This window comes from Acanthopagrus latus, chromosome 22, assembly GCF_904848185.1.
Source record: "Acanthopagrus latus isolate v.2019 chromosome 22, fAcaLat1.1, whole genome shotgun sequence".
Lineage (NCBI taxonomy): Eukaryota > Metazoa > Chordata > Actinopteri > Spariformes > Sparidae > Acanthopagrus > Acanthopagrus latus.
Window position 1 is genome coordinate 1,686,191 of NC_051060.1, and position 60,948 is coordinate 1,747,138.

General features: G+C 41.6%; 17 non-coding genes across 17 annotated transcripts; 10 read left to right on the forward strand and 7 right to left on the reverse strand.

The window, feature by feature from the left end:
• Positions 1-22,693: 22,693 nt before the first annotated feature.
• On the forward strand, positions 22,694-22,766 carry trnav-aac. Its single transcript has one exon. It is a non-coding gene; the product is annotated as a tRNA-Val (tRNA).
• A 193-nt stretch (positions 22,767-22,959) lies between these two features.
• On the reverse strand, positions 22,960-23,031 carry trnad-guc. The gene has a single exon. It is a non-coding gene; the product is annotated as a tRNA-Asp (tRNA).
• A 602-nt stretch (positions 23,032-23,633) lies between these two features.
• On the forward strand, positions 23,634-23,706 carry trnav-aac. The gene has a single exon. It is a non-coding gene; the product is annotated as a tRNA-Val (tRNA).
• Positions 23,707-23,899: 193 nt separating this feature from the next.
• Positions 23,900-23,971, reverse strand: trnad-guc. The gene has a single exon. It is a non-coding gene; the product is annotated as a tRNA-Asp (tRNA).
• Positions 23,972-24,573: 602 nt separating this feature from the next.
• trnav-aac lies at positions 24,574-24,646 on the forward strand. Its single transcript has one exon. It is a non-coding gene; the product is annotated as a tRNA-Val (tRNA).
• A 9,188-nt stretch (positions 24,647-33,834) lies between these two features.
• Positions 33,835-33,907, forward strand: trnav-cac. The gene has a single exon. It is a non-coding gene; the product is annotated as a tRNA-Val (tRNA).
• Positions 33,908-34,100: 193 nt separating this feature from the next.
• On the reverse strand, positions 34,101-34,172 carry trnad-guc. The gene has a single exon. It is a non-coding gene; the product is annotated as a tRNA-Asp (tRNA).
• Positions 34,173-34,779: 607 nt separating this feature from the next.
• trnav-aac lies at positions 34,780-34,852 on the forward strand. The gene has a single exon. It is a non-coding gene; the product is annotated as a tRNA-Val (tRNA).
• A 193-nt stretch (positions 34,853-35,045) lies between these two features.
• On the reverse strand, positions 35,046-35,117 carry trnad-guc. The gene has a single exon. It is a non-coding gene; the product is annotated as a tRNA-Asp (tRNA).
• Positions 35,118-35,724: 607 nt separating this feature from the next.
• Positions 35,725-35,797, forward strand: trnav-aac. The gene has a single exon. It is a non-coding gene; the product is annotated as a tRNA-Val (tRNA).
• A 193-nt stretch (positions 35,798-35,990) lies between these two features.
• trnad-guc lies at positions 35,991-36,062 on the reverse strand. Its single transcript has one exon. It is a non-coding gene; the product is annotated as a tRNA-Asp (tRNA).
• A 607-nt stretch (positions 36,063-36,669) lies between these two features.
• Positions 36,670-36,742, forward strand: trnav-aac. The gene has a single exon. It is a non-coding gene; the product is annotated as a tRNA-Val (tRNA).
• Positions 36,743-36,935: 193 nt separating this feature from the next.
• Positions 36,936-37,007, reverse strand: trnad-guc. Its single transcript has one exon. It is a non-coding gene; the product is annotated as a tRNA-Asp (tRNA).
• A 14,109-nt stretch (positions 37,008-51,116) lies between these two features.
• On the forward strand, positions 51,117-51,189 carry trnav-cac. Its single transcript has one exon. It is a non-coding gene; the product is annotated as a tRNA-Val (tRNA).
• An 872-nt stretch (positions 51,190-52,061) lies between these two features.
• trnav-cac lies at positions 52,062-52,134 on the forward strand. The gene has a single exon. It is a non-coding gene; the product is annotated as a tRNA-Val (tRNA).
• Positions 52,135-52,327: 193 nt separating this feature from the next.
• On the reverse strand, positions 52,328-52,399 carry trnad-guc. Its single transcript has one exon. It is a non-coding gene; the product is annotated as a tRNA-Asp (tRNA).
• Positions 52,400-53,010: 611 nt separating this feature from the next.
• Positions 53,011-53,083, forward strand: trnal-caa. Its single transcript has one exon. It is a non-coding gene; the product is annotated as a tRNA-Leu (tRNA).
• The last annotated feature ends 7,865 nt before the right edge of the window (positions 53,084-60,948 follow it).

The window sequence follows — 60,948 nt, forward strand, 5'->3', positions numbered from 1 at the left end:
TAAGACAAAACCCATAGTGAGAGGAAGTCTGGATGACATTAGTTTCTACGCCTTATTATAATTATCATTACATCATATTAAATTGTCTTTGTCCTAAAACACATTGCATGACACTGTTAACTACTGAGTAGGAGGTCTGGAAAGTCTTAATCGAACTAAATGAATAATATGATACATGATGACATATATATCATCTCTTCTAAAAGGCTGGACTTCACTTGAGCAGTGAAAAATCTTTGAACAGAAATATGTAAATGGAGACAAAATGTTCAGCATATGCCTGCAGGTATAAACCAGGACTTTAAAGTGTAAGACTTTCATTACATTGCAATTTCAGTTTCTGCTGAAATATTTGCTTATCTGAATATATCAGCTTAACAGCTTTTTATTGCTACAGCTTTAAAAGACGATGGAAGAAATGCTCTGTGTGGAAAACAGGTTACAATTAGGTCAGTGTGCTGGAATTGCAGAGATGTGGAAATAAAAAAAAAACCCTGAGGCTGTGTTTTTTTTTTCTTTCTTTTTTTTTCTTTTTTTTTGAGACTGCTGCACCACACCACTTCTGAAACAGAGCCTCCTCTGTAAGGAAATTGGAATAGCTAATATAATAAAACTGTGTAATAATGGTTTATGGTCTAATTCAAAAGGGAGGTTTAGTTCTTCTAATAGCCCTTTTTGGTTTGTGAACAAAGTTATAGTCATTAAAAATAACTGAACACGCCACTAAAGATTTGGATAATGCACTTTCAATCAAATATGAAATCAAGCAGAAATAAGAAGTCCCACAATAAATGTGCCCTTGAGGGTGTTATATTCACAGTAATACATTACAAATCATTCACTCTGAGGTGGTCATGGTTTGTGTACACACTGTCAGCCAACTCTGGCTTATCATCACATCTGCCTGTCAAACCAAAAAAACATGCATGAGTCACTTCCTCAGAGGTGGGTAAAAACACCTCAGAGCTAACAGACCTCTGCCTCTTTTACAGGTTCCTGCTTCACTACCTCCTGCAGCAGGAAGCAGATTGAGAAGAAGAGCTTTTTACTGAGAGAGACACATGCAGGATGTCCCATGAGAGAGTACAGTAATCTGATTTAAATTCAGCCAGCCTGGTTATTATCACGTGTTAAGCAGCCCGGGCCCAGAGGAACTGCATGCACACAGCATGTAGATAAAATGGATGCATACACATATATGTATAAATACACTGTACATCTAAATCGAATGTAACATACTGTATTCCCCTCTTGCTGAAATGCAACCTCAATTTGACTTTACTGGTAGGATGTAATTATTTACAGTTTTGCCAAAGCAGATTGTACAAGGTTTATACAGTGAGTTATTTTGTAGAATGCAGTTTGCAGTGCTAGTAAATTGTATTGTGTCACGCAAAGAGGTGTTTTTAATATTGACTCGTCTTCAACAAACGTTACCAGCTGCTAAAAGCAGAATTAAGTATAAAAATAAAGTATTGTAACTTCATTACTTTTGGTTACTTTAGGAGTACCTCAATACCAAACATGTTTGAATAAAGACAGAGACAAGAGAAAATAATTAAACTAGTTAAACTAGTGCATTGCCCATAGGAAATATGTATTCCTATAGAAAAGTGGGAGGTTGAGTAGCTTTTTCATGGATGGCCAAATGAGGCTGTGTTTGAAGGAGGGACGTCAGGGATATTTAGGTTTGTTGTGAAATCCGACATTCCAGGGTATACTTGGCTGTTTTTGACTGTTTGTGATTTTGCCATTTTATTTCACCTTATAAACTATTTACTTGGTGTCATTATTTTCAGCACAACGTCACATGTGTGACTGTACAGTTATTATTATTATTAATATTTTTTTTTTGACTGTATATACTGTACATACTGTATTAACACAACAGACCTAAAAAAAAACAAAACAAAAAAACATGAAATCCAAGTAGAAAAGGTTACTTTTTTTTTACTGTGAAAACCACAACTATGTTTAACAAACCATTTTTTCTTACATATAATGCAAAAATATAAATTGTTGTTTGCTACATACGTGCATACATTTTAAAAATGTACAAAGTTATATGTAACTATTGACATTTAAATACAGTCAGTGCTCAGGTCTGCCTGAGCTCCTTCCAGCTGAATGAAGAGCTGCACTGCCTGCTCCACATTCAGCATCTCCTCATTGTTTTGACGCATTAAACCAAAAACTGACTTCACTACACACCAAACACACTACACCAAACACTACATAACACACTAACTATACACTCCAAAAACGCTAAATGTCACAAATCTCTCAACTCTCAATATCTCTGGCTGTCTCTACACCGACCGTCATTGCCTGTCATTCATCCACCCCCGTCCCTCCCACAACTTCCTGTTCCTCAACAACCAAACTTACTGCTTGCGGACAAATTTGTGACAAAAGCCCGTTTTTACCATTTCTTCCTGCACCAGACACAAAGCAAACGTGATGGCAATGTTCACGAAAAAGCATTATTTACCCTAAGTCCGGTTTTGGACCTGCCAGTGCATCCGTCTGGGCCATGTGGGGTAGCAGCTATCAGCTTGCTACACACGAACATCCACAGATTCCAATTCCACTTTGTTGTCCTCGGGATCTCCTCAGACCGGAACAGACTCGGTCCGGACTCTTTTGGTCTCATTAATCCACAACAGTCAGTTTAGATGCGCAGAACAGAACAGGACCAAACCGCCGGCAAAATCCTGGTCCAGCTCGCGCAGCTGTAGGTATAAATCTGCTTGTTTCTAAAGGTGTGTCATGGAAGTGAGCTCTGCAGTGATTGGCTCTGGTGCACACGTGACTGTGGTGGCTCTGGTTGACAATAATTTATTAACGGTATCATTGCAGTCCAATCAAATGCAACGTTGCACACCCTTGAACCGCGCAGCAGCCATGTTGAAAATCTCAGGTCAGTCTGATCCTGATCTGCAGAGATATTTGAGGAAAAGACAGACAGACACAGACACACACACACACACACACACACAGATTCCTTGCTTTTATAGAGAGATATCAGTCCTGTGAGTAATACCTTGTTTTACTGAATGTATCTGTAATCATTTTTTTTTTTCTGTAACTGCAAAAGAATACAGTGCAGTACAGTACCTTTTTTGTATCACAGCGGCAATGATGCTGGTGCAAAACAGGCTTCATAAAACAACAAAGCTAAGGGTAGCTGTGCCAGCACTGCAGTGTAAACACACAAAACAAAGTGGAGTAGCTGTCTTCTGTGCGTGTACTCTCCACATCTTCCTATAACAACGGCACAAAGTGAGGTGGGCATGACTTTCACCATGTTTCACATGTGAAGAGGGTCCTGTTGTGCATGTCATGTAGGTCAAGGTCAATATAGCCCATTCTATAGCCCATTTAAAAACAACCAAAGTTGACCAAAGTGCTTCACAGGTTCAAGAATCAACAATACAAATTAATACATCAAGGAAACAGGGGACAAAAAACAACAATATGTGATGCAGATAAGTTACAGAAGTACAGGCTGAACTACAAACAGGGTATTTCCACAGGAGAGCATAACTCCCTTTGGCATGGGCATCGGGACGTCTAAAGGAAAGGGAAAAACCCAGCTAGCATATGATGGCCTCAGTGTTTTTCCTGACAATATAAGAAATCTGCCAGTACAGGAGTTGATTATGTAGATTTACTTGCAAAAATCTAGCTTTGCATTGAATTTTAATGAGGTTAGCAAGGTATCTAAATGCAATGAATGACAATTCTTATTTTAACCTAAAAAGCTCTGATTTCTTAACTGTTTGTCCAAAATTGTGAAAAATTCTCAGTTTCATTCAATCGACTTTGATTCTATTTTGCCAAGATTCAGTATTCTCAAACTTCAACCCAGTATTCTTGAAATGTAAGTACATCTTTTCTTTAAATGACATACCATACAGTAAATGTATAGATGAATGGCCCAGGGGATGCTGCTGTGTCTGCCTGTAGCATTAACTATCTTGCTGCAGTAGCACATCTGTAGACAAACCGCAGCAGTGGCAGGAGTTACACAGAGGCCTGACCCACTTTCAGAGTTGACTAGGTGTGTGTTTGCTCCTCAGCTGGGTGGGAAGGAGTGGTGCCGGACGAAGGAACAAACATCTTCTGTAGCTCACCAACATCATCTTAGGTCAGAATCACAAACACTAACACACACACACACACACACACACACACACACACACACTCTCTCTCTCTCTCTCTCTCTCTCTCTCTCTCTCTCTCTCTCTCTCTCACACACACACAAACACACAACTGAGCACAGCATGGAATACATCAGGATGTCAGGTAGTCTGACAGACTCACCACCAGGCAAGGCAGCAGGCTTTTTGAAAGGCCATCACTGTCATAGCCCTTCTCATTACTTCTCATATTACTGAGCTAATCACTTAGCTTGACCACCGCTTAGCAGCCCCCTGTGCTTTTCATTCCATTTACATGTTTTTCTTCTGTCCATCTTTTTCTTTTACTTTCTTTTCTCTACTCCTTTTTTCAGCTAGGCGTTAAAGAGCTTTGTCCACAAAATAAGAATTGTGATAATTAATGGCACAACATGTTTCTCATTTAAAATCTAATCTAAAGGAGGTGGACACAAATTATCCATTCTAATTGAAAAGCTAAAAGCAATAAAACAGCTCTCCAACCTTAATGTGATTCTTGAATGGGTGGGGAATGAAGTAAGGGGCTTGGAGTTGGGTAATATCAGTGTTGGTAATTTGGCTTCAGTACCCTTCCTCTTAGTGCTGCTTGCCAGTACTAAGCTTCAGAATCACCATCTGTGGACACATTGTCAGAGAGCAAAATTACGAGTAAGCATTGTGCTGTAGTGCAGTGTAGAATTATTATGAGCGTTTCTATTAGGAATGATTTATAAAAATACAGCATTATATTTTCTGAAGAAGATGTGTAACTACCATTAAAGATTTGCAGTTGAAACATCTGAAACAGTTCAAATGTGCAGTTATTTAAAGTTACAACCCAATTGTCAGACTAAATGTTAGTAACGTAAGTTTCTGCTTTAGGTTGAATTTTAAATATTATAACGTGACAGTGCTGTGGTTATTGTCTGGTTAGGTTAAGGCACAATAACTTGGTCAGAGTTAGAGAAAAAAGACTAAAAATTACCAGCTATGTTCCCTTGTCAAAAATGTCCTGTGCTCACAAAGGCTGAAACAAAGCATGAGTTCTGGACACCAGTGTCACATTCTGCCACAGCATGCATTTAGCAATACCGTCATGACCATTATGTTTTAGCATATTATAAAGAGTTTGCTTCACTATAGCTGCAATGATATGTAGCTAAATGGCGAAATATGCATTTAGTAATATTCTGTTTGACTTAATAATGCATGCTTTGGTAATACAAACATGTAGGAGGTAAGAACCAACAAAACTCCATCTACTGCCACCATCCGAAAGAAGTGATGACCAATATGATAAACTTTGTGACAGAATTGTCCCCACACCGGGAAAACTCTGGTGTATGCTTGCACTTACTGTTCAGCATGGATTGTTACTCAGTCCAAACTATGTCAGCCCTTTATACTTAGCATGAGCACATTCCACAGCTAATGTGGTTACCATTTATTGAAGCAGTGTTGGAGTATTTAGTATTATGGGACAGTTGAGAGAAATAATGTAAATGTTAATCCTTGTTTAAAGGTGATTAAATAACCACAGTAGTAGGCTAGATGTGGGAAACTGTTCTTTCATGTTAAGCTTTTGTGCAATTTAATACTGCAACATAAACTCAGCTGGCTCTGTTGTTAACATGGCAAAAAAGCTGCTCTGGGATCCTCACCAGTATATGTCTCTGTTGCTGCTGTATGTAATGATATGACACATATTGTGCAAATATCATACTGTTACATAGACGCGTACAAATGTCATCAGTGGTCTGCAGAAATGTCAATTGCCAAACTGTCTTTCTGGCAATTGGGATGTTGTAAGTTAACCTTTTGTTGTGATTGTTTTGTTTAACAATTATTTATAGGGATTACATTTTGTTTTTCAGATTTATCTCTGTTTGGAGGAAGATGAGATGAAAAAACTTCACCCAAAAACTGCAATTTTATGAAAAATGTGCAATAAATGGCTCCCTTCCAAGTTAAACATTTTTGAATCAGTTTTTTCCAAAACAATTAATGATGAAACAACATGTTAACAGAACATAACTGAGAACTGGTGCTGGTTAAACTGAATTATGACATAATGTGGCTTTGCCTGAAGAGAGCTGCAGCTTTTCATCATTGCCAAATCTCCAGGCAGACAAAGAAGATTCTCATGTATAAAACAAAGTAGAATGCAGGATCGCAAATTTTGATCTCCTGGAGAGGCCTGGACGCTGGGACATGAGAAGCTGACCCTTACTATTATGCATCTCCATAATTCCATTGAGACCAAGCAAATGTGTCTCTCACAGCTGGCCTCTTCTCAGACGTGTTCAGGCAGTGGATAGAAAGAGAAATCTACAGGCTAATTATCCCTGACCTGAGTGGATTTGGAGGACCTGCCAGGCGTCTTCTTATTGGTCGCCTTACTGGTTGTCAAGACTAGGATTAGTGAGGACAGCGAGGGAGGTGGACAAACCCCTGTGGTGAGGCAGTCAGACCTCCACCCCATCCGCCAAGAGCAGCAATAGGCCTCTTTATCAGGGTGCAGATGGAAATGCCTGCAGAGAGGGCCGAGTGTGGTATGTGGCTACCTATTATGCTTCTCCTTTGTTGAGAGATGGCAATGGTGGGGAGAGTGAAGGGGGATTTCATCTTTTTTTAAGGCAGTCTCAGAGTAGAGTGTGATCTAACTCTAACTCCAGCTGAGTGTTTGATACCAGAGGCCTTCAAAGGTCCAAAGTACTACCTGTGACTTATCTCGGAAGGGCCGCATACCGTTTTTGGTCCGAATGGATCCGATAGCAACTGGAGCTGCGCCTGAACAGACACAAAGAAGAACGGATTACATTTTGAAAGGTTTCACGTTGCATTTCACAGCTTCAACTTGATTTTTTTTTATATCTATTGAAGTTAAGGCTCTCCTCACCAGGATGCTGATGGATATGTCTTCAGAGAGCCTCCAAATATTCATTCTGAATTGTTAGAGGTCCAAAACAGACAATGAAGCAGACCGTGGATGTGCATATGGCTCTGTTTCTTCAACTTCATTGGATTTCTGCATTCATGTTCAATTCAATGTTTATGTGTCTGTACTTTCTGTGGTCTTGAATTCTGCACATGAAATTCATGGACATTCAATTGACATGAGATCATGGACAGTAAAATGTCAACTGAAAAACTTGCAAACTTGTAACTTCTGCTACTCGAGGCCTTGAAAATGACAATGAAATCAAATGACAACTCACAGGAGTTGTTGTAATTGTTAAACAGCTACCATTGTCAGTGAAAATCTATCTGATGTGATTCAGGCAGAAATGGTTCTTAAGGTTTTGTTCACAATGAGTGTTGTTGGCTCTCCTAGCAGTATAGTGACAGGTCATGCTTCAATTGTGTAATTTCTCATTTAGATTTACAATTTGAATTGAACAATTTGTTTACGGGCTAGCAAAAAAACAGATTCTGGGCTGTTGACCGGTCTTTCCAGTAGGGCTTGGTATGACCCTGCATGCAAACATAGGTACTAATAGATGCAGCAGCCTGCAGAGCTCCTTCGACCCAGCAGGGTAATGAGCGAGGTCTTCAGAGTAGCAGGTTAATATGTTTTTATTGCTGTGGTGAAGCTAATAGAGTTGTGATGACTCTGCACCTGCCACAGCCAGACATGGGGAAAGGCAAAAAAAAAAAAAAAAAAAAAAAAAAGCCACTGTGAAGTCTCCCACAAGGCCCAGGGCTGTCTGTGGACAAGAGTGCGGCTGACAGATAAAGCATTTGAGAGTGACACGCTGCTATGGGATGACAACAAAAAAGACTAGAATTTTAATATACACATTGTCTTTTCACCCCACTACCTTCTCCTCCCTCCCTCCCCCTTCTTTGCGACTTGGTTATTTCTGCTCTTCTTGAATTTTACGTAAATAAGTAGAGAAGAGAGGAAATTACATAGAGACACAGACATTAAGGGTCTGCCTGTGTAAATTACTCCATTGTTCTTTCCTCTCACAGACATAATTTGGCTGATTTTTTTTTTTTTTTTTTACAGACGACTGCTTTTCACTCATCCACCCTCCATAAATTTTCCAATTATTGATCATTACATTACCCTAAAATGCTCTTCATTAAGGTTATCCTATTGTTAAAAATAATCTTAACAGCACTAGCAACAGAGTAAAACCACAAATTACCAGATCCACATTACCTATATGGCTTCATTCTATTCCAGTCAGTCACAGCGAGGGTGGGGAAGGTTACATTCAGAGTGTCATCTGCTACACAACACTGAACGCCTGCTTTGAATGATACTTAGCAGTGGAATGGACTGGAGAACTCAAGCTCAAGTGTAATACTCGTTACTTTCCGTTCCTAGTGGACCACTTTTTTATTCCATGGTCCATAAATACGCAGTGAAAGCAACATTTGATTCTAATTTACCACTAATTTCACACTCTACAACCAAACTCAAATATTACCTTTTTTTAAGAGCATATTTACATGGTATTTGTTTTTTACATTAATTTACTGACATTGTTCCCAATGTCAAGGGTCTGCGTAAAATCATTGTTTCAGAAGAGTTAAGTTGTTACATCCAATTTATGCATGTGTTACAAGAATACATATACATTTGCAGCTGGTTTGGTTCAAGGTCATATGCTTTTAATTAAATATGACGACTTTTGTCCCTTCCAACCTTTGGGCTGAAAATGGGCCTAATGGTTAGCCTTAGCTGATTTGGTATGTATGTATGCTTGTATGATGCATTATTCTTGCATTATAATTCCATGTTCCATTTCTGACAGCACCACAGGCACTTCAAAAAATTGTTTTACCAGTTAAACACAGCCAGAGAGAGGAGAACCATCAAATCAAATCAATTTTATTTATATAGCCCAAAATCACAATCACAATTCCTCAACGGGCTTTACAGTTTGAACAGTGAACGACATCCTCTGTCCTTAGACCCTCGATTTTTTTTTACCCTTTTAACAGGGTAAAAAAATAAATAAATAATGGAAGAACCTCAGGAAGAACCACAGAGGAGGGATCCCTCTTCCAGGATGGACAGACATGGAATAGATGTTGCGTGCACAGAAAAGAGCAACAAATCACATTTTATAAGTTACATTACCAGAAAGTCTGATACAAATTATATGTAAATTGATCAGATCCAGGAGATGACTGAGCAGGACAAGGCATCACTAAGTGGTGCCCGAGCCACACGACCTACTGTCCACTGTCCAGACCTGGAAGAGGGCAGTCCACACAAGATCATTAGTAACAGACAGAGAGAGGCATCACGATTTACAGAAATATAGATATGAGGAGATAGCAAAACAGAGGAGAGCAATGATCCAGTGGAGCCCAGAGTGTGACAATCTAGATTCGTTGGAATTTCAAGGCAGCAGATTGATTGATTGAAAGGGAGGAGGAGGAAGCTATGGAGAGTGTAGAGAGTGACACAGCTTGCAGCTTGTGGGAACTGAAAACAAAAAAAAGAAATGCGATGTTGATCAGAATAAACACATGGGGTTGCTTCTCGTCGGCAGTACAGTGTAAAATCTAATACTATAGGAACTCATTGAGACTGACATCAACCCACTAAAGAAGCTAACAATTGATATCAAGGGCTAATTAAAGGTCCCATATTATACTGTACTATACTTTTTATCAATTTCACTCAGCTATCAGAGGTCCAACAACACTATTCGATATGCATTGCCCCAAACCCATCTAGGTCCTGAATTTCAGCTGTCTAAAACTCGCTCTACTCAGCTCTACTAAGAGCAGACTGTTTCTGTGCCTGCACCTTTAAATGCTAATGAGCTCTGTCTGTCAACGCCTACTTGCCTCCTACACGCCCCTCTCAGGGAGAGGATGCCTCTTACGCTAGCGGTAGCATGCTCTAATGTTATGGTGGATGTATATAGATATGTTCGCTATGGCTCGCAGAGATGCTTTCGTTCAACCATACCAGTTTGACCCAGAATGGGACCCAGAAGGAGAGGCTCCTGAAGAAGTACAGACTCTGTGGCTGCAGCAGAACGTTTCAGAATGGTTAGTGTGTCTAAATAATGTTAGTTGTTCTATGTGTTGTTACAGTTACTACCATGTAGCTAATAGATAACAGCTAGCGAAAGCTGTGTTTTTCTCCAACACAGTCTCCAAACTCTTGGACACTGTTAGCATCGTCTCTGTAGCTTTGACAGAATATAGGCACTTATGTTGATTTTTACAACCAACAAAAGAGCAATTTGCATGACGACACTGCGAAACACTAACACTATCTTACCGCTGGACACACCGAACTTCACCTCGGGGATGGACGCCCCCCCAGATATCTCCTATCTCCACGCAGAGGAGGCTTGCCTATGTAAATGACTCCTATTGTTATGTAACAAAAGGAGCAGAATCTGAACAGCTTGTAGGAGCGCCAGTGGGTGGGCTGCAGAGACCATGCAGGAATAGTTTGCTTTCCTCATTGTGGAAGTTTGCTGGCTCAGGGAGGACCAGCTTATATGTGTAGAGAGAAAATGAGAAAATGTATTTTTCATAATATGAGACATTTAAAGGATAAATAGAAGAAGTGAGTTTTGAGTTTAGATTTAAAGGCAGCAACAGAGCCAGACTGTCTAATGTCAGCTAGGAGGTTATTCCATAGGAAAGGAGCCCAACAGGAAAAAGCCCTTCAGCCAGCTGACCTCTACTTAATCCTGGGAACCATCAGGAGCTCTGAATTTTGAAAGCATAATGCCCGAGTTGGAATATATGGTTTAATGAGATCTGACATGTACGACAGGGCAAGGCCGTGTACAGTTTTGTATGTCATCATCAACACCTTAAAGTCTGATCTTATATGTACTGTGAGCCAGTGCAGAGATGCTAGGATTGGTGTAATATGATCAAATTTTCTTGTACGTGTTAAGACTCTAGCTGCAGCAGTCTGACCCATCTGAAGACTTTTAGTGCTAATCTTAGCTATATTGTGCAGGTGGTAGAAAGCGATCTTGGTAACTTCTTCGATGTGCTGATCAAAAGAGAGTGTAGGATCAAAAGTAACACCTAGATTCTTGATGGTAGAACTGAGAAATAACACAGTTGTCAGCTGATCGACATGGTGTCTCTGTCCAGCGGGGGCGATGACCAGCATCTCAGTTTTATCTGAATTTAGGAGCAGGAAGTAGTGTTGTATCGGTCGTGAACGTGTCTTTGAACGAACAAATCTTTTGAGTGAAAGAATTGAACGGAATCACTTCATGAACTGATTTGTTCCTTTCTCAGTTCAGTTGAGCTCAGCCGCGATCATGCCAGCCGGGAGTGGAACTGTCGCGACTCACTCGTGAATCTTCGGCGAACGATGCAGCCAGCGTGCGGGCGGGGACTCATTCGCCTGCACACGGAGAATTGTGAGGACGTGATTCACGTTCGTGCTGTGATTCATTCATGACTTGCAAACCTACTGCACACAGAGAACTGTCACTGAGGACATGATTCTCGTTCACGCACTGTGCTGAAAGTGGCACTGTGTCACTCACTCACTCACTCAGGGCAGAGGAGTTGATTCACGTTCAGTAACCGTACTGCTAAAATTAGCGCTGTGTTGCTAACGTCCGTGTAGCATCATGTAGAGTGATTTTACTGTGCACAGAGGACACTTTCACCATGTAATAATTTGAGTGCATGTATACCACTCAAAGCAGCGCTGCGTCTCCCACAAATGATTGTGTACTGTAGTCCGTTAACGCACCGTCCCTCAATAAGTGAACGTGAACCTGAATCGTGAACTATATGAAGGATTGTTTGGCTGTTTATCAGTTCAGGAAGTTGGAGAGCACTGAACGATTTGGTGAACGAATCTTTTGAAGAATCAGTACAGTAAAAAGAACTGCCATTCCCATCACTAGCAGGAAGTTCTTTTACATCCATTTCTTCACCACGTATAAGCAGGTCTCTAATTTCCTGATTTGGGATTTATCATCAGCTTTTATGGGTACATACAGTTGAGTGTCGTCTGCATAACAGTGGAAATGTATTCCATAACTAAATAATTTGGCCGAGAGGTGAAATATATAAAGAGAAGAGCAAAGGGCCCAGAACAGAGCCCTGTAAGAAATACACAGCCATGCCTTGAAGCAAAACAGTACACACCACTTTTTGTACATGAGAGCAGTACAGTGTTTTGGGTTGGAATTTTTCTTTAACTCCAGCAATGTGCAGGTGCCTGGGTGAAATAGAAGTTAGTTGTCAGATTACTTTTAATTCCATTTCAGCCCTGCCAAATAAGCACTGTATGACCAATCAATCAACAGTTGCATGACAAGGTTAGTTTGATACAGCGCTGAAGCAGTGTGAATTTTCAGTGAAAAAGTTTTTGCCAAAATGTAATCAGTTTGGAATTTATTTAATCCCCAATTCATAGGGCGAATAGTAATATGTCTTTTCCTTAATCATTGTGTCTCCAGCTGAGTTCAATAGCATTCTACATTCCTCCTCTGACGTCTCAGCCTGTGTGCACAGAAAAGCCTTTCATTCCTTGTCACATCACTTTGACAACAGTGTAAAGTGCATGGAACATCTAAGCACAGCCCAGCAGTCGTACACAGTGTTGGTTCAGCCCCAACAATAATCCACCTCAGATCCTCCTAATTCTGTTAAAACAACAGATCAGGGCAGTCACGTCTGACGGGAAGATTTGGACAGCTTATCTTCCACCTTTCCAGTGTTAGATGAAATATATTCTCCTCTATTTCGTGATGTTTGATTATGTATGTCTGTATGTGAAGACGCATGTATAGAGTCTGCAAGTTGTGCGTACATTCTGTTCTATTTGCTGTGGTGATCCATAATTTCTTTGTATTTATTTTGGGAAAGACTTTCAACATAACTTTTTTGAGGGGCACTTTTCTTTCTTTGTTTGTTGTCATTGTGGCACTTGCTCCTTATTCACACTGGCAAAGCTGCATTCAGTGTTTCAATGGGCAACCCAAAGGCCACAATAAATACATTTACGTTTTTGCAGACCATGGATATGTTGAAACTTGCACATTTCCACAGACATAACTGGAAATTGTCCCGAGGACTCCTCAAAAAAATAAAAAGTGTCACACAAATGTGTCTGGGACCACTGTCACTGGTGTGGAAGCCTTCGCTCCTGCAGCTCAACCATCGTAACCTTCACTCCCTGAAATGGAAATCAGGTCATAAATGTGTACTGAAGAGGGACAGAGACTCCTCCTTGTGGTGTATAACAACTGCCTTAGTTGTAGACATATAAAATGAGGTGGAATAATGAACTATGAAGCCATGGTTTGGTGAGCAAGTGACTCAAGTGCAGTGTGTTTTTCTTTAAAGTTTGTATTCATCATCACATGTGACAACTAACCCCAAAATGACTGAGACATGTTGCCCCAAACTACCATGTTTGCTCGAGCTTAAAGTTAGCAGAACAATGACTGAGTTATGACAGGATGCCTTAATCTCTCCTCTAACAAGTCCACATATATCACTTAGGATTTTCATCTAAACAAAGCTTATTTTGAAATATATAAAGTTAATATTGTTTACTTTTGGTTGTGCAAAATGGTTACTTGGTGCTCAGCTCACAATGTGCTATCCTCTTCTCAGACAGGACATGACGCCCGACCATGAAAAGGAAGAAAAGTGGTTTTACACTTTTTAGTTGTGCCCCCTGGTTGAGAAGATAATTGCAATGTGACAACTTACTTGTGTGACAACAAGCCCCAGTCTCCCCTATGTACACACACATACATACACACATATACACAAGTAATGTAATGAGCAGTGTAACAAGTAACTTTAAGTTGCTTTGAACAGTTACAAGTATTTTTGGAACACATTACTTTTTGGCATAACAACCTCTGTAACACTGGCTATAACACAGTAAGTTTATTGGTGCGTTTTCACTGAAAACAGCTGCCCGCCCCTGCTGTAAATGAGGTTGATGAGAGCAGTGAAACTGAACATCAAAGCTGAGGATTGTAAATTCAAAACAATGAGGTGGGAGGGTCTTAAAGTTCCATAAAGCTGGGGGGAACTGCAGGGCTGGTGATAGTTCTCTACAGGTTCATCACTAAGGATGATTACACATGCACAATCTTATCACCATGCCAGTGTTGTTCCTGGAACATCATGATAAATATTGCTCCAGGACCATTATTGAAACTTTTGTAATGTCACAGTTTTGCAAGACCAGGAATAAAGCCAGAAAGAATATGGACATGGAGGAAGTTATCCTTCTAACAAGCAAGTATGATAGCCCAACTAGACAACCAAAGAAAACTGAAAAGGTTACAACCCCCTGTCCCCATGGCGAGTGCCCTATGCTTGACATATTCAGTCACAACAGCTTACTCTTCATGTGGACATGTGGCTGTTACATCAGTCGAAAGGATATCCCAGAAAAACGTTGATGTGGACTTTAAGGAGTGATGGTTGCAGGGACGGCTATACACATGCATGATTCTCTCTCAACATTTCCTGATGTTGTAGTCCAACTGGTTTGCCATACTTAAAAATACGTCAAAACAGTGTTATGTTATTTTAGTGATACTTGTTTTCTACTCCTGCTGAATTACAAAGCTACTATAGAATGTTTGCCAGACACTGTAGCCGTCCCTTCACCCTCACTGTTTAAAATCCCGAATTGATAAATATATACGTTTTCTCTGGTATCTATCCTCAGTGCAACAACTGGAATAACTGCAGAAAATCCAGGCAGCAAAGGGAAAATAATCCTGTTGATAGAGGTGGCAAGGAAGGTGAAGAGAGAGAGTGAAGAGTGAGAGAGACAAAACAAGATGAACGGATGGGCATTCACTTGATGGAGCGTGCAGCGCTGTGGTACGTTTCTTCTGCTGATATGTGAGAGACTTGAGAAAGTTAAAAACTGCCATTCTTTCTACCAGATCAGCAAGTCACAAAACCTGCCTACTTATTATCAAAACCAGGTGGTTTACGCTGCCATTTCATGGCACTGGGATTGGGGTTTAGAGGTCAAATTGGGATTCTTACAGTTGTTTTTTTTTGTTTGCTTTGGACAGTAGCCAGGTTGATGGTGGTAGCCATATTGGTAACACTGTCTTTGTGGCAGTAAGGCCATCAGTAATATCATAGAGAGGCACTTAAATGTTCACAGCATGATCCATCTAGGATATATCAATGTGCAACAGTATCATAACAACCATTTCTTACAGTGAAAATAATAATTATTTCACAAAAGGTCTGAGGTCATAGTGCTTGGAATTTACCTTTCAGAAAGGAGGTAAACTTATGTAAAACTTATATTTCAGAGAGTGTACCCTTTGATCACTGTGTTAGATCAATCAAATGATTCTGAATGCAAACTGCTGCACTGCCAGATTCACCATCTATATATCTATGTCAAGGAACCAGAGTACCTTGATTGCTGTGAACTCACTTACATACATACCTGCCTGTGTTACAGTTATGAAATCAGCTCATCTTAACCTGCATGTGCCCTGTTGGTTTAACAGATTGCATTCATATTTTGATTAAAGCTCCTGGCACCCTGACTAAACTCCCCTGGTGGAAGCATCTCCATTGTCTCTATTCAGTCATCATGGAACCCTTGATCCTCTCCATGCTGTTTCCATCATGCCCTGTCTTCATAATCTGGGCCTCGATGCTGAACAGCACCCTATTAAACACTGTGGTCAGACAGAAAAGCTGGCTATTTATCTATGTTTGGAATGAAAACAGCAATGTTCTGAACGCCTTCACTGCCTTGAAAATGGGATTATTTTTCCTATGGGGCCGCTAAGTCTCTAAACCCCAATTACTGTGCTACCATTTGATTTATGGGTTTATTTTTAATGACACATTAAAATGCAATTAGCATCTGTATCCAGAACAAACTGTGTGCATCCAATGAAGGACTTTCAAAGAAAACATGACATGGATTCACTTACACTACATCTACGGCAGACTCTTTCAGGCACTTCAGCCTCACAGTTTTTTTTGCACTTACTTTAGATGAAAGAGCTCTGCCTTTAATGGAAGTCTATTAAACCATATATATTGACTTCTTTAACAGTACAGCAGAGTAGAGAAGATCTTCATATGAAAACACCTCCAAGCTAAAAAAAAAAAAAAAAGATCAAGTCTGATTTACTTGGCTGACGTTCTCAAATGTCTTTGCTTTTGCTTTTCTCAGTAACACAATAAAAACCTGTAAAGAGAAAATCAACCACCACCAACTACACACACGCCCACACACACTGTGTGTTCATTTAGGTAGTGGTAGCAACATTGGAGTAGCACATGAAAACACACTAAATTTTCAAAAATACATTATGTTCCAGTCAGATAGATGCAGCGACTCCTCCGACCCACCACTGACCTGAGGAACTGTCAGTGGATTTAATATGCCCAAAAACACCCTCAGTCAATGTGTGACTGACCTACACAGCACAGCTGAAGATAGTGTGCTTTAGAAAGTCAGCTTTAGACATGGCAAAAGGCAGAAATAGCAGCGAGATCAGCAGCTTGCATTCCTGCATGCTGTGCTGCATGCTGACTGAACTGCCGGTATTGTATTCTCATAAAAAATGGATTGGCTTTACACAGGCCAGCAGACAGAATATCTTTGATAATCTTCCTTTTTTCTGGTTCAAAAAGGTGCATTGTGTAAGAATAGACTTCCTGTTGAATTAATACTGCAAACAAAAAGGGGTCAAAATATAACCAGGATAATCACTATTTGCTGCTAACCGCATTCTCTTTATATATTTATGTCTGCTATTAGCCTGTAAGCTGCATTTAGCCAGACAACCAGGGCTAGCTGGCTCTAACAGTACTCTGACTGTTGAGACAGCAAACAGCAAATAGATTCATCATACTTTGACATCAAACCCAATAAATTAAGGTTTCATTTCACCAAACCAGGAAGGGTGGTTGTTGGAGCAGCAGAAAGACTAACCAACAAAGAAAGACTTACAAAGAGTTTTATGTTTACAATTAACAAGCCAATGAAGTTAATCGGGAAAAGATAAAATGTTCTTTATGGCAACTAGTGTTACGACCACCTCCAAAATAGGTCTAACACAAGAAAAAACAAGTTGCTGTTTAAAGGAATGTAAAAGTATCAACTGAACAGCAAATAAACAAGGAGAAAAACCCCAAAACAATCAAATAAATAAATAAACTGATTGGGCCAGCCAAAATAAAAGAAAGGGCAGCCATCAATTGAAACAAAACAATGTAAAGTAGACTACCGCACCCATCAGATAATCATAAGCCAAACATAATACCCCAGCCAGCCTCCCAGCTGACTGACTGCATCTCTTGTCAGCTTCGGGTGAAATGGAACGGATGCACAGAGAACCTCAATAACAGCTGCATGCCTGTTTCCTCACAGTCCCATTGTAATGTGTTTTTGGAAGCATCAGCTTTTAACCTGTGGAGCAGTTACTACGAGGGATTAACCCAATGTTTAGATTTTAACCTTTAAGTTTTTTACTTCACTGGATGAGAAAGACTGCCCTGTGCTAACCAAACAAGGTCTGGTTAATTTTTTGTTTGCTACTTTGTATTTAGGCATTTTGCACATCTTGTTCACATTCTGTGTGTGTAGTAGACAGCAGCAGCAGGGCCAGGCCAGCAGGGCTACTTTGACTACATACATAATTATTATAACAGTGGACCTATGTTCACTTAATGGGCCACTGTCTTCCAGCCCCCACAAGGTGCATTGTCACACTGTGCTGAATACAAGGGATCTAATCTGTACTAACAATGCAGCCTGAATCTCCACTCTGCAGTATTTACATTAAGTGATGCTTAGTGCTGCTATGGCAATTAGTAGCGACTGCCATTAGAGCATTAGCAAGTTTTGTCTGAAGAATAATAGCCTATGCAATTACAATTTGGCATATTTTAGCAAAAAAAAACCAACAACAGCTACCAACAGCCTTGTTGTCACGGGTCAGATTGTCAAAATTAGAACAATAACATCCCTGAGGAGCAATAATTAGCATTAGTGATGGTTGCATCCACAAGTATGCAGTTACCTGTAGTTCCCTCAAACATCAGATGAGATTTAAAAGTGGGTATACGCAATGCCAACTGAAAAATCAGATGCGATATACCTGAACCACGGGTTAAAGTTATAAACCAACTTAATCTGGGTGTACCACACTCTGCCACAGCTAACTAACTGCAGTCTCCACACTGCCTTCAAGCTGGGCATAAACATATACCTCAGGCTGTGGCATCACAGTGATAATGCAGCAGCAAACAGGTCATTTGAAAGACAACATCTATATTTTACATGCACAGAAGGATCAAGGTAATGTAAAGAAATCAGGGAAACAGCAATTCCATCCAGCTGGGGATGCACACCCTATGAAACAGAGTGGGTATTAGCCACTCACTACAGCCAACACTACAGATCCTATTTAAATGTTCTCTCTCTGCATGTGCTTCACAGGTAGGGTTTTAAAGTCCCATTCCAATGTATTTTTTAAAAAAAAATTCTCTCCCAATAATTGGCTTTTAATTTGTTGTTTTCCATGAGCACTGCTTATGGATATGTGCAATAACCTGGAGCCTCAGCTCAGGCGAAACATGCGCCGGTCAAATTCCGTTCTTCCACGCCTCCAAGTGCTCAGTGCACTCTGATTTTTGGCCACAGGATCATGTAGGAGAAAGGAGACAGGTCAGGCATTTCACAGTCGTCTTTGAGCCATGCGCTTCGGAGAGTACTGAAAGTTATAATATAATTCATGCCTCAGTATATATTGTTCCGGTACTCTGCTAACCAGAGGTAGAGATAAATTGAGTAGAGATTAAGAATTTTTTGTTGTAGTGCCAAATGTCATTGGTGTTGTAGGTTGTATCACTCTATTAATGTCAAAATAATATCAGATGCAAACTGCCACCTTCTCGTTGTCATGGCCCATTGGCCGGGGGGGCACACGACTTCCTGGTGTTGCAGAATATTTCTGTGGAGATGTGTCTGGCTCAAGGAGCTGGTGGAGATGGGTGGCTGGTTGACTAAAGAGTAGTTATTTTTAAAAAAACACCATCCAGTCTAACGTTTTTTTTGTTTTGTTTTGTTTTGTTTTATAAGAATGTAATATGGGTGACCAAGATTATGCCCTCACTCCTCACCTGCTGTTGACCTCCTGACAAATCCCCAGACCAGACAGGAGCATTCTTCCAACCACCGGCATTAGATTTTGTAATGGTTTTGAGAATATAAATGTTACAGTTAAAAATGTTTTAGAATTCAGGCTTCTTGGTAGCAGTAAAAGCAAAATTCTCAGTAGCTTAACATGCTGTTAGCCAATGACGTTATCTGGTGATGCTGGGGAAAATAGTGAACATAGCTTTCTTCAGAGGGCTGTGCTGAGTGTATGGTGAAAAGTAAAGAGGGGTTGTTACAGTTGAGCCTACTCTGTCTGGTGAGCCCAACTCAATGAAATATAAGCTATTGAGTCGGTGCAAATGATGGTGCAGATCTGATGACCTTGAAGACTTGTCCACTCCAGTATACCACTTACCCCTTCGTTTTGTGTGTTGTCCCTCAGGTGTAGGATAACCGGATTATTGTTGGGATAAAGGGGTAAGGCAAATTGTTTAGGCTGCATGTCCCTCCACACAGAGGTTTTTCTTTCTTTGAAGCATACTTCAAAAGGTACTTTCCTTAATAACAAGCATAAAACAATTACATCTAGTTTGCTGATGTCTCAGTTCCTAGTTAGCAGCTAGCCAACTAGGTACATTGACATTGCTATGGAGGGTGTGTGAAGTTGCTGTACTTGGTACCATTCCTCTAATATCAGTGCAGACTGGCAGGGGACTAGCACAGCTTGTTGATATTAGCTTGTACAACACTGCTATTGGCCAAGTAATGAAGTAGTGTTATCATATTTGATGATTTGATCGATAGGGTGAACTCATAAATTAATTGTGAGAATCTATACTTTTCTATCTTCATCAGGTAAAAATTGGAAATGGCATTCACTTGCTCATTAATTCATAATGAAACCATGTATTTTACTACATGCAGGTGGAATATTTTCTTTTACTGCAGGGCCATTCATGAGGCTTGTGGAACCAGATCAACTGTGATACTATAATTTTGCCTAGGCAGGTACAATGTAAGGCATATTACATGGTGTGTATATTTCACTGAGTAGGCCTATTGAGAGGTTGGAAGACAAAATGGATTGCCCAAAACCCCACCTCCCTCATCTTAGGTGCTCCTGATTCAGGAAATTTAGATTCACTTGACCACTAATCTTTTCGGCAATTGAACAGCTCCCAGGATAGAGTAAAGGCAGGAACACACCGGCCCAACCGTTGGACATGTGAAGCGTTTGGATAGACTAGGACGAGGTCGGGAACAAATATGTTCCGTGTGTTCAGCTGCGTTGGAAGCTTTAGGGGCCACTCAGATGTTATCTGCTCCGATTCAACATGTGAAGTCTGAGGAGGTTGGCTGTCGGATGTCTGAGCCACCGGATACTCTGATTGGCGGTGTACTAGTGAATCAGCGCGGCGTGTGGGAGGGGCAAATACTGTGTGCGCATTGGTTTGTTTGGTAATGCCTCGCTGCATATTTAGTATGCAGCTGTTTTTGTCTGAAATAGTTAAGTTTCATTTTGATCGAAAGTAAAGACAGTTGCGTGCATAAACGTCTAGTCCAGCGTCTTTAACACTAGAGCCACCCGACTGCATCTCATGCAAGTGCAGAACGTACACACTACTGTGGAGCTGTCTGCACGTCGAAGCGGTGTGCTCAATGCAACTTTTCTGCCGAACAGGCCAGACAAGAGGCAACAGAGTGGTCGGAGAATGGTCAGATAAGGCAGTTGGACGTCTGGGTGGAGTGTGGGGGCCTTCAGGTTAGACTGTGGTTGTACAGGATAGCTTTTTGGTATGCATTTTGGTGAAAAGAAGCATTCATGCTCAGAAAATCTTTTCTGGCCTATACTGTATCTATACCATATGACAGACAAGTGAGAATTTATTTCTATTATTTATTTATGTATTTATTTATTTTGTAATTTGGGGCAGCATAGTGGGGCAGGATAGGATGTTCTTCAGTGTCTGTGTGGGCAGCGCCGCCCCTCCCTACACGCAGAGCATGCGCTGTGCATAGGGCCCCACGATCCATGGGGGCCCTATTTTACACAAGGGGACACATTCTCTGCAAATGCGCCAAGGATGCGCATCGCTGCAGTGAGGTGCGCGTAAAGCACCAAGTCAGCCAGAAGCAGGAGAGATACAAAAAGAAATGGGTAATCTGACATTGCACGTGTTGTCACAATGATTGACAGCACGCAGCATCTGACCAATCAGTGGTAAGATGCACCGACAGGCAGTTGGATGCAGGTGGAGAGATGGCCTCCAAACGGCTATATGAACCGGGAGTAAGCAAAAGAAAGAAAAAGTGAAAGTAAGATAGAGATTAGATAAAATGAATTAAGATAATCCTTTATTTGACCCACAGTGGAGAAATTCAAAGGGCTGCAGCAGCAAACAGCAGTGTAGAAATATAGAACCTACATACAAAATTTAAAATATTGAAATATTGAGATGTCCTCAAATAAATCAAAATGAATATTATTATTAGTAGTCGTATTTGCATTAATTGCATTTGTATCTGTGTGAGGCTAGTATTTACATTAATTTACATTAATTTGTATAATTTACCATTAAGACCGAAACAAACATTAATAATTTGCTTGTATGACGGATTTCTTATCATAACAGGATCAATGCTGAAGTTTGTTACTAAGGGTGACACGCGGACAGTGCCCAGCATGTCATCAAGGCCATCAAGCACCATGTCATCTGTAAAAGGCTTGTTCCATTGTTGAAAGAGGCTGTTCATTTGATATGTTCCTACTAATAAAGGTTATAAACCTAAAAGGCATTTCATAATACAGTCATTTTGTAATGGGGGGGGGGGGGCACATCAAAATAAATGTCTGCTTAGGGCTTAATTTAGCCAGGGGCAGCCCTGTGTGTGGGTTCCCTCATTAACTCATGCATCCTCCAAAGACATGTAGGCTAGGTTGTTCGGTAACTCTAAGTTACAGAGCATATGCCGAGATCTACCGGGAAGCGCTTCCGCTGAACCTCAGTTGAGGTCCCGTTGGCTAGGAAGCCAAAGAACAGTAGGACAGCAGTAGAACTCACCGTGGTCACTGGCCTGGGGCAAGTCGTTAGCGGCTCGGTGGGCTTGAGCTTTGCAGTTTGGGATCTGTCTGAAACCTCTCCATAAAGGGGCGGACTCGTTAGTGCGGAGCTGCTGTTGACGAATCTCAGAGTACAGTCGTTTACACCTCCCCAGCAGAAACCAGTGTCGTTGGTGGTCCGCCGCTGTTGAAGACTTCCAAAGTACAGGCCTTTCACCGTCTCATCGCCTTTCTCACAGCCTCGCAGCTCCACTTCGCTGATATCCTCACCACAACTTTAGGGAGCTTTAAGCTCGGCGCGCCTGCAGCAATGAGGAGGACTGTGCCGCTTTGCAAAACGGATTTCCGCCGTACGTGTGCAAATATAGTGGTCTTTAGGTGGTTTCAGTAGTGTAGTGGTCATCACGTTCGCCTAACACGCGAAAGGTCCCCGGTTCGAAACCGGGCGGAAACACAGCTGTTGGTGTATTATTGGTGAGTGTGAAAATCAAACAGAAAACGCCACCATGTGCAGCACTGGGAACACCTCGACAAGGCCTGGTGCTTCTTGTTAACAAGGATGCTAATTTGTTGGGCAAAAGGGACATAGGCGGCGATGCCATTTTACAGGTTTGGGTAATCATCATTAGCTGGTAGAAAACAAAACACTCCCCGTCGGGGAATCGAACCCCGGTCTTCCGCGTGACAGGCGGAGATACTGTCCACTATACTAACGAGGAAAGACTCTCTCGTGCCTTCTGCTTGTGAGCGGGCTGCTCGGGACGTTTCAGCGGTTACAGAGAATATGCCGAGATCTACCGGGAAGCGCTTCCGCTGAAGGACAGTGACGCATTGTTGCTAATGTTCAGCGGATGTGGTGCTCCCAATTGAGGTCCCGTTGGCTAGGAAGCCAAAGAACAGTAGGACAGCAGTAGAACTCACCGTGGTCACTGGCCTGGGGCAAGTCGTTAGCGGCTCGGTGGGCTTGAGCTTTGCAGTTTGGGATCTGTCTGAAACCTCTCCATAAGGGGGCGGACTCGTTAGTGCGGAGCTGCTGTTGACGAATCTCAGAGTACAGTCGTTTACACCTCATCAGCAGAAAGCAGTGTCGTTGGTGGGCCGCCGCTGTTGAAGACTTCCAAAGTACAGGCCTTTCACCGTCTCATCGCCTTTCTAGGCAGGCACAAAGATCCTCCACAGCCTCGCAGCTCCACTTCGCCGATATCCTCACCACAACTTTAGGGAGCTTTAAGCTCGGCACGCCTGCAGCAATGAGGAGGACTGTGCCGCTTTGCAAAACGGATTTCCGCCGTACGTGTGCAAATATAGTGGCCTTCAGGTGGTTTCCGTAGTGTAGTGGTCATCACGTTCGCCTAACACGCGAAAGGTCCCCGGTTCGAAACCGGGCGGAAACACAGCTGTTGGTGTATTATTGGTGAGTGTGAAAATCAAACAGAAAACGCCACCATGTGCAGCACTGGGAACACCTCGACAAGGCCTGGTGCTTCTTGTTAACAAGGATGCTAATTTGTTGGGCAAAAGGGACATAGGCGGCGATGCCATTTTACAGGTTTGGGTAATCATCATTAGCTGGTAGAAAACAAAACACTCCCCGTCGGGGAATCGAACCCCGGTCTTCCGCGTGACAGGCGGAGATACTGTCCACTATACTAACGAGGAAAGACTCTCTCGTGCCTTCTGCTTGTGAGCGGGCTGCTCGGGACGTTTCAGCGGTTACAGAGCATATGCCGAGATCTACCGGGAAGCGCTTCCGCTGAAGGACAGTGACGCATTGTTGCTAATGTTCAGCGGATGTGGTGCTCCCAATTGAGGTCCCGTTGGCTAGGAAGCCAAAGAACAGTAGGACAGCAGTAGAACTCACCGTGGTCACTGGCCTGGGGCAAGTCGTTAGCGGCTCGGTGGGCTTGAGCTTTGCAGTTTGGGATCTGTCTGAAACCTCTCCATAAGGGGGCGGACTCGTTAGTGCGGAGCTGCTGTTGACGAATCTCAGAGTACAGTCGTTTACACCTCATCAGCAGAAAGCAGTGTCGTTGGTGGGCCGCCGCTGTTGAAGACTTCCAAAGTACAGGCCTTTCACCGTCTCATCGCCTTTCTAGGCAGGCACAAAGATCCTCCACAGCCTCGCAGCTCCACTTCGCTGATATCCTCACCACAACTTTAGGGAGCTTTAAGCTCGGCGCGCCTGCAGCAATGAGGAGGACTGTGCCGCTTTGCAAAACGGATTTCCGCCGTACGTGTGCAAATATAGTGGTCTTCAGGTGGTTTCAGTAGTGTAGTGGTCATCACGTTCGCCTAACACGCGAAATGTCCCCGGTTCGAAACCGGGCGGAAACACAGCTGTTGGTGTATTATTGGTGAGTGTGAAAATCAAACAGAAAACGCCACCATGTGCAGCACTGGGAACACCTCGACAAGTCCTGGTGCTTCTTGTTAACAGTGAGGCTAATTTGTTGGGCACAAGGGACATAGCCGGATTATTGTTGGGATAAAGGGCTAAGGCAAATTGTTCAGGCTGCATGTCCCTCCACACAGAGGTTTTTCTTTCTTTGAAGCATACTTAAAAAGGTACTTTCCTTAATAACAAGCATAAAACAATTACATCTAGTTTGCTGATGTCTCAGTTCCTAGTTAGCAGCTAGCTAACTAGGTACATTGACATTGCTATGGAGGGTGTGTGAAGTTGCTGTACTTGGTACCATTCCTCTAATGTCAGTGCAGACTGGCAGGGGACTAGCACAGCTTGTTGATATTAGCTTGTACAACACTGCTATTGGCCAAGTAATGAAGTAGTGTTATCATATTTGATGATTTGATCGATAGGGTGAACTCATAAATTAATTGTGAGAATCTATACTTTTCTATCTTCATCAGGTAAAAATTGGAAATGGGATTCACTTGCTCATTAATTCATAATGAAACCATGTATTTTACTACATGCAGGTGGAATATTTTCTTTTACTGCAGGGCCATTCATGAGGCTTGTGGAACCAGATCAACTGTGATACTATAATTTTGCCTAGGCAGGTACAATGTAAGGCATATTACATGGTGTGTATATTTCACTGAGTAGGCCTATTGAGAGGTTGGAAGACAAAATGGATTGCCCAAAACCCCACCTCCCTCATCTTAGGTGCTCCTGATTCAGGAAATTTAGATTCACTTGACCACTAATCTTTTCGGCAATTGAACAGCTCCCAGGATAGAATAAAGGCAGGAACACACTGGCCCAACCGTTGGACATGTGAAGCGTTTGGATAGACTAGGATGAGGTCGGGAACAAATATGTTCCGTGTGTTCAGCTGCGTTGGAAGCTTTAGGGGCCACTCAGATGTTATCTGCTCCGATTCAACATGTGAAGTCCGAGGAGGTTGGCTGTCGGATGTCTGAGCCACCGGATACTCTGATTGGCGGTGTACTAGTGAATCAGCGCGGCGTGTGGGAGGGGCAAATACTGTGTGCGCATTGGTTTGTTTGGTAATGCCTCGCTGCATATTTAGTATGCAGCTGTTTTTGTCTGAAATAGTTCAGTTTCATTTTGATCGAAAGTAAAGACAGTTGCGTGCATAAACGTCTAGTCCAGCGTCTTTAACACTAGAGCCACCCGACTGCATCTCATGCAAGTGCAGAACGTACACACTACTGTGGAGCTGTCTGCACGTCGAAACGGTGTGCTCAATGCAACTTTTCTGCCGAACAGGCCAGACAAGAGGCAACAGAGTGGTCGGAGAATGGTCAGATAAGGCAGTTGGACGTCTGGGTGGAGTGTGGGGGCCTTCAGGTTAGACTGTGGTTGTACAGGATAGCTTTTTGGTATGCATTTTGGTGAAAAGAAGCATTCATGCTCAGAAAATCTTTTCTGGCCTATACTGTATCTATACCATATGACAGACAAGTGAGAATTTATTTCTATTATTTATTTATGTATTTATTTATTTTGTAATTTGGGGCAGCATAGTGGGGCAGGATAGGATGTTCTTCAGTGTCTGTGTGGGCAGCGCCGCCCCTCCCTACACGCAGAGCATGCGCTGTGCATAGGGCCCCACGATCCATGGGGGGCCCTATTTTACGCAAGGGGACACATTCTCTGCAAATGCGCCAAGGATGCGCATCGCTGCAGTGAGGTGCGCGTAAAGCACCAAGTCAGCCAGAAGCAGGAGAGATAAAAAAAGAAATGGGTAATCTGACATTGCACGTGTTGTCACAATGATTGACAGCACGCAGCATCTGACCAATCAGTGGTAAGATGTACCGACAGGCAGTTGGATGCAGGTGGAGAGATGGCCTCCAAACGGCTATATGAACTGGGAGTAAGCAAAAGAAAGAAAAAGTGAAAGTAAGATAGAGATTAGATAAAATGAATTAAGATAATCCTTTATTTGACCCACAGTGGAGAAATTCAAAGGGCTGCAGCAGCAAACAGCAGTGTAGAAATATAGAACCTACATACAAAATTTTAAATATTGAAATATTGAGATGTCCTCAAATAAATCAAAATGAATATTATTATTAGTAGTCGTATTTGCATTAATTGCATTTGTATCTGTGTGAGGCTAGTATTTACATTAATTTACATTAATTTGTATAATTTACCATTAAGACCGAAACAAACATTAATAATTTGCTTGTATGATGGATTTCTTATCATAACAGGATCAATGCTGAAGTTTGTTACTAAGGGTGACACGCGGACAGTGCCCAGCATGTCATCAAGGCCATCAAGCACCATGTCATCTGTAAAAGGCTTGTTCCATTGTTGAAAGAGGCTGTTCATTTGATATGTTCCTACTAATAAAGGTTATAAACCTAAAAGGCATTTCATAATACAGTCATTTTGTAATGGGGGGGGGCACTCAAAATAAATGTCTGCTTAGGGCTTAATTTAGCCAGGGGCAGCCCTGTGTGTGGGTTCCCTCATTAACTCATGCATCCTCCAAAGACATGTAGGCTAGGTTGTTCGGTAACTCTAAGTCGCTTGTAGTTTTGAATGTGAGCATGAATGGTTGTTTGTCTCTGCAACCCCATTCACGTTGCCCTTTCAGTGCTGGAATCATGCTGATTCCCCACTGCACCATATGTGTGAAAGTTACAGATGCAGAGAGGGGGGACAGTTTCACTGCAGCTCTGATCTGCCTCTGCACATAGCATCAGAGCGGCAGCAGAGGTAAGCCGGCATCTGTGTAAATGACCAAAATGGCAGGAGTTGTCAAGGAAGAGTCGTTACATTTTGACCTGTGCCAGTCTACCTGGGGGACCAGCCACTCGGCTGACTGGGTGTCCCAGCAACATGGTAGAGTCCACTAAGGACATTCATGTCTCCCTCCTGCAGCAGCAGCATGACCACCGAGGAAATTAGTACCCTCGAAACCAGCACCAGGAAGAGAACCCTTTCATGATCGACCAAATGCTTAAAATGTTTTCCAGCATGAGCTTTTTTGTGTGTTTTCCAACAAAGAGCCACCTGGATAATGCTTACTTTCTATTGTTCTCTACAATGACTGCCACTGCACAAAAAGCAAAAACAACCAAAGGCCCATATGGTCATCAAGGAGATAAAGGAGCTATGGCTATGGACCACGAGGATGAGGAGCGAGGGCATAAAGGGCCCACGAGTAAGAATTGAGAAGAGAGTCGTGGATGGTGGAGAGGAAGCGTGGGAGGCCACCAGACAGGAGTGGGGTGAACAGATGAAGAACAGAACAGATGTTCGGCACCATGTTACAGGACATCCAGTGGGTGATGCAATGCCAGGCCCCTCTTCTGCATGACATCATCACATGGACGCCAAAAGTGGAGTGCCCAGGTCCCCAGACCCCAGCAAGACACCATCCTGCTTCTGCCCCTCAGAGACGGTACTGTTTTCACCCACCGCAGTACCACCATCACATGGACAAATTTGACTCATTCCACCTGGCTGCCTCCTTGTCCTTTCTGCAACAGCTGGAGTGATTGCAGTTGCTGATTAACTCAACTTTACCTGCATCTTCCCATTGCTGCTGTTGCACTTTTGTTTTGATTTACATGGTTACTTATACATTGCGTTATCCTTGTTTTCTTTTTTTTTTTTATTTGAAAGTCTTTATGTCGCTTTCATTCATGGGACACTTTTACTTGATCCCTTCATGTTCTTTTATTTGTTCTGTCATATTTGCATTAGTTACTAGTATTATAATGACCAAAAGACATGAATGATGAAAAATAAGCAAGGTAAAACAATGGTTTAGCCCAGACAAATTATCATTACATTTGAACACAGTTTTTTATGGTACAGAATAGTGATGCAAATTCTATGAAATGTAAGAATCAGGTCAAATTTAAGATTGCAGTAATAATTAGGCAAAACATAATTATTCTGGGCACCATTCACAAAATGGGTTATGATAGGCAGGGGGGTTATAAATGAAGAGGAAAATAGAATTAAAAAAAAAACACTGCATACAACTTAGAACAGTCTGTATTTCAGTGAAGGGGGTGGACTTGTGGAATGGTTTGGGTGCTGAGGTGAAACACAGCATAAATATAAGCCATTTAAAGAAAAACTACAAAAATATTTTTGGCTGGTATATTAGAGAGGAAAGGTTGTGTCAGGGGTGTGATTTTGTAACACTGGGTGGACATTTGCTTTGTAAAGAAACCAGGATTATTCATTTAATTGGATGACTATAAACAGGATACTTGTTTGTACATCAGTCGCAAATCATGTGAGTTTGTTGAAATAATGAATTAGACGTATGGATATATAAGGGATATAAAAGTTTTACTTCTGCCTTCTCCTTTTCATACACTGTTACAGTTTGTAGGTGTAGATGGACCCAGACGTGGACAATAAGGCAGGCAGTAGTATAGCAAGGAAATATATTAAAGCTTCACAGGGAGTATGCAGGTATGAGTAGTCAAAGGCTCTGGCTGATGAATCCACTGGGGATAAGGAGGAGAGGTAGCTCATGGTGATGCTTGTCACTGGAAGTAACTGGAAGCGGAGCCGCTAGTAAATGAACAAGGTTGAACACTGAAAAGAAAGAAAAAAAAAGTTAGATCTCTAAACTATGGAAAGACTTAGCATTAGCAGGGGCCATTTACCACTTAGTCCTGCTGAAATCATCTGGCAGCAGGTAGAGTGGAGACCAGGAGAAACCCCAACCAGCCTCTTAGTGTACCTCTGAAAGCACAACAAGCACAGAAAACAAAACCAAAAAAACACAGCTCAAATCCACAACAGAAAATTACTGAATGTGACACATTGTTCACTCTCCATTTCCTGCCAGTCTTAGCAGAGAAGTCCTCTATGAAAAATCATGACTTGTCTATGGCCAGAATTCAAAATTAGCTCCACCTTTATCAACTACACATTGGCTTTTAGATTACTACCTGATAATTTGAACCAAGGAGTTCTGTTGTGGTAGTGTTGTTCATACAAGTACTGTACTGGAAATCTTAAATTCTGGTATTGTAACCCTGTCTGTAATGTTAACAGTTCCATGGTGCCTTCATGGACTGCCTGATGGCTGTGTGCTTGTGCACCCTGATAAGCAACTTGGTCAGGCTCAGGGAGACCAGGTTGCTTTGTGTTCCACTCTGGCAAGAAGGGTTCCTTGTTGAGTTCACACACATCTTGTAGAACACAACGAACAGCAACTGGCATAGAAGCAGCTGAAAAGTAATTTATCTTGGCCAGGCATCTCCAGCCACCCTTAAGACACCCAAACTCAGTTTCCACCACTATCCTTACCAAACTCAAATGGTAGTTGAAATTCCGCTGCTGCTTATGAAGTGCATGGTGGCTGGTGAACCCCTTCATCAGCCATTTCCTGAGGGGGTAAGCAGGGTGTCCCATGATGTGGAAGGGGATTCCCTTGAAAGTGATGGATTTCTGTGGGCAGAGCAATGTAGATGTATCAGTACATCATGCATGCTTTGCAATGCCTAGGGCCGATGCAAATACTGGTATAATGAGTAAAAGACTTTTTGGCTTATGCCCATCCAAAACTTGCCTTAGCCCATCCTATCGTTTAGTCCACAAATCGTATATCCAGGGGTCCATGCTGCGACCAAGTGAATCCGGGAGTTAGAATGACAGGTGGCAGACCAATGTGTGTTAGATGGGCAGGGACTGGCACTGTAAGGGGCTAATGTGTGGAGGGGAAGGGTCCGAAAGCTGTTCCGAGCGCAGAAGGAGAAGGTTTCACTTTCATCGAACAATGGCAAAACAAACTCCGAATCTACCAGAAAGGTGTCCGCCGCGTGGCGGAGCTGAGCTGGTTTGTCACTTTCACTTTGTGTTGTTGTTTTTATAACACACACCTATAACTGCAGCACTGCAAAACCGGATTGGAGCACTATATTATAGACAGACAGCTGGAGTCAGTTGAGCTTTATCCTCAGTTTACATTAACTAATTTTTGGAGAAAAGTTGATCATTGTTCATCCATAATCATTAATGTTATACATCATAGGTTTAAGAATACATTAGACACTCATCCGGTGAAATGGCTGATTTAGTGGGGGGACTGTATGTCAGTGGAACTTGTACATAGATCATGGATAGTCAAAGATTGTTGTTATATGTGCTTTTATGAAAAATCTGTCAGCTGCTTCCTGGGAGCTGAGCCCCCCCAGAGGTCAGATCCTAGAATCGCCCCTGGGTGCAGCTGTGTGTGCAGGTAGAACAAACTGAAGGATTATGCATTGTAATTATAGTAATAAACATTAATCACAATGAATTCAACAAATATTTCATGACGCCCAAACTATCCATGGGCAGCATGTGAATGCAGCATAGGAAACCAAGAGGAAAATAATACAATGCAATAGTTTATCTACGGTTAATAAAAGGCAACAACATAATAATAATAATAATAATATCCTGTCATAGATCACCATGTCACAAACCTAGGTAAAAAAATATCACAGGGAGAGCAGAAAATCATTTAACAGCAGTATAGGCATCACAGAAAAATAAATAAAAAAACATCCGTCTTGCCAAGATCATTTTCAGAATTTTTGTTTTGTTTGTTTGTTCAGAAAGTCGACATGTACTCTGTGCTGACTGATGAAGAGCTGGATGCTGTCACTGAAGAAATCCAAGTCACTCACCCAAACACAGGATACAGAATGATGAAATCATTCCTTCATGCCAGGTGGCTGCTGGTGCAAATAAGTCTGATATAAAGTAGACCAAAAATGGTGTCAGTGTTACAAGGATGATTAAAATATATTATTAAAATGAGATAATATAAAAAGAATAGAATTGCTTGAATGAAATGAAATGCTGTTAATATTTCATGTAGTTTGTCTGAGATTTTTTTTCCTTGTTGTTGTAGTTACAAGAGTACATGTGTCCCTAAGAAGAGTGGACCCAGTTGGCACTGAAGTGCGGGCTATTACCAATCGCACACTAAAACAGAGGCAGTACTCTGTTCCTGCACCGAATGCAATGTAGCACGTCGATGGAAACCACAAATTAATGCGGTATTTTTCTTAATTGTTTTTACATACTTGAACATATGATACATTGAGTTGTTTCACCCTAAAAACTGTTTTTAATCATTGTACCCTACCTTTCTTTGTGTCAAATAAGCTGTGAATGAACCCTCTTAAAATTTATATCTGATGCAATTTTTATTTTTTTTTTAACCAATAGCTGGAGAATTGTCATTCACGCTGGAGTAGATGACTTCAACCATTTAATTGTTTCTCTGTCTGCTGCAATGAACAATCGAGCATCTACAGTGTTGGAGAGCTTCTTGGGTGCCATTAACAGATTTGGTTAGTCATCACATGTGCGCTCTGACAAGGGTGGTGAGAATATTGAGGTTTCCCATTTCATGGTTGAACACCGAGGAGAGAATCGAAACTCGCACATTACTGGAAGGTGTGTCCATAACCAATGGAAAGTTTTCTATAGCAATATATTATGAGACAATCATTGCAGAAGAGAACTGTCAGACTTGGACAAAAGAGAGGACTCAGATGCAGTAATGGCAGAAGTAATGTCAGGTTTTATCAATCTGTTTTGCAACTCCTCAGAAAGAATGATAAACCAAATGCTATGAAACTCTGAGAGACAGACAAGACAAACATAAAACACTGAATAATAAAAAACACTCCCGAAGGAGTAAAATCTACTCTGTACTGAAAGCTTGAATATAACAAAAACATCAATCAATTTCATACTTAGTTTTTTAAGTAAATACTCTACCGAGACCAGATTAGGCTATACATACATTTTGAAAGAGATTTCTGAATTTACTGAGCATCAATTTACACTTTGCAGAGTCACAACATCTACCAACTATAAATTATACTTTTTCTTGCCTGTTTTCTTGTTTTCAAATCAGATCATTCCAAATCCAAAATCTGTACTTCTAACAGATGCTTCAAGGTTGTCTTTGAATGTCTGGTAACTTTGGCACTTCAGGGGCAATTTCAGCGTTGTCACGCAAGTTGAGGCTACAGGCATGGTCATTTCAGGAGAAACTTCTACATACAGGCGCTGGAGAGGTATACTCCAACCTGTCCAAAACTTCAGGAATTGTTGTAGTTCCTGAGAGGACCCTACAAAGACACCTTCATAAGTATTTTAAAACCTGCAAATAAGATACTTTACATCATAACTTTTGAAGTTGACCAAAACAACATTAATCACTGCTTCACTGTAAGGTGATTTAAAAAAATGGGTTCTCTACAGTAAAATAAAACAATGTTTACAAATTGTGGATTTTTCACCAACATGTTTCAATGAAGAAGGACTCAATGTAAATAATTAACAACAGCTCTAGAAGATGTACATTGTTCAGATCTGTTTTTTCTGAGGAAACATTTACAATCTGACCATTTTCACTGTAGTCTCTCAGAAAGCCTGTGACCAGGCATCTCTCCTCCATGCTGCTGTGGTCATCCTCAGCCTCACTATCTGTCATTGGCCAGATGATCCTTTTCAAGATGGTCTGAGAAACAAAAACAGCCTCAAAGACTATAAACTCAAAGGTTATATTAACAGAGTAGAGCTATTTTGCAAAGAACCATATATTGTTTTTTAAAAAAAAAAGTAGAGGCAGTTTTTATTGGATATAACATTGGAGGCTTGTGATATCTGTAATATGACATAACTCCAACATGTTACACTTAAAGCGTTATTCCAGTTCCCGTATGATTACAATGATAGCCCCACTGATATTCATCTTAACAGTCAGCATCTTCAGGTGAGAAGCCAAATACCTGCGAGTCCATAACTTTCTCTGCAGATCTTGGAAAAAGGACGGGACACTCTTTGATCTGAAAGCAGTGTCGTTGGTGGGCCGCCGCTGTTGAAGACTTCCAAAGTACAGGCCTTTCACCGTCTCTTCGCCTTTCTAGGCAGGCACAAAGATCCTCCACAGCCTCGCAGCTCCACTTCGCTGATATCCTCACCACAACTTTAGGGAGCTTTAAGCTCGGCTCGGTGCGCCTGCAGCAATGAGGTGGACCGTGCCGCTTTGCAAAACGGATTTCCGCCGTACGTGTACAAATACAGTGGCCTTCAGGAGGTTTCCGTAGTGTAGTGGTCATCACGTTCGCCTCACACGCGAAAGGTCCCCGGTTCGAAACCGGGCGGAAACACAGCTGTTGGTGTATTATTGGTGAGTGTGAAAATCAAACAGAAAACGCCACCATGTGCAGCACTGGGAACACCTCGACAAGGCCTGGTGCTTCTTGTTAACAAGGATGCTGTTTTGTTGGGCAAAAGGGACATAGGCGGCGATGCCATTTTACAGGTTTGGGTAATCATCATTAGCTGGTAGAAAACAAAACACTCCCCGTCGGGGAATCGAACCCCGGTCTTCCGCGTGACAGGCGGAGATACTGTCCACTATACTAACGAGGAAAGACTCTCTCGTGCCTTCTGCTTGTGAGCGGGCTGCTCGGGGCGTTTCAGCGGTTACAGAGCATATGCCGAGATCTACCGGGAAGCGCTTCCGCTGAAGGACAGTGACGCATTGTTGCTAATGTTCAGCAGATGTGGTGCTCCCAATCGAGGTCCCGTTGGCCAGGAAGCCAAAGGGCAGAACAGTAGGACAGCAGTAGAACTCACCGTGGTCACGGGCCTGGGGCAAGTCGTTAGCGGCTCGGTGGGCTTGAGCTTTGCAGTTTGGGATCTGTCTGAAACCTCTCCATAAGGGGGCGGACTCGTTAGTGCGGAGCTGCTGTTGACGAATCTCAGAGTACAGTCGTTTACACCTCCTCAGCAGAAAGCAGTGTCGTTGGTGGGCCGCCGCTGTTGAAGACTTCCAAAGTACAGGCCTTTCACCGTCTCATCGCCTTTCTAGGCAGGCACAAAGATCCTCCACAGCCTCGCAGCTCCACTTCGCTGATATCCTCACCACAACTTTAGGGAGCTTTAAGCTCGGCGCGCCTGCAGCAATGAGGAGGACTGTGCCGCTTTGCAAAATGGATTTCCGCCGTACGTGTGCAAATACAGTGGCCTTCAGGTGGTTTCCGTAGTGTAGTGGTCATCACGTTCACCTAACACGCGAAAGGTCCCCGCTTTGAAACCGGGCGGAAACACAGCTGTTGGTGTATTATTGGTGAGTGTGAAAATCAAACAGAAAACGCCACCATGTGCAGCACTGGGAACAGCTCGACAAGGTCTGGTGCTTCTTGTTAACAAGGATGCTAATTTGTTGGGCAAAAGGGACATAGGCGGCGATGCCATTTTACAGGTTTGGGTAATCATCATTAGCTGGTAGAAAACAAAACACTCCCCGTCGGGGAATCGAACCCCGGTCTTCCGCGTGACAGGCGGAGATACTGTCCACTATACTAACGAGGAAAGACTCTCTTGTGCCTTCTGCTTGTGAGCGGGCTGCTCGGGGCGTTTCAGCGGTTACAGAGCATATGCCGAGATCTACCGGGAAGCGCTTCCGCTGAAGGACAGTGACGCATTGTTGCTAATGTTCAGCAGATGTGGTGCTCCCAATTGAGGTCCCGTTGGCCAGGAAGCCAAAGGGCAGAACAGTAGGACAGCAGTAGAACTCACCGTGGTCACTGGCCTGGGGCAAGTCGTTAGCGGCTCGGTGGGCTTGAGCTTTGCAGTTTGGGATCTGTCTGAAACCTCTCCATAAGGGGGCGGACTCGTTAGTGCGGAGCTGCTGTTGACGAATCTCAGAGTACAGTCGTTTACACCTCCTCAGCAGAAAGCAGTGTCGTTGGTGGGCCGCCGCTGTTGAAGACTTCCAAAGTACAGGCCTTTCACCGTCTCATCGCCTTTCTAGGCAGGCACAAAGATCCTCCACAGCCTCGCAGCTCCACTTCGCTGATATCCTCACCACAACTTTAGGGAGCTTTAAGCTCGGCGCGCCTGCAGCAATGAGGAGGACTGTGCCGCTTTGCAAAACGGATTTCCGCCGTACGTGTGCAAATACAGTGGCCTTCAGGTGGTTTCCGTAGTGTAGTGGTCATCACGTTCGCCTAACACGCGAAAGGTCCCCGGTTCGAAACCGGGCGGAAACACAGCTGTTGGTGTGTTATTGGTGAGTGTGAAAATCAAACAGAAAACGCCACCATGTGCAGCACTGGGAACACCTCGACAAGGCCTGGTGCTTCTTGTTAACAAGGATGCTAATTTGTTGGGCAAAAGGGTCATAGGCGGCGATGCCATTTTACAGGTTTGGGTAATCATCATTAGCTGGTAGAAAACAAAACACTCCCCGTCGGGGAATCGAACCCCGGTCTTCCGCGTGACAGGCGGAGATACTGTCCACTATACTAACGAGGAAAGACTCTCTCGTGCCTTCTGCTTGTGAGCGGACTGCTCGGGACGTTTCAGCGGTTACAGAGCATATGCCGAGATCTACCGGGAAGCGCTTCCGCTGAAGGACAGTGACGCATTGTTGCTAATGTTCAGCAGATTTGGTGCTCCCAATTGAGGTCCCGTTGGCCAGGAAGCCAAAGGGCAGAACAGTAGGACAGCAGTAGAACTCACCGTGGTCACGGGCCTGGGGCAAGTCGTTAGCGGCTCGGTGGGCTTGAGCTTTGCAGTTTGGGATCTGTCTGAAACCTCTCCATAAGGGGGCGGACTCGTTAGTGCGGAGCTGCTGTTGACGAATCTCAGAGTACAGTCGTTTACACCTCCTCAGCAGAAAGCAGTGTCGTTGGTGGGCCGCCGCTGTTGAAGACTTCCAAAGTACAGGCCTTTCACCGTCTCATCGCCTTTCTAGGCAGGCACAAAGATCCTCCACAGCCTCGCAGCTCCACTTCGCTGATATCCTCACCACAACTTTAGGGAGCTTTAAGCTCGGCGCGCCTGCAGCAATGAGGAGGACTGTGCCGCTTTGCAAAACGGATTTCCGCCGTACGTGTGCAAATACAGTGGCCTTCAGGTGGTTTCCGTAGTGTAGTGGTCATCACGTTCGCCTAACACACGAAAGGTCCCAGGTTCGAAACCGGGCGGAAACACAGCTGTTGGTGTAGTATTGATGAGTGTGAAAATCAAACAGAAAGCGCCACCATGTGCAGCACTGGGAACACCTCGACAAGGCCTGGTGCTTCTTGTTAACAAGGATGCTAATTTGTTGGGCAAAAGGGACATAGGCGGCGATGCCATATTACAGGTTTGGGTAATCATCATTAGCTGGTAGAAAACAAAACACTCCCCGTCGGGGAATCGAACCCCGGTCTTCCGCGTGACAGGCGGAGATACTGTCCACTATACTAACGAGGAAAGACTCTCTCGTGCCTTCTGCTTGTGAGCGGGCTGCTCGGGGCGTTTCAGCGGTTACAGAGCATATGCCGAGATCTACCGGGAAGCGCTTCCGCTGAAGGACAGTGACGCATTGTTGCTAATGTTCAGCGGATGTGGTGCTCCCAATTGAGGTCCCGTTGGCTAGGAAGCCAAAGAACAGTAGGACAGCAGTAGAACTCACCGTGGTCACTGGCCTGGGGCAAGTCGTTAGCGGCTCGGTGGGCTTGAGCTTTGCACTTTGGGATCTGTCTGAAACCTCTCCATAAGGGGGCGGACTCGTTAGTGCGGAGCTGCTGTTCGAAACCGGGCGGAAACACAGCTTTTGGTGTATTATTGGTGAGTGTGAAAATCAAACAGAAAACGCCACCATGTGCAGCACTGGGAACACCTTGACAAGTCCTGGTGCTTCTTCTTAAATTTTTGCTGGGTGGAATTCTTTCAGAAGAGCCAATAGGAAACCTCAATGCGTGTGCTGTCCCCACCTCTCCATTAGCATTTTATTTCACTAGTTCTACAAGTGAACATTTGAACACCTTTACTAGTACTACTAGTAAACCAAAAACACCTTACTAGTACTACTAGTGGACACTTTTGCCCTTACTAGTAGTACTACTATGGTCCAAAATATCCCAACTAGTGCTACTAGTGGTTTCTGTGGCTCTTACTAGTAGTACTAGTAGACACTTTTGCCCTTACTAGTAGTACTACTATGGTCCAAAATATCCCAACTAGTGCTACTAGTGGTTTCTGTGGCTCTTACTAGTAGTACTAGTAGACAATTTGGGCCTTACTAGTAGTACTAGTGAGGTAAAAAACACCTTACTAGTAGTACTAGTAGGCCCATTGGACCTCACTAGTGGTACTAGTGATGTCAAAAGAGACGTACTAGTATTACTAGTAGACATTTTGACCCTTACTAGTAGTACTAGTGAGATCAAAAACATCTTACTAGTGCTACTAGTTGACATTTTGGCTCTTACTAGTGCTACTAGTGGGCATTCTTGCTGTTACTAGTAGTACTAGTAAGGTAGAATATACCTTACTAGTGCTACTAGTGGACATTTTTGTACTTCCTAGTAGTACTAGTGAGGTAAAAAATTCCTTACTAATGCTACTAGTGGGCATTTTGGTGCTACTAGTAGGGTCCAAAAGGCTACTAGTGAGTGACACATGCCTACTAGTAGGGCCTAGTTGTGTTACTAGTGCAGCACAGTAGTTTACTAGTAGGGTTTGATTGCGCACTAGTAGGCCAAAAGTGGCACTAGTAGTGGAAAAAACGTTACTGGTAAGACACAGTCGTTCTACTAGTGCGCCCTAGTAGTTCTACTAGTGCGCCAAATTGTCTTACTAGTGAGGACAAAAAGCTTACTAGTACATGAACCTTAAGTCTGATATCAAGGATATTGAATAAATGCTCAAACGGCTTTCCATAGAGCTGCGAGGCTGTGGAGGATCTTTGTGCCTGCCTAGAAAGGCGATGAGACGGTGAAAGGCCTGTACTTTGGAAGTCTTCAACAGCGGCGGCCCACCAACGACACTGCTTTCTGCTGGGGAGGTGTAAACGACTGTACTCTGAGAGTCGTCAACAGCAGCTCCGCACTAACGAGTCCGCCCCCTTATGGAGAGGTTTCAGACAGATCCCAAACTGCAAAGCTCAAGCCAACCGAGCCGCTAACGACTTGCCCCAGGCCAGTGACCACGGTGAGTTCTACTGCTGTCTTACTGTTCTTTGGCTTCCTAGCCAACGGGACCTCAATTGGGAGCACTACATCCGCTGAACATTAGCAACAATGCGTCACTGTCCTTCAGCGGAAGCGCTTCCCGGTAGATCTCGGCATATGCTCTGTAACCGCTGAAACGTCCCAAGCTGCCCGCTCACAAGCAGAAGTCATGAGAGAGACTTTCCTCGTTAGTATAGTGGACAGTATCTCCGCCTGTCACGTGGAAGACTGGGGTTCGATTCCCCGACGTGGAGTGTTTTGTTTTCTACCAGCTAATGATGATTACCCAAACCTGTAAAATGGCATCGCCGCCTATGTCCCTTGTGCCCAACAAATTAGCCTCCCTGTTAACCCCATAAAGCCTGATGAGCTTTTACTGTTGTTGTTGTTGTTAAAAAGAACAATAATGATGTCCAGGATATCAAAGATAGCCTTGATATCCGTGATATCAAAGATATCCTTGATATCAACGGATATCCCTGATATCCGCTGTATCAGTGATATCCATGATATCAAAGATATCCTTGATATCAAAGATATCCTTGATATCAGTGATATCCGTGATATCAAAAGACATCTGTGATATCAGTGATATCCGTGATATCAAAGATAACCTTGATATCCGTGATATCAAAAATATCCTTGATATCCGTGATATCAAAGATAACCTTGATATCCGTGATATCAAAAATATCCTTGATATCCGTGATATCAAAGATATCCTTGATATCCGTGATATCAAAGATAACCTTGATATCCGTGATATCAAAAATATCCTTGATATCCGTGATATCAAAGATAACCTTGATATCCGTGATATCAAAAATATCCTTGATATCCGTGATATCAAAAATATCCTTGATATCTGTGATATCAAAGATATCCTTGATATCCGTGATATCCGTGATATCCGTGATATCAAAGATAACTTTGATATCCGTGATATCAAAAATATCCTTGATATCCGTGATATCACAGATAACTTTGATATCCGTGATATCAAAAATATCCTTGATATCCGTGATATCAAAGATATCCTTGATATCCGTGATATCAAAGATATCCTTGATATCCGTGATATCCGTGATATCAAAGACATCCTTGATATCCGTGATATCCTTGATATCAGGGATGTCCCTGATATCCCTGATATCACGGATATCACGCACCGTGCTGGCGCTGCGGTGTCGTGCGCCATCTTGGTTGTCCAAGAAGCCGGAGCAAGAGAGAGAGAGCTATCTATAACCACACACTGGAGAGCTTTAGTCATGGAAAGGACCTGTTGCGTTGTCTACTGCGCTGTCCGTTCACACAACCAAACAATAAGGACCGAAAACTGACTATCGTTTTATAGTTTTCCTTCGTGGAAGCAGCTTCAAGGAACCCTTTTGTTAGACATTACAAAGAGGAGACGGATGGCTCGGCTAGCAGCCGTAAGACGCCCTGACAGCAAGTTTGACAGCATCCCGAGATATATGAACGTGTATTCCAGACACTTTCATTCAGGTGAGTGTTTTGATTGTTTACTATTGGTCATGTTTTAGCACAAAATCCGATATTAGTGCGTAATAATAGCTACCGAGACAGCCACAGTTGCTAGCTAACCAATTTAGGTGGCTAACTTGCTGTCTCTAGCTCTCTAGTTAACCAGCTGGTGGATGAATAGATCGATAGACATTCACCCAGACATTTTCATTTCATTCATTATAGTTTGGTCTTGGTCATGTTTTAGTGCAAGATCCAAGTTTACTGCATAATAATAGCTACAGAGACAGCGAGACAACCAGCCAGCTAGTTAGCTCACTGGCTGTCTAGCTGGCAGATGAATAGATCGATTTATTCAAAAACATTCACCCGACATTTTCATTCGGGGGTTTTGATGTTAACTATTGGTCAATTTTAGTGCAAAATCCAATTTTACTGCACAGTCATTGTTACCGAGACAGCCAGTTATCCAGCTAGCTATTTAACTAACTGGCTAACTGGCTGGTAGATAAATAGATTAATTGATCGATAGACATTAACTTTTCTGTTGCTTGCGAATATTTTGAGTGTTGATATATGTTGTTTCACTACAGGTAAACCAGCATATGAAATGGATGAGTGACACCCTGACTGGGCTCCATCACTGCACCTGTTTCAGCCAGACTGGTGCTGATGCAGACAAGAGCGAATTAGAAAGAAAAGACCAGACGGACACACATATGGCAGAAGATGAGGAAGATTGAGACAGCGTAGAGGCACTTACCTGTATGCTACGCTTAAATCTGTATATCTGTGTACTTATGTTTTAGAATTTGTTGCTGTTATACCATTGTGTTCTTTGCACCTAATACAAAACAAACGTTTATTAGCTGTATAAGTGTAAATAAGGGGTGTAATTCCATGGCAATACATGTAATTCTGACTTTGATTCTGTGCCATTGTAATTGTGCAATTGTTTGGGTGCATGTTTTACAACAAATATTGCCAAAAAAAAAATAAAAATGTGCAAAAGAATAAGTTAACATAAGTTAACAATGCAATTATAAAGTGAAGCCTTTTCAGGAAAAAAAAAGACTAACAACTTAAAAATATTGCATAAAACATTGTGCAAAAGAATAAGTTGATATATGTAAATACACCGATCAGTCATAACATTATGACCACTTGTACAATATAATGTTATCCAATACTACAGCTGTGCCTTAAATTCTGCCTTTGCAAAGATAATAATGTTCAGTTTTTGATTGACATGGCCAGAGAATATTAAACTACATGGTGGTTATTGAAGTTGTATTTTGAACTGGTGTTGAACTGGAACAGCTTTAACGTGAGGGTCAAGAGAGTCTGGCTACAGACCTCCAGTGTGGGGTTGCCTCCGGTGCAGCCTCCAGTCTCAGGCCAGTACGTACACAAGAAACTTCAAAATTACATCATGTAGACGCTTCCGGTGGAAGCACTATTTTCACTGATTTATATTTAATTAATCTACATCGTAATGGTAAAGCCACTCATTTCTTAAATGTGGCATACATGTTGATCTGTCTACGCAGCATGTTACCTCGGTAGGCCTATACGTCTGTTATATTTTACCTTTGCAAGCACTCTCAGCGCATATGTGGAGGGCAGGAGTAGTTACTTAAAACCATAACATACAAACACAATTAGCCTCTGCTTTTTATATTTTTTGTACAATATTCATCATGTTAAATACATTATTTTATTGTGTGCTGTGTATATTTCACCTAAGTCTTTTATACGTAATACACCTGAAGGTCTTTAGAAGACATACAGGCCAATCAATTTGTTCACTATGCTTAAATAATAATTTATAATAATAATAATAATAATAATAATAATAATAATAATAATAATGCTCATAACAATGTCAGCATATGTGTAAGAGCAAGAATAGTTCAAATTATTCATTATCTTAAAATGCATTAACTTACCAGTTTTCTTCATGGTATAATCAACGTTAATTATTTGGTGCTTGATTAAAAAAAACACACATAAAATGACAAAATGATCAAACAATCAGCTGCCCTTTATTCAGCACAGCAGTAGTGCCCTACAAGGCCATCAACATTTGACATTCGCACTATGTCAAGTAGCCTTGTTTATCACTCATCTCCTCACTAAATGTCCATGTCTTCAATTCTGGAGAACAGAAATTTGAATGGCTCCAAGATGCCTTCTCTTTCCTGGTCACACTCTCCTCCTCAACCCAAAGTCCCCCTCTCCCATCCAGTTTGTCCTATGGAAAGGACAGAAAGAAAAAAGGTTGTCTTCATATAGCATAACTGCTACACAAACAGTATCATCACCTCAATGATTCACATAAAGATAACATATTGTATTCCTTCATTTGTGATCTACATCTTACATATATAGTATACTGAAGCACAGAGCATAGAATGTGGCAAAATGACACTTCCCAAGTAGTTTGTCATCATATTAATCCCAGTATAGAACAGGAAAATGCGCCTACTGCTTCCACTGTTGTCTCAGACGCTTTTGCAATGGACACACTGGCTTGCTAAGGCTATGCCTTGTAGTTGCTCCTCTTACTAAAAAGACAGAAAAAGAAAATAATTCAATTAATATCCACATACAAGCAATGATGCCACCAAGAAACTAATCCACCCTGATAGATGTAGATACTGATAATACTGATGAAGAATATGTTAAGTAAACATTGCCAAAGTAAACCTAAATTATAATAATAATAATAATAATAATAATCATAATAATAATCATAATAATAATCATAATAATCATATTAATATTAATAATTTTAATGACCGAGTGGTGGATCAAATAAGAAAAATGAAAGATTTTGGTAATAGTATTCTCAAAGGAAAATAACCCCCAACTTGAATGATTTCTTAGTTCTCAGAGTCCAAGTTTCTCCAGCCTGAACGTTCCCCCAGGCTGTATATTCACTTATTACAACATGTGCCACTGTGGGAACTTATCAAAAAGCCCCTCTGAGCATTCCAGTGGGGGGGTACTTCTAAACAAACCTACAGTACCTGATTTGCACACCCAGAATCTGACCTCAGTGATGTCATCCATCCTCCTCTTCTTCAGTCTGAAGACTGGTGACACCTCATCTCACCTCATCAAATGTCTGTCCAGTGGGCAAACATTTTGCCATGGCTCAAATAAAGAGTTAAAGAAAAAACATAAATGTCTTATAGGTATAACAGAGATAAAGTGTTAACAGTTCCAAGTCAATTAAATGTCAACATTTTTATGCTCTCACCTTCCAAGGTCAGAGTTCTCCATTAGCATAACACACCACCGCTTTCCAGAACTGGCAAGTCCACCTGATGAAGGAAAAACATAATTTTCAGTTTAATTTGAATGAGCGGGTCAATTTACAACAGTGAAATCATAAGGGGCATCCAGTACGGTGTGAAGCGCATACTATGAATAAAACATTCATAATTTTACGTTAATATCTTGTAAGCATGACTGACATAAGACCAATAATGTCTCCTACCATCAACATGAAGATGCCACAGTCATTTCCATACAGCTGTCTTGGAAATCCCTATGATGTAAGAAAAAGGTCAGTTGATGATTTTATAGTGTCACAGTAGTATTTAGTTTAGTTTACCTGTGCTAAACTCTTAACTAAAAAAGTCGAACCTCTGAACACACGGTTATAAATAAACAGTTAGCTTACGATAGCCATAGAAAAAAGCCAATGCTACCATAATACTTTAGGAGCTAATGCTATAGCCACCGCTGACGTAACTAAATTCAAAATAACAAACAGCCCACACACATTTGTAATATTAATTAATTTGCGTGCTTTATATTTACACATATTGATAACGATGTGTATTAAAACGTCAAACATATGCAAAACCCGTGCATTCAAAACTTTTTTGGATAAATAAAATCAGTCACTTACTGTTGTCACGACGGTAATAAAAACCCGAAAACACCCGAGTCCTCGGCGAGACGCTAAAAAAAAAGACTGGAGGCTGCACCGGAAGCGACTAAAGCAATCTTTTCCAGGTATCGCTTCTATGCCCCCAGCAAGAGTTTTCGCAGTAAAGTCAATGCTCTTCAAATTTGCTCGCCAGTATCGCCAAATTCAATAATGTATGGCTACAGAGGCAGATTTTAAAAGCTCATTTATAGCTCGTTATTTTTTATGTCAAAGTTGAACTGTATATACACATTGTATATGTGTGTGTGTATATATGTATGTGTATATATCTATGTCTATATATATATATATATATATATATATATATATATATATATATATATAAATATAAACATGCTTGGCTGGTGAGTGAAAAAGTGAATTTCATATATATATATATATATTAGTATATATATACTAATACATACATATATATATATATATATATATATATATATATATATATATATATATATATATATATATATAGGGTCTGAAATTCACTTTTTCACTCACCAGCCAAGTGGACTGGTAGATGAAAAAATCCAGCCAAGCATGTTTTTTTTTACTGGCCAATATGATAAATTGCCTTTTTGTGTTACATATACATTAATTTCCATACATTTAATTGAGATAAAGTATTATGCTGACTGCAAACTTAAAGAAGAGGCCAGAACAAAATTGAAGCGTAATCATTTTTATTTATTATTTCCTCTCCACCTGAACTCTTTGCCCTGCTTTTTACACATTTCTATATGTTGAGCCCACAGTGATTCCTTTCTTTTCATCCAAACTGCAACAGTCAAAAAACAAAGTTATTAAAAATGTACTTACAATCATTCAATATAGCTGTTACTTCTCCAATTTTCTGTATGTAACATTACTTTATACACAGCAGAAAATCAGTGAATGTTCTCAGCAAAATAATTGTAAAAAGTGGTCATTGATTATTGCATTTTCATTTTCATTCTGATACAAATTATATGTAAGTTGAAAATTTAAATGCTATTGTGGGATTGCGTTTTCATTTTTGAATTTAGCACCGAGCAGACAGGAAGTAAAGCACAGAAATAACAATATAACATCTGGTTGTTTTTCAAAATAAAACACTAAGCGTTGACACCAGCAAACAACACAAGTCTCAAAAAAGAGACAAACACAAGGTCTTCTGCTACTCCTTTGGTCGGGAACACTTACTGCTGTGGTGTTTGTAACTCAGTCCTATAACTGCGGTCGCGATTGATCATGTGATGGGCCTCGCGACGCCAGCTGTGGATGCTGCGCAGTGGCCGATTCAAAACAAACAGTTTTAGCTTCCTTACTTTTTATCCTGCTCACTGCAACTACAACAACAACAACAACAAAGGGCAGACAAGCGTGGGGAACACATACAGAATCACAGATAACCACACTAACTGCCACTGACAACACTGACTGATAACATGCAGGCATACAACAAGATCAAACTTGTTGGGGGTGAGCCTGGTGGGCAGGCAGATGATGGACTGATAAGAGGTGCATAGGAGGTAGAGATGGCCAGTTGATTTGGGCTGCTGCAGAAAGGGATGTCCTATAAGGAATATGGTGTCACACACACACACATGAAAAGCAAAAATGGTGAAATGAAGCCCCATTCTACAAAAGGAAAGAAGGAGAGTGAGAGATAGAGATGAGGGGATGTCACTGGACAAAGGCCCGAATGAATGTACTGATTATTAGAAAATGATACAGTAAAATAACTTGAAAATCTCCACAGAGGTAGCTAGGGACATGTAGAACAATAATCCAGTGGAGCTTGCAGAAAACAGTTTGATTTGAGTTGTTAATTTAAAATCTTACTATGCAGAAATGAATGGGATGTTGAATGGGCAATTGGTTTAGCTTCAATTATTTTGCTTCATCATTTTGTTTTGATCTTTAAAAAGAATGTAGTAAAACAACAACAAAGTAAGGACAGATGTATGTATTTCAACAAATGAAAATGAGAACACAGAGAAAGTTCGATATAGATTTCTGAGTTTGCGAGGTGCACTTGAATGCACCATGAACCTCTCACATGCTTTAACGTACGAAGCGATGTAGACGGGCACTAGATTTTGGAGTGTAGAAAACGTGACCGCAGTGGGCTACGCTGGAGAGTCTGACTGTTTATAATTTCATTCGTTTTTGCACTGTATACTTTATGTGCTTACTCTTTTACTTGTCTGAGTTAAATTCATGTTAAGAGCAAGACAAGTTAAGAGGTTAAAAACGTGTATATAATTTCATGGTGATGTAATAATATTTGTCTTAAAAAGATAATTGAAATAATTTAGAACATGTAGAAAAAAAAGTACACTAGACACGGGTTACTGTGGTCCTGAAATTGGTGTTTATGCCAAATATGTGTATTTTGTATTGGCTGTGTTAACAATTTAGAAAAGACTCCTTATAGACAAGAGAAGGCGAGAGCTGCATGTGCGAGTCATTCAGAAAGAGAATTTGCTCAGCAGTGCCTAGATGTGAGCATACTGTTGGATACAGTCAACTCTTAGAGCAGTGTTCACACTGTATAGCACAGTAGTAAATCATTCTTTAGACCAAACAGCCTACATTAAGAAATTTCAGATGTAAGTTTGCTGTCAGAGCTGCTAAGAAACTGACAGCAGAGTTTGATCAGAAGGACATGCAGGTTTGACTATGAGTTGAGTGAATGATAATGAAGGTACAGCATACACTGCTAACTGAAATGTGGTCCATTGAAGGGTGTCCAATAGCGACTTTATTTGATCCATTATTATTATTTATATTATTACTATATGATTTTATATATTATTATTATTATTATTATTATTTTGTCCATTATTTTTATGCTACACAATCAACACATGCCCCTTCTTCTATACAGGTAGGCCGATATGTGGTTCAGAAATGAAAAGTTAATACATGCTGCCTTTAACTAGGTTGCAAATAAAATCATAGACATCAAATACCAAGTGAAATTAAGAGTGTGAAATACATCTGTATCAATAGCCTTGATATCCTTGATATCTGTGATATCACTGATATCACAGATATCACAGATATCAAGGATATCACAGATATCAAGGATATCACAGATATCACAGATATCACTGATATCACTGATATCAAGGATATCTCTGATATCACAGATATCAAGGATATCACAGATATCACAGATATCACTGATATCACTGATATCAAGGATATCTCTGATATCACAGATATCAAGGATATCACAGATATCACAGATATCAAGGATATCAACGATATCACAGATATCAAGGATATCACAGATATCAAGGATATCTGTGATATCACTGATATCACTGATATCACAGATACCAAGGATATCACAGATATCACCGATATCACAGATATCAAGGATATCAAGGATATCACAGATATCACTGATGTCACGGATATCACGGATATCACAGATATCACGGATATCACTGATATCAAGGACACCACTACTACTGCTAGGGGGGATCAAAGTAATGACAATAACTGTTACAATAATAATTCTGGGCATATCTTAGCCACTTAATCATCTATCTATCTATCTATCTATCTATCTATCTATCTATCTATCTATCTATCTTAGCTCTGAATATTTTACTTCCTACAAGTGGAGATAAAATTGATATTGATTTGTAAGTAATATAATGTATATAATAAACATGAATAAACAAAAAATACTTAAGAAACATAAACAAATAAATGACCTAATTAATAAGCCTTTTAATATTAGAAATGCATTCAGTTAATTTTCATTTTATAATAATACAAAACAAGTTGACACATCTTCCGAAATGACTGCTGCTAAACACTCTGGTATTCAGAGCGGCCCCTTTAAGGCCTCAAGCACACAGTTTGAACATTCACCAATCAAAATCCATGTCCCACCTTCCTCATTTGCATGCAGTCCACTAGTACTACTAGTGGCGGCATCTTGCAACTTACATGTACACAAGTAATGGCTAGAATGTCCACTAGTAACACTAGTGAGGCTATTATGATTTTACTAGTACTACTTAGTAAAAGCCAAACTGCCCATTAGTAGTACTAGCACGACATTTGTGACCTTACTAGTACAACTAGTGTGGGCCAGAATGTCTACTAGTACTACTAGTAACAGCCAAAATGGCTACTAGTAGCACTAGTGAGACATTCATGATCTTACTAGTACTACTAGCAGAGGGCAACATGTCTGCTAGTACTACTAGTGACAGCCAAAATGTCTACTAGTAGCACTAGTAAGGGCCAAGATGTGAACTAGTAGCACTAGTAAGTGGCAAAATATCCACTGGTAGCACTAGTGGGGGGATTTTGCACCTTACTAGTAGTACTAGTAGCATAAAAAATGCTCACTAGTGTTACTAGTGAGCATAAAAAATGCTCACTAGTGTTACTAGTGACAGATAATTTTTTCTTACTAGTGTAACTAGTAGAAGAAAGTTTGTCTTACTACTGAGCCTCTGAACCTCACATGTAAGTAGTTTGGCTGCACTAGTATGACACAATACACTACTAGTGCGCAACTAGCGCGCTACTAGGATGCAATTGCACACTACTAATGCATGACTTTCATTTCTGCGCACTAGTAGGACAAATGTGGCATACTAGTAGGACAACTACGTCTTACTAGTGAAGCAAAACTGTGCACTAGTTGACAACTGTGCGTTACTAGTACTACTAGTGACACTATAATATTCTACTAGTTAACATCAAGTGCCTCACGAGTAGTACTATTAGCGCACAGTTGTCAACTAGTGCACAGTTTTGCCTCACTAGTAAGATGTAGTTGTCCTACTAGTATGCCAAAGTTGTCCTACTCGTGCACAGAAATGTCTTACTTGTAACAGAAATGTCTCACAAGTTGCATTAAGTCATGCACTAGTAGTGTACAATTGCATACTAGTAGCACGCTAGTTGCGCACTAGTAGTGTATTGTGTCATACTAGTACAACCAAACTCCTTACATGTGAGGTTCAGAGGCTCACTAGTAAGACAAACTTTCTTCCACTAGTTACACTGGTAAGAAATAATTATCTGTCACTAGCAACACTTGTGAGCATTTTTGATGTTACTAGTACTACTAGTAAGGTGCAAAAGTCCCCCACTAGTGCTACTAGTGGATATTTTGCCACTTACTAGTGCTACTAGTATACATTTTGGCCCTTACTAGTGCTACTAGTAGACATTTTGGCTGTTACTAGCAGTACTAGTAGACATGTTGCCCTCTACTAGCAGTAGTAGTAAGACAATAAATGTCTCACTAGTGCTACTAGTAGACATTTTGCCTGTTACTAGTAGTACTAGTAGACATTCTGGCCCACACTAGTTGTACTAGTAAGGTCACAAATACTGTACTAGTACTACTAGTGGACAGTTTGGTACATACTAGTTAACATGTAAGCTGCGGCATGAATCCACTAGTGTCACTAGTTGCATTTCGTCAGGCAAACATGTAGTACTAGTGCGCAAAATGCAAATGCAAGCTAGTAGACATTTTGACCCTTACTAGTAGTACTAGTGAGATCAAAAACATCTTACTAGTGCAACTAGTGGACATTTTGGCTGTTACTAGTGCTACTAGTGGGCATTCTTGCTGTTACTAGTAGTACTAGTAAGGTAGAATATACCTTACTAGTGCTACTAGTGGGCATTTTGGTGCTACTAGTAGGGTCCAAAAGGCTACTAGTGAGTGACACATGCCTACTAGTAGGGCCTAGTTGTGTTACTAGTGCAGCACAGTAGTTTACTAGTAGAGTTTGATTGCGCACTAGTAGGCCAAAAGTGGCACTAGTAGTGGAAAAAACGTTATTGGTAAGACACCGTCGTTCTACTAGTGCGCCCTAGTAGTTCTACTAGTGCGCCAAATTGTCTTACTAGTGAGGACAAAAAGCTTACTAGTACATGAACCTTGAGTCTGATATCAAGGATATTGAATAAATGGCTTTCCATACAGCTCCACTTCGCTGATATCCTCACCACAACTTTAGGGAGCTTTAAGCTCGGCTCGGCGCGCCTGCAGCAATGAGGTGGACCGTGCCGCTTTGCAAAACGGATTTCCGCCGTACGTGTGCAAATACAGTGGCCTTCAGGTGGTTTCCGTAGTGTAGTGTTGGTGTATTATTGGTGAGTGTGAAAATCAAACAGAAAACGCCACCATGTGCAGCACTGGGAACACCTCGACAAGTCCTGATGCTTCTTGTTAACAGGGAGGCTAATTTGTTGGGCACAAGGGACATAAGCTGCGATGCCGTTTTACAGTTTTGGGTAATCATCATAAGCTGGTAGAAAACGAAACACTCCCCGTCGGGGAATCGACTCTCTCATGCCTTCTGCTTGTGAGCGGGCTGCTCGGGATGTTTCAGCGGTTACAGAGCATATGCCGAGAACTACCGGGAAGCGCTTCCACTGAAGGACAGTGACGCATTGTTGCTAATGTTCAGCGGATGTGGTGCTCCCAATTAAGGTCCCGTTGGCTAGGAAGCCAAAGAACAGTAGGACAGCAGTAGAACTCACCGTGGTCACTGGCCTGGGGCAAGTCGTTAGCGGCTTGGTGGGCTTGAGCTTTGCAGTTTGGGATCTGTCTGAAACCTCTCCATAAGGGGGCGGACTCGTTAGTGCGGAGCTGCTGGTGACGAATCTCAGAGTACAGTCGTTTACACCTCCTCAGCAGAAAGCAGTGTCGTTGGTGGGCCGCCGCTGTTGAAGACTTCCAAAGTACAGGCCTTTCACCGCCTCATCGCCTTTCTAGGCAGGCACAAAGATCCTCCACAGCCTCGCAGCTCCACTTCGCCAATATCCTCATCACAACTTTAGGGAGCTTTAAGCTCGGTTCGGCGCGCCTGCAGCAATGAGGTGGACCGTTCCGCTTTGCAAAACGGATTTCCGCCGTACGTGTGCAAATACAGTGGCCTTCAGGTGGTTTCCGTAGTGTAGTGGTCATCACGTTCGCCTCACACGCGAAAGGTCCCCGGTTCGAAACCGGGTGGAAACACAGCTGTTGGTGTACTATTGGTGAGTGTGAAAATCAAACAGAAAACGCCACCATGTGCAGCACTGGGAACACCTCGACAAGTCCTGGTGCTTCTTGTTAACAGGGAGGCTAATTTGTTGGGCACAAGGGACATAGGCGGCGATGCCTTTTTACAGTTTTGGGCAATTATCAGTATCTGGTAGAAAATACAACACTCCCTGTCGGGGAATCGAACCCCCGTCTTCTGCGTGACAGGCGAAGATACTGTCCACTATACTAACAAGGAAACATTCTCTCGTGCATTCTGCTTGTGAGCGGGCTGCTCGGGACGTTTCAGCGGTTACAGAGCATATGCCGACATCTACCGGGAAGCGCTTCCGCTGAAGGACAGTGACGCATTGTTGCTAATGTTCAGCGGATGTGGTGCTCCCAATTGAGGTCCCGTTGGCCAGGAAGCCAAAGAACAGTAGGACAGCAGTAGAACTCACCGTGGTCACTGGCCTGGGGCAAGTCGTTAGCGGCTCGGTGGGCTTGAGCTTTGCAGTTTGGGATCTGTCTGAAACCTCTCCATAAGGGGGCGGACTCGTTAGTGCGGAGCTGCTGTTGACGAATCTCAGAGTACAGTCGTTTACACCTCCTCAGCAGAAAGCAGTGTCGTTGGTGGGCCGCCGCTGTTGAAGACTTCCAAAGTACAGGCCTTTCACCGTCTCATCGCCTTTCTAGGCAGGCACAAAGATCCTCCACAGCCTCGCAGCTCCACTTCGCTGATATCCTCACCACAACTTTAGGGAGCTTTAAGCTGGGCTCGGCGCGCCTGCAGCAATGAGGAGGACTGTGCCGCTTTGCAAAATGGATTTCCGCCGTACGTGTGCAAATACAGTGGCCTTCAGGAGGTTTCCGTAGTGTAGTGGTCATCACGTTCGCCTCACACGCGAAAGGTCCCCGGTTCGAAACCGGGCGGAAACACAGCTGTTGGTGTATTATTGGTGAGTGTGAAAATCAAACAGAAAACACCACCATGTGCAGCACTGGGAACACCTCGACAAGTCCTGGTGCTTCTTGTTAACAGGGAGGCTAATTTGTTGGGCAAAAGGGACATAGGCGGCGATGCCATTTTACAGGTTTGGGTAATCATCATTAGCTGGTAGAAAACAAAACACTCCCCGTCGGGGAATCGAACCCCGGTCTTCCGTGTGACAGGCGGAGATACTGTCCACTATACTAACGAGGAAAGACTCTCTCATGCCTTCTGCTTGTGAGCGGGCAGCTCGGGACGTTTCAGCGGTTACAGAGCATATGCCGAGATCTACTGGGAAGCGCTTCCGCTGAAGGACAGTGACGCATTGTTGCTAATGTTCAGCAGATGTGGTGCTCCCAATTGAGGTCCCGTTGGCCACGAAGCCAAAGGGCAGAACAGTAGGACAGCAGTAGAACTCACCGTGGTCACTGGCCTGGGGCAAGTCGTTAGCGGCTCGTGGGCTTGAGCTTTGCAGTTTGGGATCTGTCTGAAACCTCTCCATAAGGGGGCGGACTCGTTAGTGCAGAGCTGCTGTTGACGAATCTCAGAGTACAGTCGTTTACACCTCCCCAGCAGAAAGCAGTGTCGTTGGTGGGCCGCCGCTGTTGAAGACTTCCAAAGTACAGGCCTTTCACCGTCTCATCGCCTTTCTAGGCAGGCACAAAGATCCTCCACAGCCTCGCAGCTCCACTTCACTGATATCCTCACCACAACTTTAGGGAGCTTTAAGCTCGGCTCGACGCGCCTGCAGCAATGAGGAGGACTGTGCCGCTTTGCAAAACGGATTTCCGCCGTACGTGTGCAAATACAGTAGCCTTCCGGATTTTTCCGTAGTGTAGTGGTCATCACGTTCGCCTCAAACGTGAAAGGTCCCTGGTTTGAAACCGGGCGGAAACACAGGTGTTGGTGTATTATTGGTGAATGTGAAAGTCAAACAGAACACCCCACCATGTAGCAGTGATCAGGTCAACAGTGCCATTTGAAGGGTGTCAATGTACTGTGCTGGGGATGGTGTGGTATGCCTCCACAAGCGCAATGTAATAATGGTCCACTTGTGGTTTCATCCTTCACAGTTAAGCTCAGAAACAGCATTTTCCTCCTTTTTGTACATCTCTGTACATTACTTAAAAAGGTATATACTGGATTTTTTTCTGTGAAAGGAAAGATTATAGCAGATATGCTAGGCAAATAAGAAGCAACAAGGTAAAATGAGTGGTTTGCATGTGTGGCATGCCTATGTTAGTGTGTGATGACAGCTTGGGTGAGTGGACTGACCCACTCCAAGACAGCTTTGTCAGCGGAAATGACATTAATTCAATTGTTCTTGGCTCTGCTGTTGGAGCAATCTTGTGTATGAAGTCTGACAAAGGGTCAACAGTTCCTTTCAGAGAGGGGTATGTCTGCTTTTTCCTCTAGACATTAAAACATAAGGAAATGCCACATTAGATTGGAGATGACACAGCTTTCATTGCATGCCTCATCTTAGAAGGAAGCTTCTCATGCAAGGTCTAAACCCCCCTGTGCTACCATTAAGCAATTTACACCGGTGGAACATATGGGTGCTGCAGATTTACGTAATCACTTATGCAAATTTGAATTGTGAATTAATTGCAGCCTGAACACGTTCAGCGAGAGATGTCCTGAACATCTCATGTACAGATGGAGATCAAGACAATCTTTTCATCTAGCATGCTTGTCACACGTCTAAAATGTTGTAGTTTGCTTTACATATGGAATCCTAGTTCAGTGAGTTCAAGCTGAATAAATAAACTAAATAAATATAAATATAATGATAATTCAAACTAATTATGATCTGGAATGTAATTTTCCGACCTGAAAAACTTGACCCATATGAATCATGCAGAGGTGTAAAAATATATTTTTAGAGGCTGGTGGGGGTTTCAACTTCACAATCTATCTCACACGCCTAGTGATGCTGTCAGCATTCAGTGTCCTAATTTGTATAAAATGTAAGCCTGTGACTGTTCAGTGGAGAAGTTTTACTCAGTCACACATTCCCTCGCTCATGTTAGCACATTTCATGGGCATGCTTACAGCTAGCTGTTACTGTTATTTAAAAAAAAAAAAAAGTAAATCTAAAATTAGTAAACTGAATTAACTGGTTAAGAAAGCTTGGGACATGTTTTCACTGTGTCCTCTGGAAGAAGTTCTGATGATTTTTGCTGCCTTGAAGAACATTTTCACTGTAAGGGAAAATGACAGCACCATCCCTGTCTCAGTGGGGCAAGTAACACATTTAGTCTCAGGCAGGGGTCCTTAATTAGGGTCCATTTACAACAAGCATGCCAAGTGAAGGGTCATTTGACCAATAAAAGTTGTTTTATGTGCAGATGCTGTTGTTGCTGTTATTATTTGTATCAATAATATTAGTATTATTAACCAAAATGTAATTTGCCATTATTTTTTATTCATCATTTTAATTTCTTTTACATCATTTTAACGACTAATTTTCTGTTATTGGTAGCAATGCCTTATTCAAAATTTCTATTGTCTCATTTCATTCCTTTGTTCTTTTTAACTGAGGTGTGAAGCATTTTAAGTTTGAAATGTAATATAAAAGGAAATCTTTGTTGTTGTAATTATTGTTATACCACAATATGATACAAATGGGCAAAAATAGTGAGAGAAGTGACAGCTGCAGAATGAAGCAGTCTTTCTGATGTCCGGCCAATTCTGTTGTGGCAGTCCTGAGATATGGTCCAAGATGTGCAAGATGGCTCTAGCTCCATTGGCAGCTTCAGTCTGCATTTCTATTAAGCATGTCATTTCAGCATTGATGTGCCCTGGTCAAATAAAACAAAACTGATCAGTCAGTCCGATTTGAAATGATGGTTCTCCTGGTCGACATTGCACTTCTTTGTGAAGTTGATCTTGATTTATTGATTATGTGATACCTACTGGTGATCATTTGCCCGGATGTCTTAGGGCCAGCTAGTGCTAGGTGAGTGCATGGCACTGTCTGTTGGAGACAGCGTTGTGATTACGTTAAGACAGGTGCATAGAGTCACAGATTTAGCGAGTGGCTGATCTGACGTCACCAAAATGTATAAACTTTGTAAAAAAGCAACTTGACACCTGATTTGTGCTTGGACATGTCCCCATCACAGATTGAAAGGACACATTTCCAGTCCAGCATGTACAAATTCATAATGCTGTTTGTAGAGTTTCTGTTTCATTAACAACATTCTAATTCTGTATGACTCAGACCCAGCCAGTTATCAGGATGCAGTTTAGATGTTATAGTTAAAAGAATGACAACTGTATATTAAGATTTCCTTGTCGGTATAAAAGAATGATATATTTGGCATTTTCACATCTTGAAATAAATACTGACATCTTTTTTTCCTGATTTTCATGTTGTTTGTCTCACTTCAGCCTTCAAATTCAAGCTATATGGGAGGTAATATTTGGACTCCTTGGTCAGAGACTCCTTCTATCAATCATACAAATTACCCCTCACCTTGCAATATTTATGATAATGCAGCCAATGACACAGCGTTAATTGCATCCATTCCTCACCTCTTCTGATGGTCTGACACACAGATCAGGAAGAAGCCACTTCCCTCTCACTGCTGCTGATGCTCAATCCATCATCATCTATCCTTTGTGTGTGATGAATGCTACATTTATGGGGCATTATTTCAGTTGTTTGTACCTCTCTGCCATACCACTTCAGCTGCTCATGTAAAATCTCGACACATAGAAACAGCAACTGCTCACATGCATCTATTTTTCATCAGTCAAATGTGTTTTGGGGGGAATGCATTGCTGCCTGGATTATGTGTTCTTAAGATAAAGCAAAGCTATGACAAGCATTTCAGGACAATTGGCACAATTGAATAATTTAAAAGTCAACACAGACCACAAGTATGTATATTCAAACAAAGTGATACAACATCCAATCAAAAGAGCCTCCAGAAATGGCATATAAGAAGGTAGCAGGTGCAACTGATGATTTGACATTAGCCTATTCGAAATAACTCATACCGCTTAACACGACATATTCTTAATCACGAATTCTGATCATGTAGGACTCAGAAATCTCAAATAGTTCTCAAGTTGTGAAATATGAGCAGAATTTTGGTTTAAAGCAAACAAAAATAAAATAACTTGCATTATCAACAGTGTGAAGATAAATAGTGTTGATGTTATGCCTAAGATGACCGTTGTCTGTGTCTATTTAAGTTAGCATGTTAACCAGCTAGTTCTGGCCCATCCTGTCTTCTAATATAACTTTGTACCTCGAGAGTTGATGGTCTGATAATGCTTGTTGTTTCAGCTGGGATATCTAAAAATACAGCCATACACTGTCTGAATTCAAGTAAACTCATCCTAAAACTATATTCATTCAAACTCGAAAAATAAAAAATAAGAAAATTAAAATGTCTCCACACAGTCACCTCTGGTTTGGTCCAATTAAATTTTTTAATTTACAGAGCAAGTGGTGACAAGATTTAGCTTTAGATCTTGTTATGCCCGCTGCTAATGCTGTGCCTTCTCATCCCTAGAGTCAAAGTCCTGGTCAGAGCTGCTGTAAATCACTTCTGTACTGTATTCCCTGTCTTCAGACTGGCATATGTTGGTCTAAGAGGCTGTGTTCAGTCCCAGTTTGGTGTCCAGCTGTTGAACCCCAGCTGACTATAGTGACTCCCCCCATCATCTGAAGTTGTGGTGTGGTCAGACCACAGTCAGTTAAAAGGGTCACATCTAACTGAGCAATTTGCTATGGCAGCTAGTTGCTGCAGCAAATATTATAGTGCGCAGCACTTAGCGGTCATGTTGCCCCATACAGTTTTGGAACTACCTCCAAAATCCAGGCATATCTTATACCTTAAAGATTCTGAGAGATTCTGATTGATACGAATTATGCATTTTTGCTTCAAAGTCCAATTATTTACTTTGCTTAATTTGTCATTTTTCAACTGGTGTTGATCACTTGGACACCCAAACTTTAAACATCCTATCGTTACACCATAGTACATAATGTTACCATGCTACAACTTTCTGCACTGGACTGACACATATTAACTTGTGCAACAGGATTGCAAAACAAATGAGAGATCAAAGGCCATTTTTCAATCAAGGTAAATAAAAACTAGAAAACGAATCTACCCCTCTGAATTTGTACAATCCAAGGCTTCCAAAGGCATCACAGCCTTATTCTCAAAGAATATTTCAACACAGATGTCTGCACACATTCTGTGAGATAGCAGGTGGAATAAATCACTGATTTTGTAATGGTCAAAATGGGATGAGACCTGCTGGATGACAGCCACTTATACAGTCATTTCATGCTTTAAAATCCCTCCACATATATATTCCAAGTATAAAACTGAGATTAATTATTGCCTTTCCTGCAGTAATGTTAAACTGGCTCTTGGTATAGGAGAGAGGAGAACAAAACTTCAGATTTCTGAGTCGTCTCACTGACCATCAACAGAACAGCACTTTAATCTTCAGGCAATCATTTTATCATGCATTTAGTTGACCTTTCCCATAGATCACAGCTGAGTGTTGTGATTGAACTCTACACGATGTGGAAAAGTTTGCTGTATAATGCAAAGTACCCTTTATGTGCTGGGAATCTGTTGAGGCTGCTGCGTGTTCTTTATCCCATGTAACCAATTTTCCTGCAGATGTGCACTGCAGCTGACAGCTGCGTTGGTGGCTCAAATAGAATGAGAAATTGCAGGCAAACGTTTCTTGTTAACAATTACAGTTGAATAGTGATCTGAAGGTTAATTTGGTAATCAGTGAATCTGCAGTAATGATAGCTGCAATCAATTATAAAAACGACATTTATCATTGCATCAAAAGAAAAGGATGTTTTCCATCTGAAGAATGAAAATCTAAGCATGAAACATGGAACAGCATAAAAAAATAAGATTTATGCATTTCAACATTTTCTAAGTTTTATCTATTATTTATGTTTAACTAGCCGGGATTCGAAACTTGTGACCTTCTGATCACCAGTCCACCAGCTCTACCCACTGAGCTACAAGCTCGAATCCCGGCCCACCTGGGCGGAACTGAGCTACATGTTGAAGTATCCTTGAGCAAGCTACTGAACCCCAAAGTTGCTCCTGATGTGCAGATGCCATCAGTAAGGGTCCTGAGATGAGCTGGCAATTCATCCAGGGTCTACCCTGGCCTGTGCCCATTGTGAAACTGGATTTGGCCCCAGTAAGCCCCGCAGCCCCCTTAGGGGGAAACGGCAACATCCCGCGACCCTCACGGAGAAGCGGAAAGAAAACGAGACGAGATTTATGTTTAACTATGTTTTATATATCTATAGTGTGTCAAATGTGTGACTTTTATTTTAAAGAATGTAGGGATGTCTGATATTCAGACACACATACTCAGTGATTGAAAACTTAATCAATCCTCAAGATGACATATAATTCCATCTTCCTCCTTTCAGAGGTTAAGGTGCAGTCAAGGTCAGTCAGCAGGTGCACATTTAATGGGTTTAAATTAAAAAAAAAAAAGTTTATCAAAATAAACATAAACAAGTGATGAAGAAATGCCTATATTAAATATATGAGCACTGATTTGTTTATTTAACTAAACCACTAAAACATTTACATTAATAATAATTATTATTATTATATATACGAACAAGCTCCATTATTGCACAATGTTTGATGGGTAATCTTGCTTGACATCTGCCAAAGTGATAAAACTTTGTTCAGTTCTTCACTAAACAGTTCACAGTTACCATTGAAATGGGCATGTTCTGCTACCTATTTTTTGGAATCTTGGTATGTCTTAACTGAGTCTATACTTTTCAGGGAACTGCAGGCAATCGGAGCACACCCTCAGCTTTTACAAAGATCACAAGGGTTCGACTGTCACTGGCCTCTGCTGTTGAAATAGTTGTACTGTAGCTGTCTGTTGTAGCTCACAATGGCATCAGTAAACTTCAACTGTAACTGGTAATGACATAAGGAGAGTTATACTGTAGCCTGCAATGAGATCATTTGAGTTCTACTGTAGTTTGATATGACATTATGGCAGTTTTACTGTAGCCTGCAATGGCATCACTTGAGTTTGTCAATTACATCAGAGAGAACTAGCATATACTATCTGTAATGCGATTTTAGCCCAGTAGAGTTTTATTAATATTTTATCACATCTCTGAGGAAATGCTGATATTCCTAATGGCCTCACCAGTCTCCTCAGTAACTATGCTGGCATTATGTTACCTACTTGCTAGATTGGTAAACCATTAGCCTTCCTGCCATCTAGATGCTGTTGTCTGAGTTTGATGTCCTCAGACTTAACCACTTGTACATGACTTTCCATGTTGTTATCACAAGCTCACAAGTTCCATTGAAGGTGTGGCAGTTCTCAGTGACATCATTCGTGTTCCATTGTAGTTCTCAGTGACATCACCAGTGTTCCACTATAGTCCTCCACTGTAGTTCTCAGTGACCTCATTAGTGTTCCACTATAGTTCGCAGTGACATCACTAGTGTTCCACTATAGTTCTCCACTATAGTTCCCAGTGACATCACTAGTGTTCCACTATAGTCCTCCACTGTAGTTCTCAGTGACCTCATTAGTGTTCCACTATAGTTCGCAGTGACATCACTAGTGTTCCACTATAGTTCTCCACTATAGTTCCCAGTGACATCACTAGTGTTCCACTATAGTTCTCCACTATAGTTCCCAGTGACATCACTAGTGTTCCACTATAGTTCTCCACTATAGTTCTCAGTGACATCACTAGTGCTCCACCATAGTTTCTACTGACATCACTAGTGTTCCACTATAGTTATGAATGACATCACTAGAGTTCTGCTCTAGCTCATAATGTGATCACCAGTGTGTATGTATTCACCTATCCAGGAGAGATTCCAGAATGAGTAGAGAAATGCTAACATATATAAGTGCACATAGACACAGTGAAATAAAAGCAGCATTTAAATTACTCTTCCCAACATATTTGCTGTATGCAGTTATAAATAATTCCATGCAAATACATTTGGCACTTGAGTGAATCGGTGAATAAATGGGCATTCTAAACTTTAAGAGGAGACAATATTTCAGCTTGAAGTAATCAGATGGTATAAAGATTCCTTGCTGCATAAACTGCACAAAACAGTGCTCTTGTCAACAGTTCCATCTGGGTGGTATTTCAAGCCACACTCCATAGCGACTTTGGACAAATTACTCAGTTTTGTGATTAAACTGAACAGGGCAGTTTGTAGTGAGTGACTGAAGAGTTAAAGTTGGTGACTGAGCTCAGAGCAGACAGCTTTTAGCCACTGGAGCAGACAGAATGTGTTATTGTCCTGTGGCTGTAAATCCATAGTACAGGTTACATTTTACCCATGAATAAACTCTGCATCTCCTTAATACACAAAAAGACCTCATGTTTGAGTGACAGTTATTGCTGCCACTCTTAATCTCAATGCAATTTGTATCCATGCTAATGATTTGAATCATGCTGAAATGGCAGCCTGGTAGCAGTGATATAATGTCTTATAACTGTTTAACGCAGTCTGTTCTCAGTTAAAGAAATAATGTTAACCATTTGACAGTTAGAAATGCTGGCTGGAGTGGAACTTTTCCATTCAGTAGTCCTGTGCACAGCAGCATTTAGTCATCAGTCTCAATTGTGTTTACAAAGCTGCTGTTTGATGTGAAGGGAACATTCAATGATGTAAGATCGAAGGGGCATCAGTGAGTACATTTTTTTGATAGACATACATACATACATATATACATACATACAT